The 71394-nt window shown below is 55.0% G+C and overlaps 1 pseudogene; it reads left to right on the forward strand.

Annotated features, from left to right (window-relative positions):
• Positions 1–19301: 19301 nt before the first annotated feature.
• Positions 19302–54878, forward strand: LOC128948111 (Fc receptor-like protein 3; annotated as a pseudogene).
• Positions 54879–71394: the final 16516 nt, after the last annotated feature.

Genomic DNA, 71394 nt, shown 5'->3' on the forward strand with positions numbered 1-71394 from the left:
CATCGATGTGGAACATTCGGGCACCTACCAGTGCATGGCCACCAACCAGCTGGGACAGGATGGGCACCGTGTGTTCCGGGCACCCAGCCCCGAGATGGTCCTGGAGGTGACACCGTGGGGACACAGGGCCACAGGTGGGGTCACATGGGGTCACCAGGGAGTGCAGGACATCTGGGGTGATGGGTGATCCTGATGTGTCCCTCTCTGTTTCTTGCAGTGGCCACAGGGGTCGGTGGGGCCCTTCTGTTCCTGCTCCTGCTCGTGGGTGTCATTGTGGCCTGCCACTGGTGGCACCGTAGGGGTGGGTGACAATGGGGGGATGATGGTCATGGAGAGAGGTGGGAAGGCCCCCAGAGGAGTCCCAGGGCATCACCCACAGCCCCTGACTTGGGAGGAGCTGAGCCCCCAGTAGCCATGGCTCAGAGCTGTTGGAGGGTCCTGCAGGGATGTTGGGGGTTCTATCAGGGGTCCCCCTCCCTGCTGGGCTCAGGGATCTGGGGGCTCAGGGTGTTGGTGCAAGTGGGGTGGGTCAGGGATACTGGGGGAGGCATCAGGGCTACTGGGAGGCCTGGGGAGAATTGTGTGTCTGGTGGTGGTTCAGCATTGCCAAGGGTGGATGGGAGCCCCTGGGTCTCCAAAGTCACCCCTCCAGTTTTCCTCTGCAGATGCCAGGAAGCACCAGGAAAGGTGAGTGCAGCCTCCAGCCATGATACACCTTTTACCCAAACTCCCAGCACCTCCCATCCCCTTCCACACACCTCCTTATTCCCACAGGGCCCCCACAGACCTCCTGGCAACCCCAGTGGAGAATCCTCATGCCGCGTAAATGGAGCTGCACAGGCAACCGTGGGAACCCAGAGACATCTATGAAAATCTGCACCAAAAGTTGTGATGCTTGGGAAGTGGGATGCGCTGGGTGACTCTGGGGGTGCTCCCTCCATGGCTCCTGTGGTTGCCCATCCTTCCAAGGGACGTGGTCATGGGTCAGGGGGAGGCTACACAGGGCATCCTGTGTTTCCCATTTCCTCTCCCAGTACCCCCAAAGGCTCCCCCATCCCTTTGCTCGTACCTGCAGGGGCTCCCCAGCCCCATCCAAGTGCCCAAGTACCCTCAGGGACTGCCCCATTCTCTCCCCACAGTGCTTGCAGTACACCCAGGGGTTCCCCATTCCCGCTCCCACTACCCCAGTCCCATCCCGCTGTAAAAGGGGGAGTCGGGAAGGATTCTTGCTGAAAGGCTTCTCAGATGAAAATGAAGCACAAACATGGCAATATTATATCTGAGAACTGTTTATTGATAAAGGAGGATAAGCGTTTGTACCAAAGGGGGATAGAAGGGAGTAGAAAGGGACAAGGATAGAGAGAGAAACAGAAGACAGGAACAGCGTTACCACAAGGAGCCCGGGAGCTCTGTGGGCATCAGCTGGGCAGATGGAGTGTGTGTGCTGCAAGCCAGGGCGAGCCCACATGGCTTTTGTGAGTGGCTGGGCGTGATTTCCAAGGAGGGCACCTGTGTGTCTCTGGCATGGGCGAGCGATGGCTGCAGGCTGGCTGCTGCGGGCTGGCTGCAGGCTGGTGCTGCGGCACTGGTGACTCTGGGCTGGCTGCCGTGGGCTGGGGCTGCGGTGGGCAGGTGCAGCAGGCTCGGTGCTGTGGGCAGCACAGGAAAAGAGGCAGAGGCGGCGGGTGGGTACAGGCAGCATCCGCTCCATCAGGGAAAGCAATGAAGGAACATCCAGGACGAGCAGGAATGAGCTGCCTCGGGGAAGCAGCGAAGCAGGGAAGAACAGATGCGGACAGGGAAGAAGGACCACCAGGAGGAAAAGGCAGTGGGGGGGGTGTCTGTGATATTTTTGCCGGACGACTGGGAGGAATGATGCATCTGACTCCATCTTATCAGAAGGCTAATTAAGTACTTTATGATACCATATTAGTCTATATTATATTCCATTACATCTAAACTGAATCTGCCAAGCACTCAACCGCACTCCGCTGCGCACAATCTCATGACTGTCAACCAACAGTCCCCCCACACACAGACCTGAATTCTATTGGTCAGTGAATCAAAACACTCACACCAGAATCCAATTAGCAATTCCCTTCAGGTAAACAATCTTCCACAATGCATTCCACGTGTGAACAACACAGGAGCAGAAAATGAGATGAGAATTGTTTGGATCATTCTTTGCTTCTCTCACTGCTTCTCTCAGGTTCAGAGAATGTGAATCCCACAGGGGAGGAGGGCCAAACTGACCCTCCGAGCGAGCCCCTGATCCCTGCAAGAAACCCAAAGCAAAACACTCCTGTTGTGTCACAGTTAACTGCTTTTATTTGCAAAGGCTCCTCCCACAGCCTGATATCCCGGGCGTTTTTTCATAGATACTTTGCCTCGGGCATCTGTCCCACTAACCAGTGGGGGTGACTCACAGCCCGATCACTGAAGCTTTCTCTGCCCTGATCGTCTGTTGTGTGAAGCCTTGCGAGGGACAGGGTTCCCAGCACATGTACAACCACAGAGTCATTATTCACCTCATGTGCAGCGTATGTTGAGACATAAATCAAAATCAGATTTGATCCTCTTAACCCCAGTGTGCTTAGTGGCTCTGCAGTCCCCATCCCAGTGCTCCCAATGAGGTGGCTTACGGGTGCCCATGCCAGTTCCAAGGGGGCACAGGACCTGGTTCCCAGCTCCTGGGACAAAAATGCAGCTCTTTGGTGAAACTGGCAGAAATGGTGTTTCTTTGTTCAGCTCTGACAAGGAAGCTGAACAAGGGGGGAACCTCCCTTGGAATGGAAAATACCAACCCCTTCTCTCTGAACTACTATAATTCTGAAATTACAGGGCTTTTAGGTAAAGATGTGGGAACAGGAATAACAGTTCTTTACTGGTATGTATTGTGAGAAAGAAGTTAATGGAAGTTGACTTTTACTGGATATTGTATGAATTGATATTACATTATGGATTATACTGTTGAATAAATATTGCAATGTTGTTCAGATAGTGAAAAGTATTGTGGAGTGGCTGATGTTGTTGTTGTGGCCATCCAAGGGTGGGGCCCAGCCATGGCCCAGCCCCACTGCACAGGGATGGCCATTGCCCAGCTCTGCTCTGGCCAGCCCCAGGTGGCAGCCAGCACCTGAGGGTCCCTCCTTGCCCCCTTGGCTTTGATTCTGGCAGCTTTAGAGCTGCAGCAGAGGTGAGAATTCTGTGGGAGAAAAAGGCCTGTCTGTGGTTTGCTCAGCTCTGTAAGAAGCACAAAACCCAAAAGGAGCCCAAGCAGTTGCTCTGTGAGGGCCTTTGATGGTTTTCAGAGCAGGGCTGGCTGGAAATCGCCCCCTCTAACGGCAGCTGTGTGAGAACCAGTCCAGAAATGCAGCAATTGATCATTTTGTCCCTTGCAGCAAGGGTCTGAGATAGCCCCAAAAGCCTTGCATATCCCGCAAGAATCTGCTCAACAACCTGACCAGTTCCCTCCTCCTTCCTGCTTCAAACATGAAGCCCTTTAGAATGGCCTGGGAAGAGTGTTTGGCTTTTGGCTGTGGTTGCCAGACAAGAGGGAAAAGTGTGGAAATATCAAGCTGTGGCTCTCCCCCAGAGCTGTGGTACAGCTGTGGGGAGTGATCCTGCGTGGATTCCAGGTGTCCCCAAAGCTGCTCCATCCTTGCCCTCCTCACCGTAGTGAAAGGCTGAGGGTTTGCAGGAATTGTGGTGTAAAGCCGCCAGAGGTGCTGCTGTGGACCCGAGATGAGCCTGAGATCAGGCGCTGCCTTCCTTCCATTCAGGATCATGGAGAGCGCTCGTGGTTGTTGGGTAGGGTGTGTGCCTGACCCCGGGACACGGCTACACTGCCAGTGGGCACTGCGATCCAACCTGCTGCGTTGGCGGCTTCTGCCCACTGCCCGTGGTGGTGCCGGGAGCGATTGGTGGCCGTGAGTTTGCAAAAGGAGCGATTTCCCCTCCTCCCTCCCGTCCGAAGCCGCCATGGCCCCTGAGAGGATGGAGCTGGAGCAGGGCGCCCCCTGCTGGGTGGGAGTGCTCCCTGCAGCGCCCCCTGCTGGGCGGGAGTGCTCACTACAGCGCCCCCTGCTGGCCGGGAGTGCTCCCTGCAGCGCACCCTGATGGCCGCGGTTATAACTGCCACAAAAACCAACAGCGCTGCGCGGGAGGTAAAGTTCTGGGTTTGTGTTGTTTGTTCTGTTCTGGTTTATAATTTTTCCAGGAAAGAGCTGTTATTCCTTTTCCTACACTTTGGCCTGAAAGCCAGATCATCTTTGAAATTAAAAAACGTTTTGGAGATGGGATTCTTTCAATTCCAGGAACTTTTCCCAGTTTCCTTTGCAGATATTTCTCATTTAAATGAGTTGCCAACTTCTGGGTTCCAGTGTGGATGGGACAGACACCCCAAGAGCAGATAGGATCAGAGAGCAGATAGGATCAGGGACAAAACTGCCTTTTAAGCCAGTTGTGTCACCAAGGGTCCTCTCCCTAGGTGGCACTTCTGGTCACCCAGCCACTCAGGAGCTGACTTTTTCAAAGTGTCACACTTTCCCCAGTGTGCCATGGCTGACAGATGATGGACAGACGGGGCCCTGTCTCACCAAAAGCAAGGTCTGACCCACGCCTGCCACACACAGCTGTTCCAAAATGTCTCCAGACTTCAAATTTTTCCTGTCTCTGACACCCCACCCTGTCCTATGGCCTGATTCTGACTGCCCTGGGAAAGGGGGAGGCTCAGGAACACCCTCAGTGACTTTGTGACATCCTGGTGTGGGGAAGATGGCAGAGGAGGGGTTTGGGACAGGGGACAAGAGAATCCAGAGCCTCCTGAAGGCCACTTTGGCCATCAGAGCAAGGGAGGTCCAGGGCTTTGCCAGATTCCTCTGGTGGAGGAAACGTGATGGCGGGGGGGGGAGTGTTCGGGGATTGTTCTTTGTTGGTGGCTTTCCCTGGAAATTATTCCTTGTGTGACAATTTGGACTCTAAACCTTGTTTCTGTTGCTGTTGGTTTTGTTCTCTCATTGCTGATTCAGGAAATTTTTCTTCTCTCAGACTTTTGGAATCTTTGTGCCTCCATGGGGAGCGGTAGAGAAAGGGGCAGCAGCCCGTGGTTTTTAGTGGCAACCCAGAACTGCAGAATCCCATTCCTAAAGCCCAATCAAGCTGAACAAACACCATCGCTGCCAGTTTAACCAAAAAGTTGCATTTTGGACTAAATAGGAAGGAAATGGGTCTTGTGTCCTCTGGCACAGGGAGGAGCCTGGCGAGCCATGGGTGTACTGGGAGCACTGGGAGGGGGAAAGCGCAGCACTGGGTGCCCTGTGCAGCCCTCCTGACTCATGGTCATCACCCCAAGCAGGATGGGCCACCACGGGAGCCATGGGATGGGGACTCCCAGTGTACCCCATTGTCACAGCAGGTCCCATAGATGTCACTGGTGTCCTGCAGTCACCCATGTGGTTCTGGCAGCTCTGCGTGGGTCACCTGGGGGTCGTTGTCGGGGATAATAAGAGACACCTGTCTTGGGGTGACACCCATGGCTGACATGTCCATGTCCCCACCCATCCCCCATACTGACCCCCTGCCCCCTCATGTCCAGCCCCTCCTCCACCTCCATGGGATAAGGGGGTTCTGGGGGGCCCTGTGGGGATAAGGTGGGTCTGAGGGGTGTCTGGGGAGGGGGTCAGGCAGAGTCATGGCTGGAACTCCCCACTCACGTGTACTGGGATTTCCTGAGAGCTGCAAGAAAAAGAGGATGGGGTGATCATGGGGTGTCCTGGGCCCCTACCCCACCTGGGACCTTTAAATGCCCACTGGAGCCCTGAGCCCCCACCAGACACTGATTTCTACCGGACTGCCAGGCCCCTGCACCCAAAACTACCTCTGAGGAGCCCCAGAACTCCTGAGGCACCCAGGTACTCCAAAGCCCCTCTCCAGGAACCCTGAACCACCTCAGGACCCTGATTCTTCACACAGCCCCTGAGCACCCCTCAAGCCTCAAGAAACCCCAAGAATTGGAATGCAGGGAAGACTCCAAACTGCTCGAGAATCCCTGAGGAGCTCTCAACATCCCTGCACAACTCTCCAATACCTCCCATAAAACCCACAGGAAATCCCAGTGTCAACCCAATATTCTTAAAGGCCCTTCCTGGAACAGCCCAGGACCCTCCAAAATGCCCCCAAACCTGTGAGCACCCCAAGCAAGGGTCACTGGGGGCTCAGCTTCCTCCAGCTCAGGGGCTTTGGGTGATGCTCCAACTGCACCCCCAGTGTGTGGATCTTCCTCCCAATTCCTGTAGGACCTCGTCCACCTTCATTGTCGCCCACCCTGGAGGTGCCACCAGTGACAGCCCCCGATGACAGCCAGGAGCAGGAGCAGGAACAGGAGGGTCCTGCCGACATTCACAGCCACTGCTGGGGACAGAGGGGACACATTGGGGTCATCCTGAACTACAGGGGCCCTGAACCCCCAGCAACCCTGTGTGACACCACCTGTGACCCAGGGTGAGCCAGGAGTTGCCTCCAGGACCTGCTCAGGACTGTATGCCCGGAACCCGCGGTGCCCGTCCTGTCCCAGCTGGTTGGTGGCCACGCACTGGTAGGTGCCCGAATGTCCCACTTTGATGTCCCTGAGCTCCAGGAGGGGACCCCGGGCCACCTCCTGCCTGTTCTACAGCCAGATGAAGGTGACAGGGGCTGAGTCCACCTGCACTGAGCAGCACAGGGTCACATTGTCACCTGTGAGCACCTGGTGTGCCAGGGGACCGGGAGTGATGGTGGCATTGGCCACGGGTACTGTGGGGACACAGACAGGGCTGGCACTGGGCAAGGTGGTATGGGCGTTCTGTGAGTGGGGTCACCCCCAGCCCGAGGGTCCCGCTCACCCAGGATTGTGACATTCAGGGGATCACTCCTGGCCGTGCTGTCCCCATTGCTGACCTGGCACAGGTACTGGCCGCTGACATTGTCCCCAATGTGGGGCAGCTCCAGGTGGGGGCCGGTGCCCAGCAGTGTCCCTGAGCCTTCCCGGTGCCTGGAGAAGGGCAGTGGACCTGTCCCCATGGTCACTGTGCAGCTCAGCACCAGTCTGTCCCCGAGTGCCACCTCTCCCCCAGGGGGCTGCACTGACAGGGACACCCCCGAGAGTGGGAACCCCTGTGGATGGACACAGAAGGGATTGGTGACCCACGAGGTTGGGGGACACAGGAGGGGAAAGAGGGGGATTGGAGGGGGGCGGAGAGGATTCCAGTGAGCAGAAGGGGACTCTGGAAGGCATGTTGGGACCTGGGGACAATGTCGAGCCCCCGTCAAAAGGGGGATGACCCAGGCAGGGATGGGGAACCAGACGAGAGGCTCAGGAGACTCATGGGGGTAAGCAAGAGGGACTTGAGAAATTTTGGGTGACCCAGAGAGGATTAAAGGGAGAGATGAAGGATTCAGACAGTGCTGGGGAAACCCTTGGAGGATGTTGGGCTTCCCTGTCCCCATTCTTGCACTCACTCTGCACTGTCACTGTCACCCTGTTTGACACACTCCACTGTGACAGCACCCAGCCCCTGCAGTGGTAGCGGCCACTGTGGTGCTGCTACAGGAGGGACAGGAACAGCTCGGTCCTATCATGGAGCCCCTCCAGTTTCTTCCCATCATGGTAGAAGGACACCATGGAGACCATGCTGTTCCCCCAGCCCCGGCAGCACAGTGTCACCGTGTCCCCCTCCAGCAGCGCCTGCGCAGGCATTTGCAGCACCAGCCAGTCTGGGGGACATGGGTGTCCTGTCACACCCGATGGCACTGGGACCCCCTGATTCGGTGACACCCAACACACCGTGGGTCCTCATTTCCTACATGATTTTCCCCACTCTGGGATGCTCTGGGATGTCCCCAGAGCAGGGGACAGGCTCTGGTCACACAGGAGGTGACCCATGGAGGGGAGCCTACCCATAGCCCTCGGGGTCCCTGGAGGTGCCAGCCTGGGGACACCTGATGCCCCCTCACCATCTAAGACTCTCACAGCAGGGCTATGCCCGGTGCCGGGACTGTCACACTTGTACGTGCCACTGTCAGTGACAGTGAGGTGGTCAGGTCCCTGTTGCACCCAGTGCCGTCTGTCCTTGTACCAGGTGGTTGCACTGGCGGTCCCCGAGCCCTGGCAGGTCAGTGTCACCGGGTCCCACGGCACCGCCAGCCTCCAGGGGGGCTCCACCAGGATCTGGGTGGTCTGGGCAGCTGTGGGTGACAGGGGACACCAGCCTGTCAGGGTCAGCGTGGGGCTGGGGACAGCAGGGTGGGGCCATGGCATCCCCCGAGGACTCACCAGTGAGGCTGAGGGTCTGGGCTGGAAGGGAGAAGGGACAGGGCTGGGTGGGGGTGGCACCACAGCAGCACGGGGGCATGGAGTGTGGGGCTGTTCCCAAAAGGTCTCAAGTGGGAGCACTTGTGTGGCACAGATGTCTCAAGGACAGGGTCACAGCAGCCAACCCTTGCTCAGGCATGGGGACCCTGGTCTGGCACAGGTGACCCCTGCCAGCCCCACAGCCACATCCCCATGGCCCTGTGCCCATGGTCCATTTCCGATGGCACCTGTCCCCATGGCCCATCAACATAGTGATTGTCCGCTTGTCCCTGTTCCTGCATTCCTCTGTTCCTTTCCCTGTCCCCACAGCTGCCCCAGCCCCAAGGTTCCTTCTGCCATATCCTTGTCCCCACATCTTCATCCCCCTGTCCCCTCAATCCTGTCTCCTGTTTCTGTCCCCAAAGCTACCCCACAACTCTGGTCACACTGGGCTCTATGCCCTGCTGGCTTTGGGGACCTCAGGGGACCCCACAGTCCCCCTGTGCTCCTCTCCCCTCCCCATCCCCAGGGTGTCAGACCCCTCCCCAGGGCACTCACCCCACAGGAGCAGCACCACCTTCCCGGCCATCCCGGTGTCCCCAGCCATGTGCACTGGCTGTCACTCACTGCCAGCGGTGGCTGTCCCCTGGGTGGTGGCTCTTTGGCCAAAGGGGAAGGAAGCGAGGTCAGGTCTCATCCTCATGCGGAGGTGGCACCTGGTGGGGGCCGAGTGGCCACAAGCTGGGCACAGGCTGGGGGCAGGGTGGGGACAGGTTGGGGACAAGGCTGGGTGGGACATGGTGGGACATGGTGGGACATGGGGTTCCCAGGAGTGAGGGGCTCAGAGGGGTTTGGGGATTTGGGGATGGGTGTCCAGGGCAATGGGGGGTCCCAGGGATGGGTTCCCTGGGAATGGGGAGCTGAGGAGGGGGATTCACTGGGAAGGGGGGTCCCCAGGGCTGAGGGGACTCAGGGTTGGGAGTACCAGAGGAATCTGGGCTCCAGGGATTTGGGGTCATGGGATGGGGATGCTGGGGGAATGGGGGTTCCCATGGGAATGGGGGTCCTGTGGGAAGGGAATTTTAGGGATGGAATGAGTTGGAGAGGATTCCTTGGGAATGCGGTGCTGGGCCATGGAGATCCTGGGGAATGTGAATACTGGGATATGGGTTCCAGAGAGGGGGAGACATAAGAAATGGGGTACCCATGATTTGATTTCCAGGGGAATGGAAGTGCCAGGGATGGGCAGTGGCTCGATGGGCCCATAGGTCCCAGTTCCTTCCCTGGTTGCCTCAGATTTTTGGGTGACCCAGGGCCCAGCACTGCCCACACAAGGTGCCAGCAGCCTGGGCATCACCCCAGACAGATTCCGAGGGGCTCTGGGTGTGTGGAGCTGCTGCAGAGGTGAGAATTCTGTGGAGCAAAAAGGCCTGCCCATGGTTTGCTCAGCCCTGCAAGAAGTACAGACTCCAAAGGGAGTCCAAGCAGTGGCTCTGCGAGGGCCTTTGATGCTTTTCAGAGCAGAGCTGGCTGGAAAATGCCCCCGCAGGGGCAGCTGAGAGGGAACCAGTCCAGAAATGCAGGAATTGTTCATTTGTTCCTCTTTGTAAGGGACAGAGAGAACCACAAAACTACTGCACAACCTACAACATACTGCTCAACAACGTGCCTGGGACCCTCCTTCTTGAACTCTCCTGCGTTGGCTATATGATGCTTCTATCCCCAATCATCTCATACTGTTTATATTGAATAATAAGTGTTGTACCTTTAAGAGTGTTCCAGAGAGTGTAGGGGGGAAAAGAAGAAGCGCGCAGTTTGTTTTCAGACACTGCACTCCTCCTCCACATTCCTGCTCCTGGACTGTGTTGTCTACGGATGGACAGACAGCAGGACAGAGTTCTTCCTTTGCTTTTTAGTTACTTCTAGCTAGCTGAGGCAGAGAAGTTCCCTGGACTGTTTTTTTTCTTTTTTCTTTGGACCTGTTGAAACTGCTCTGGACTGAACACCCAGGAGAGCACCGGCAGCTGCAGCTGTGGCCCACCGGGCCAGGCCTGGCCTGCGACAATTCCAGCACCAGAGGGACTGATCAGAGACTGAGTGAGCTGCAACCCGAGGACGGGGTTTTTCTCAGTTTGTCATCTCTTTTAGGATGGCACGGGGTCTCATTGTTTGATATTGTTTTAGTTTTATTGTTTGATAAACAGGTTTTTTCCCACCTTTCTCCAAGGAGGTATTTTTTTTGCCTCCTGGACCAGTTGGGGGGAGGGGCTGATTGGATCTGCTTTTCCCACCGGAGCTCCTTTGGGGGATTCTTCTCCAAATTTGCTGTAAACCTGGACAAATACATGAATGTATTTTGGATGGCTGGAAAGTCTCATTCTTGGCTCCTCCTCTAACAGACTGAGTGTAATTACTAATAAATTCCCAAAATGTACTACTGGAATTGGGATGCAGGGTAGGACGAAGAAACCATAAACCATATATATCGTAAACAGAGGCCAGTATCTTTGTAAACGCTTTATAAATCATTATCACCAAGGCCAGCACAACAGCTATTCCAATCCGTACCCCTCTATCCTAAAAATTACTTGTTAAGGACAATAATCCTAGTGAACAGAAAGGTATTGAAACCTCAAAAAGGTCTAGAGCCCAGAGCCACACGGAGGCTTTCATAACCAGAGACATCAGGGGTTCAAGAAGCATGGCTACTAACTGCTTTAACAACAACAAACGCACAGTTAATAGAGCTTTTTTCCACCTTTTCCAGCCCCATGTTGGGTGCCTATTCTTGTATTTGTCCAGGTTTACAGCAAATTTGGGGAAGAATCTCCCAAAGGAGCTCCGGTGGGAAAAGCAGATCCAATCAGCCCCTCCCGCGACTGGTACGGGAGGGAAAAAAAATACCTCCATGGAGAAAGGTGGGAAAAAACCTGTTTATTAAACAATAAAACTAAAACAATATCAAACAATGAGACCCCGTGCCATCCTAAAAGAGATGACAAACTGAGAAAAACCCCGTCCTCGGGTTGCAACTCACTCAGTCTCTGATAAGTCCCTCTGGTGCTGGAATTGTCACAGGCCAGGCCTGGCCGGTGGGCCACAGCTGCAGCTGCCGGTGCTCTCCTGGGTGTTCAGTCCAGAGCAGTTTCAACAGGTCCAAAGAAAAAAGAAAAAAAACAGTCCAGGGAACTTCTCTGCCTCAGCTAGCTAGAAGTAACTAAAAAGCAAAGGAAGAACTCTGTCCTGCTGTCTGTCCATCCGTAGACAACACAGTCCAGGAGCAGGAATGTGGAGGAGGAGTGCAGTGTCTGAAAACAAACTGCGCGCTTCTTCTCTTCCCCCCTACACTCTCTGGAACACTCTTAAAGGTACAACACTTATTATTCAATATAAACAGTATGAGACGATAGGGGATCGAAGCATGATATAGCCAACCCAGAACATGAACAAAACCTGCAGCCTTCTGGAACCTCATGGAAAGAATTTTTAAGTTCTGGATGTGTCCGCACGATGAAAGGGAAAAGTGTGGAAATACTGAGCAGTGGCTCTGCTCGCACCCATGGTGGGGCTGTGGGGAGTGACTCTGTGTGGATTCCAGGTGTCCCCAAAGGAGCTCCATCCCTGCCCTGCTCACGTGACTGAAAGGCTGGGGGTTTGCAGGAATTGTGGTGTAAAGCCAGCAGAGGTGCTGCTGTGGACCCGAGACCTGCCTGGGGTCAGGCGCTGCCTTCCTTCCTTTCGGATCATGGAGAGCAGTTACAGGTGTTGTGCAGGGCGTGTCCCTGGCCTCAGGACACTGCTACGGTGCCAGCGGGGGCAGGGATCCAACCTGCTGCCTTGGCGGCTTCTGCCCGCTGCCGGTGGTGGTGCCGGGACCGATTGGTGCCCATGAGTTTGCAAAAGGAGCGATTTCCCCTCCTCCCTCCCGTCCGAGGCCGCCATGGCCCCTGAGGGGATGGAGCTGGACCACGGCGCCCCCTGCTGGCCGGGAGTGCTCCCTGCAGCGCCCCCTGCTGGCCGCGGTTATATCTACCACAAAAATCAACAGTGCTGAGCGGGAGGGAAAGTTCTGGGTTTGTGTTGTTTGTTCTGTTCTGCTTTGTAAATTTCCCCGTGAAGAGCTGTTATTCCTTTTCCTACACTTTTGCCTGGTATCCCCATAATCTTTGAAATTAAAAAAGAGGTTTAGAGATGGGTCTTCTTATTCCAGGAAGTTTCCTACTTTCCTTGGCAGATATTTCTCATTTAAATGAGTTGCCAACTCCTTGGCTCCAGCGTGGATGGGACAGGCACCCCAAGAAGAGAAATGGTCAGGCACTTGCCCACCTCATGCTCTGCCTTTAAAGCCAGTTGGGCCAAAAAGGGCCCTCTTCCCAGGCGGCACTTCTCGTCACCCGGTCACTCAGCAGCTGGCTTTGGCAGAGCGTCACACTGTCCCCAGAGTGCCATGGATGACTGACTGATGGACAGACGGGGCCCTATCTCACCAAAAGCAAGGCCTGACCCATCCCTGCAACACAAAGTTTTTCGAAAATGCCTCCTGACATGAAACTTTTCCTGTCTCTGACACCCCACCCTGTGCCATGCCCTGATCCTGACTGTCTTGGAAAAGGGGGAGACTCTGGAACCCCCACAGGGACTTTGTGTCATCCTGGTGTGGGGAACACGGCAGAGGAGGGGCTTGGGACAGGGAAGAAGAAAATCTGGAGCCTCTTGAAGGCTGATTTGGCCATCAGAGCAATGCAGGTCCAGGACCCTCCTGGGTTCCTCTGGTGGAGGAAACGTGCTGGGGAAAATGTCTGGGATTTGTTCCTTATTGGTGGCTTTCCCTGGAAATTGTACTTTGTGTGACCATTTGGAGTCTGAACCTTGTTGCTGTTGCTGTTGGTTTTATTCGCTCTCATTGCTGTTTCAGGAAATTGTTCTTCTCTCAGCCCTTTGGGATCCTTGTGCCTCCACGAAGAGGGAGAGGGGCAGTTTTAGTGTCAGTACACACACGAGTGGGTGCCCATGGGTGGGGACCCCCAGTGCCCCCCAGTTCCCCCCAGTGTCACAGCACATTCCCGTAGATGTCACTGGGTTCCCGTGGTCACCCCTGGGGTCTCCGCAGCTCCGCGTAGATCACCTGGGGATCCTGGAGGCTGGTGGCACGGGGGGACGCTGCGAGAGACACAGGCTGTGGGATCTGGGTGGGGTGACACTTGTGGGTGACGTGTCCCTCTGCCTGTGTCCCCCCTGTACTCACCCCCTGCCCTCTTGGTGACCACAACGTGGGTGTACAGCACCTCCCCCTCCTCTGGGGGCCTGGGGGATCCAGGGGGCCCTGAGGGAATAAAGGGGATGTGGGGGAGGGAATGGGAGGTCTTGGGGGTTGGGGTAAAATGGGAGAGTGTGGTTGGAGCCCCCCACTCACCTTTCCTGGTTCTTCATGGCAGCTGCAGAGGAAAGAGGAAAGGGTGACTGCGGGGTCCCGGGGCCGTGACCCCTCTCAGGATTCCTGAACCCCCGCTGGACCCTCAATTTCCCTCAGGGCCCCCAAGCATCTCTGAAGCCCCCCAGAATTAATGAACATCCCCAGTGCCCTCGACCAACTCAGTCTCAAGAACCCGAAGCCCAGCAGGGACAGAGACCCCCAGATACCCCCAGGACTCCTGAAAGAACCCTCAACATTCCTGCAGGACCCTCCAGTGTCTCCCCAAACCCTTCAGGACCCCCAGACATGGTCACAATTCTGGGGCTGTGGGTGCTGCCCTATCGCTCCCCAACTCTGGGGGCCTCTACAGCTCCCTCGTAGCCCTGTCCCCACATTGCCACCCACCCACACTGTGCCACCAGCTACAGGTCACAATGACACACACAAGGAGGAGCAGGAAGAATACGGCCCCACCGACCCCTGTGGCCACTGCAAGAAACAGAGGGGAACACATTAGGGTCACCCATAACCCCAGGGGTCTTGCACTCCCTGGTGACCCTGTGTGACCCCTCCTGTGACCCAGGGTGAGCCAGGTGTCACCTCCAGGGCCAGCTCTGGGCTGAGTGCCCGGAACACGCGGTGCCCGTCCTGTCCCAGCTGGTTGGTGGCCACTCACTGGTAGGTGCCTGAATGTCCCACAGCAACAGTCCCTGAGCTCCAGGAGGGGACCCTGGGCCACCTCCTGCCCGTTGTGCAGCCAGATGAAGGTGACAGGGGCTGAGCCCACCTGCACCGAGCAGCGCAGGGTCACGTTCTCACCTGAACACACCTGGTGTGCCAGGGGACCGGGGGTGATGGCGGCATTGGACACGGGCACTGTGGGGACAGAGACAGGGCTGGCACCTGGCGAAGTGGGATGGGGGTGCCGTGAGTAGGGTCACCCCCAGCCCGAGGGTCCCACTCACCCAGGATGGTGACATTCAGGGGGTCACTCTCGTCCACTCTGTCCCCGTCACTGACCTGGCACCGGTACTGGCTACTGTCATTGTCCCCAACGTGTTGCAGCTCCAGGTGGGGGCTGGTGCCCAGCAGTGCCCCTGAGCCCTCCCGGTGCCAGGAGAAGGACAGGGGACCTGTCCCTATGGCCACCGCACAGCTCAGCACCAGGCTGTCCCTGAGTGCCACCTGTCCCCTGGGGGGCTGTGATGATAGGGACATGCTTGAGAGTGGGACCCCTGTGGATGGACCCAGAAGGGATTGGGGACCCAGGGAGGGTGGGAGACACGGGAGGGGAAAGAGGGGATTGGAAGGGCACAGACAGGATGCCAGGGAGCAGAAGGGGACCCTGGGAGGCAGGTTGGGACCTAGGGACATTGGTGAGACCCCATGGAAAGGTGCAGAGACCCAGGCAGGGATGGGGAACCACAAGAGAGACTGAGGAGTCTCCGGGAATGATTTGGGGTTTATAGATAGGCCGGAGGATGCATGGAAGGAAGGGAGAGCAGAGGGTGGAGCAGGGACCTTGGAAAGGGTGGGAAATCCAGGGAGGGATGGGGAGGACAAAGAGAGGGATGAGGGATCAGGAGGGGGAACTGGGCAGTCATGGGGGAAACCAACAGGGACTTGGGAAATTTTATATGACCCAGGGAGGAGAAAAGGGAGGGAGGAAGGATTCAGGCAGGGATAGGAAATCTTTGGAGGATGTCGGGCTTCCCTGTCCCCATAGTTGCACTCACTGTGTACTGTCATTGTCACCATCTTCGACTCCCTCCACTTTGACACCACTTTGCTCACCCAGCCCTCACAGTGGTAGTTGCCTCTGTGGTGCTGCTGCAGAGGGGACAGGGACAGCTCGGTGCCATCACGGAGCCCCTCCAGTTTCTTCCCCTCATGGTAAAATGACACCGAGGTGACCGTGTTGCTCTGCCAGCTTCGGCAGCGCAGTGTCACTGTGTCCCCCTCCAGCAGCATCTGTGCTGGCACCTGCAGCATCAGCCCGTCTAGGGGACAGAGGGTTCCTGTCATACCTGATGGCACTGAGATCCCCAATTGGGTGCACCAGGGGTCCCCAATTCCAAAAAAGGGTTCCCCCACAGTGGGATGTTCTGGGATGTCCCCACAGCACGGGACAGGGTCTCGTCACACAGCAGGTGACCCATGGAGGGGAACCCACCCAGAGCCATTGGGGTCCCTAGAGGTGCCAGCCTGGGGACACCTGAAGCCCCCTCACCATCTAAGGCTCTCACAGCAGGACTAAGCCCGGTGCCGGAACTGTCACAGGTGTAGGTGCCACTCTTGGTGACAGTGAGGCGGTCAGGTCCGTGCTGCCTCCAGCGCCATCCATCCTTGTACCAGGTGGTGGCACTGGCGGTCCCCGAGCCCTGGCAGGTCAGTGTCACCCGGTCCCACAGCACTGCTGGCCTCCAGAGGGGCTCCAGGAGAATCTGGGTGGTCTGGGCACCTGCAGGTGACAGGGGACACCAGCCTGCCAGGGCCAGCGTGGGGCTGGGGACAGCAGGGCGGGGCCATGGCATCCCCCGAGGACTCACCCGTGAGGCTGAGGGTCTGGGCTGGAAGGGAGAAGGGGCAGGGCTGGGTGGGTGTTGGCACTGCAGGGAAAACAGCACAGGGGCAAGGCGTGTGGAGGCTGTCCCCAAACAGTCCCTCTGGGGAAAGCAGTTCTTGTGGGAAAGTGTGGGTTGTCCCCAAAAGATTCAGAGTGGCAGGGGGACATGCCTGTGACGCAACCAGTCTGGGAATGCAGCAATTGATCATTTTGTGCCTTTGCCCAAGGGACTGAGAGAGTCCCATAACTACTGCAAAGACAACAACAATTGGGCTCCTTTTGGGTTTTTGTGCTGCTTTAAGGGCTGAGGAAACCACAGGCAGGGCCTTTTATCCCCACAGAATTCTCACCTCTGCAGCAGCTCTAAAGCTGCCAGAATCAAAGCCAAGGGGGCAGGGGGGACCCTCAGGTGCTGGCTGCCACCTGGGGCTGGCCAGAGCAGGGCTGGGCAATGGCCATCCCTGTGCAGTGGGGCTGGGCCATGGCTGGGCCCCATCCTTGCATTGACAGGGGTCCCCAGGATGTGCCACCCCTAGGACACGCACCCGGCCAGGAATGTGCAGGGGCAATTCTGGAGCTGCCACCCCTTGTGACAGGACCCCCCATGCCAGGATGTGTAACCCCCTGGGACAGGATCCCCCAAGGACAGGACCCTCCTGGATGTGCCCCCCAGGACAGAAACTCCCCCTTTTCCCATCTGACTCTTAGCACAAACGGCCTCTTCCTCCTTGTCCAGGAAAAAGAATGTGTTGAGAGGGCACAGCCCAATACCTCCATCCCCAAAATCTCCCCCTCCCTCCCTGAAGCCACTGCTCCACATTTTCCCCCTCCCCTGGGTGCCCCCAACCCCTTCCTTGCTCAGGTGCTCTCCGGGATTGCTGGGCCAGGAACCGGGGCTGAGGGGACATGGCACGAAATTGAAGAAAAAAAGGAAAAAAGAGAAATAGAGAGGAAAATCCAAAGGCAGGGGAGGGCGCAGAAGCTGAGCTATCCAAAACCCCCATGTGATGCCTGCCCAGGAAAGGAGTACCCCAGGAGGGGCAATGCTGGGCCCCTCGGTCACCCCAAAATCTGAGGGATTCAGGGAAGGAGCTGAGACACCTGTGCCCATTCAGAAACTGCTCATCCCTGGCAGCCCCCATTGTCCTGGATACCAACCATGGGTGCCCCATTCCTTAAGTCCCACCGTGCCAGGGACCCGCATCCCAGTACTGACATTCCCCAGGATCTCCATGGCCCAGCACCCCATTTCCAAGGAACCATCTCCACTTCATTCCATTCCCTGAAATCCTCTTTCCTCCAGGACCTTGATTCTCCCAGGACGCCCATTCCCATGGGACTCTCATTCCCCCAGCGTCCCCATCCCATGGCCCCAAATCCCTGGAGCCCACGCTCCCCTGGGACTCCCATCCCTGAGTCCCCCCAGCCCTGGGCACCCCCATCCCCAGTGATTCCCCCTCCTCAGGACCTCCATTCCCCAGGACACCCATCCCCACGTTCTCAAACCCACCAAGCCCCCCCCTCCTGGGAACCCATATCGCACCTTGTCTCACCCAGCCTTGTCCCCATCTAGTCCCCAGCTTGTGGCCACCCTGCCCCCACCAAGGGCCACCTACACATGGGGACGAGATGTGACCTCGCTTCCTTCCCCTTCATCCAAAGAGCCGCCAGCCAGGGGAGCGGTGGCCACAGCAGCGAGTGACAGCCAGTGCACATGGCTGGGGACACCGGGATGGCCGGGAAGGTGGCGCTGCTCCTGTGGACTGAGTGTGCTGGGCATGGGCCTGACATCCTGGGGATGGGGAGGGGAGGGGGCACAGGGGGGCTGTGGGGTCTCCTGACTTCCCCAATGCTAGCAGAGCACAGAGCCCAGTGTGACCAGAGTTGTGGGGTGGCTGTGGGGACAGGAACACAGAACAGGAACAAAGAACTCAGATGTGGGGACAGGGGGATGGAATGTGGGGACAAGGATGTGGCAGAAGGAACCTTGGAGCTTGAGCAGCTTTGGGGACAGGGACACAAAGATGTAGGGACAGGGACAACAGGACCGGTACCATGTGCTTGGGCCATGAGTCCAGGTGCCATTGGAATGCAACGATGGGCACAGTGCCAAGGGGATGTGGGCATGCGGCTGGCAAGGGTAACCTGTGCCAGCATGGGGCCCCAAGCATGAGCATGGCGTGACTGCTGTGTCCCTGTCCTTGAGACATCTGTGCCACACCAGTGCCCCCACACAGACTGTTTGGCAACAGCCCCTAAACCCCATGCCCCTGTGCCTCTGTCCCTGCAGTGCCACCCCCACCCAGCCCTGTCCCTTCTCCCTTCCAGCCCAGACCCTCGGCCTTGCTGGTGAGTCCTCGTGGGATGCCATGGCCCCACCCTGCTGTCCCCAGCCCCATACCGGCCCTGGCAGGCTGGTGTCCCCTGTCACCCACAGGTGCCCAGACCACCCAGCTCCTGGTGGAGCCCCCTGGATGCCAGCGGTGCTGTGGGACCGGGTGACACTGACCTGCCAGGGCTCAGGGACCATTGGTGCCACCATCTGGTACAAGGATGGGCAGCGGTTGGGGCAGGAAAGGCGCGATCACTTCACTGTCACTGAGATTGGCACCTACACATGTGAAAGACCCGGCACTGGGCTCAGTTCTCCCATGAGAGTCTCAGACGGTGAGGAGGGTTTGGGTGTCCCCAAGCTTGGCACCCACGGGGTGTCTGAGGGCTCTGAGTGGTCTCTGTTCCATGGGTCACCTGCTGTGCGACCAGAGCCCATCCCCTGCTCTTGGGACATCTCAGAGCATCCCAGTGTAGAGGGACCCCCATGTTGGAACTGGGGACCCCTGGTGCTCTGGGTGTGACATAATGGGGGGGTCGTGGTGCCATTGGGTGTGACAGGACCCCTCTGTCCCCCAGACCCGCTGGTGCTGCAGGTGCCGGCGTGGGCACTGCTGGAGGGGGACACACTGACACTGCGCTGCCGGGACTCGTGGAACAACATGGTCACCTCGGTGTCCTTCTACCACAAAGGGAAGAAACTGAGGGGACTCCGTGATAGTATAAAGCTGTCCCTGTCCCCCCTGCAGCTGAGTCAAAGTGGTAAGTACTGCTGCAAGTGCTGGGTGAGATCCTGGGGACAACAGGAGTCACCGCAGGTGACAGTGACAGTGCAAGGTGAGCATCCCAGTGTGGGGAACCTGTGTTGGAATTGGGGACCCCTTGTACGCTGGATGTGACCCAATGGGGGGATCCCCATGCAAACGGGACCTGTTGTGACAGGACCCCCCTGTCCCGCAGCCCGGTTAGAGTTGCGGGTGTCAGCACGGGAGCTGCTGGAGGGAGACACGGTGACACTGCGCTGCCAGCGCTGGCGGGACAACCCCATCACCAAGGTGCGATTCTTCCATGGAGACAAGGAGGTGGAGGGGTCCCGTAGTGGGACCGAGCTGTTGTTGTCCCCTCTGCAGCTGCACCACAGTGGAAACTACAGCTGCAGGGGCTTGGTGGATTCCGAAATGTAATCGTGGGCACAGTCAGCAGCCATGACAGTGACAGTGCACGGTGAGAACCCCCATGGCTGGAACTTCAATATCCTGACGCCCCCAGAGACACTTCCCAGCACACTCAGACTCACAGTCCTCACCTCCCCTCTCCTTCCCAGAGCTCTTCTCGGTGCCTGTGCTGGAGGGTCCCCTTGAGCCCATTGCGGGGTCCCCTCTGCCTCTCAGCTGCTGCAGCACCCCCAGCCCCCTGCGGCCCCAAGCCCCCCTCCTGCACGTGTTCTACCAAGATGGGCAGGTGGTGGGGGGCCCTCAGGGGTCCCCACAGCTGCTGGTGCCCACCGTGGGGGCCTCCCACTCAGGGAATTACTGCTGCCAGGTGCACTCCAAGGGGGGGGGCTGTGCGAAAGAGCAGCGCCTGGATCCACATCAAGGTGCGCAGTGAGTGTGGGGATGGGCACAGGGAGCCCCCAGAGACGCCCCGGGTGCCCTGGTTGGGGACCTCCAGGTCTCCCTGACACCTTTCTTGGGTCCCCCCACCTCTCTCCTGTGTCCTTCACCCCTCCCTGATGTGACCCCATCCCCAACATCCCCCATCCCCTTGTCCCTATCCCCCCATACCAGGTGCCAGCCCCTCCCTGTGGCCTCAGCCCTGTCTTTGTCCCTGCAGTGCCTGTGGCCAATGCCACCATCACCCCCAGTCACCTGTCACACCAGATACATGCAGGTGACAACATGACCCTGCGCTGCTTGGTGCAGGTGGGCTCAGCCCCTGTCACCTTCACCTGGCTGCACAATGGGCAAGAGGTGGCCCAGGGTCCCCTCCTGGAGCTCAGGGACATAGATGTGGGACATGTGGGCACCTACCAGTGCGTGGCCACCAACCAGCTGGGACAGGACAGGCACCGCGTGTTCCAGGCCTTCAGCCCTGAGCTGGCACTGGACGTGACACCTGGCTCACCCTGGGTCACAGGTGGGTTCACATGGGGTCACCAGGGAGTGCAGGACCCCTGGGGTGATGGGTGATCCTGATGTGTCCCTCTCTGTTTCTTGCAGTGGCCGCAGGGGTCGGTGGGGCCCTTTTGTTCCTGCTCCTGCTCATGGGTGTCATTGTGGCCTGGCACTTGAGGCACCGTGTGGGTGGGTGACAATGGGGGGACAGGGGTTATGGAGAGGGGTGTCAAGGGCCCCAGAGAAGAGGGGCCATAGGGCAGCACCCACAGCCCTTGACTTGGGAGGGGCTGAGTCCTCAGTGGCCATGGCTCAGAACTGTTGGAGGGTCCTGCAGGGATGTTGGGGGTTCTATCAGGGGTCCCCCTCCCTGCCAGGCTCGGGGTTCTGGGGGCTCAGGGTGTTGGTGCAAGTGGAGTGGTTCCGGGATACTGGGGGGGCATCAGGGATACTGGAGGGCCAGGGGAGAATTGTGTGTCTGGTGGTGGTTCAGCATTGCCAAGGGTGGATGGGAGCCCCTGGGACTCCAAAGTCACCCCTCCAGTTTTCCTCTGCAGATGCCAGGAAGCACCAGGAAAGGTGAGTGCAGCCTCCAGCCATGATACACCTTTTACCCAAATCCCCAGCACCTCCCATCCCCTTCCACACACCTCCTTATTCCCACAGGGCCCCCACAGACCCCCTGGAACCCCCAGTGGAGGATCCTCAGACGACGTACATGGAGCTGCGAAGGCAATGGTGGGAACCCAGTGACATCTATGACAATCTACACCAAGAGTTGTGATGCTCTGGGAAGTGGGAGCACTGGGTGACACTGGGGGTGCTCCCTCCATGGCTCCTGTGGTTGCCCATCCTTCCAAGGGAGGTGGTCATGGGTCAGTGGGAGGCTACATAGGGCACCCTGAGCTCCCCATTTCCTCTCGCAGTATCCCCAAGGGCTCCCCCATCCCTTTTCTGGTTCCTGCGGGGGCTCCCCAGCCCCATCCAAGTGCCCAAGTACCCTCAGGGACTGCCCCATTCTCTCCCCACAGTGCTTGCAGTACACCCAGGGGTTCCCCATTCCCGCTCCCACTACCCCAGTCCCATCCCGCTGTAAAAGGGGGAGTCGGGGAGGATTCTTGCTGAAAGGTTTCTAAGGTGAAAATGAAGCACAATGATGGCAATATTATATCAGAGAACTGTTTATTGATAAAGGAGGGTAAGTGTTCTTACTGAATGTGGAGAGCAGGGAGTAGAAAGGGACAAGGATAGAGAGAGAAACAGAAGACAGGGACAGCGCTACTGCAAGAAGCCCAGGCGCTCTGTGGGCATCAGCTGGGCAGATGGAGTGTGTGTGCTGCAAGCCAGGGTGAGCCCACATGGCTTTTGTGAGTGGCTGGGTGTGATTTCCAAGGAGGGCACCTGCGTGTCTCTGGCATGGGCGAGCGATGGCTGCAGGCTGGCTGCTGCGGGCTGGCTGCGGGCTGGTGCTGCAGCACTGGTGACTCTGGGCTGGCTGCCGCGGGCTGGGGCTGCGGTGGGCAGGTGCAGCAGGCTCGGTGCTGTGGGCAGCATGGGAAACGCGGCAGAGGTGGAGGGGGGATGCCGGCAGCATCTGCTCCATCGGGGAGGCAATGAAGGAATATCCAGGACGAGTAGGAATGAGCTGCCTCATGGAAGCAGCGAAGCAGGGAAGAACGGGTGCGGACAGGGAAGAAGGACCACCAGGAGGAAAAGGCAATGGGGGTAGTATCGGTGATATTTTTGCCCAATGTCTGGGAGGAATGATGCATCTGACTTCATCTTTTCAGAAGGCTAATTAAGTACTTTATGATACTGTATTATTCTATATTATATTACATTACATCTAAACTGAATCTGCCAAGCACTCAACTGCATCCACTGCACACAATCTCATGACTGTCAGCTGACAGTCCCCACACACACACACACCTGGATTCAACTGGTCAGTGAATCAAAACACTCACACCAGAATCCAATTAGCAATTCCCTTCAGGTAAACAATCTTCCACAATGCATTCCACGTGTGAACAACACAGGAGCAGAAAATGAGATGAGAATTGTTTGGATCATTCTTTGCTTCTCTCACTGCTTCTCTCAGGTTCAGAGAATGTGAATCCCACAGGGGAGGAGGGCCAAACTGACCCTCCGAGCGAGCCCCTGATCCCTACAAGAAACCCAAAGCAAAACACTCCTGTTGTGTCACAGTTAGCTGCTTTTATTTGCAAAGACTCCTCCCACAGCCTGATTTCCGGGGCATTTTTCATAGATATTTTTCCTCGGGCATCTGTCCCACCAGCCAGTGGGGGTCACTCATAGCCCGATCACTGAAGCTTTCTCTCCCCTGATCGTCTGTTGTGTGAAGCCTCGCCAGGGACAGGGTTCCCAGCACATGTACAACCACAGAGTCATTATTCACCTCATGTGTAGCGTATGTTGAGACATAAATCAAAATCAGATTTGATCCTCTTAACCCCAGTGTGCTTAGTGGCTCTGCAGTCCCCATCCCAGTGCTCCCAATGAGGTGGCTTACGGGTGCCCATGCCAGTTCCAAGGGGGCACAGGACCTGGTTCCCAGCTCCTGGGACAAAAATGCAGCTCTTTGGTGAAACTGGCAGAAATGGTGTTTCTTTGTTCAGCTCTGACAAGGAAGCTGAACAAGGGGGGAACCTCCCTTGGAATGGAAAATACCACCCCCTTCTCTCTGAACTATTATAATTTTGAAATTACAGGGCTTTTAGGTAAAGATGTGGGAACAGGAATAACAGTTCTTTACTGGTATGTATTGTGAGAAACAAGTTAATGGAAGTTGACTTTTACTGGATATTATATGAATTGATATTACATTATTGGTTATACTGTTGATTAAATATTGCAACGTTGTTCAGATAGTGAAAAGTATTGTGGAGTGGCTTGTTGGAGAGTTTTTCAAGAATGGCTTGAAGAAAAAGGCCATGAGGCATACAATTGAGAGAAAAGTAGAAGAGAAAAGTAAAGCAGTTTCTTACAGTTCTCAGCCTTCTGATTTGTATAAACAATTAGACTCTCTTTATAAACAATAAAGTTCTCAGGCTGTCTTCCCATAACAAGAAGAACACCGTCTCTGGGAAAAGCTGGCACACTGAGAACTGATGAAGAAGTTTTGGGAACACTGATTCTGTTTTTAATAAACAATTGTAGGTATTCTAAAACAAGAGGAGTGGTTAGAAATTTCTCTGTTAGCCTATCATGACATTGGATTACAGAATATGCATGAAGTTCGTTAGTACTGTTATTTAAGGTGATTGATTGATCAATAAAGTTGGAGTTCGATGCATTAAAGGATGGTCGTCTCCCCTTCATCTCCAACAGTGGCTGATGTTGTTGTGGTGGCCATCCAAGGGTAGGGCGTAGCCATGGCCCAGCCCCACTGCACAGGGATGGCCATTGCCCAGCCCTGCTCTGGCCAGCCCCAGGTGGCAGCCAGCACCTGAGGGTCCCTCCTTGCCTTCTTGGCTTTGATTCTGGCAGCTTTAGAGCTGCTGCAGAGGTGAGAATTCTGTGGGGAAAAAGGCCTGTCTGTGGTTTGCTCAGCTCTGCAAGAAGCACAAAACCCAAAAGGAACCCAAGCAGTTGCTCTGTGAGGGCCTTTGATGGTTTTCAGAGCAGGGCTGGCTGGAAATCGCCCCCTCTAAGGGCAGCTGAAAGAGAACCTGTCTGGAAATGCAGCAATTGATCATTTTGTCCCTTGCAGCAAGGGTCTGAGATAGCCCCAAAAACCTTGCATACCCCGCAAGAATCTGCTCAACAACCTGACCAGTTCCCTCCTCCTTCCTGCTTCAAACATGAAGCCCTTTAGAATGGCCTGGGAAGAGTGTTTGGCTTTTGGCTGTGGTTGCCAGACAAGAGGGAAAAGTGTGGAAATATCAAGCTGTGGCTCTGGCTGCAGCTGTGGTGGGGCTGTGGGGAGTGATCCTGCGTGGATTCCAGGTGTCCCCAAAGCTGCTCCATCCTTGCCCTCCTCACCGTAGTGAAAGGCTGAGGGTTTGCAGGAATTGTGGTGTAAAGCCACCAGACGTGCTGCTGTGGACCTGAGATGAGCCTGAGATCAGGCGCTGCCTTCCTTCCATTCAGGATCATGGAGAGCGCTCGTGGTTGTTGGGTAGGGTGTGTGCCTGACCCCAGGACACTGCTGCACTGCCAGTGGGCACTGTGATCCAACCTGTTGCCTTGGCGGCTTCTGCCCGCTGCCGGTGGTGGTGCCGGGAGCGATTGGTGGCCGTGAGTTTGCAAAAGGAGCGATTTCCCCTCCTCCCTCCCGTCCGAAGCCGCCATGGCCCCTGAGGGGATGGAGCTGGACCGGGGCACCCCCTGCTGGGCGGGAGTTCTGCCTGCAGCGCCCCCTGCTGGCCGGGAGTGCTCCCTGCAGCGCACCCTGATGGCCGCGGTTATAACTGCCACAAAAACCAACAGCGCTGCGCGGGAGGTAAAGTTCTGGGTTTGTGTTGTTTGTTCTGTTCTGGTTTATAATTTTTCCAGGAAAGAGCTGTTATTCCTTTTCCTACACTTTGGCCTGAAAGCCAGATCATCTTTGAAATTAAAAAACGTTTTGGAGATGGGATTCTTTCAATTCCAGGAACTTTTCCCAGTTTCCTTTGCAGATATTTCTCATTTAAATGAGTTGCCAACTTCTGGGTTCCAGTGTGGATGGGACAGACACCCCAAGAGCAGATAGGATCAGAGAGCAGATAGGATCAGGGACAAAACTGCCTTTTAAGCCAGTTGTGTCACCAAGGGTCCTCTCCCTAGGTGGCACTTCTGGTCACCCAGCCACTCAGGAGCTGACTTTTTCAAAGTGTCACACTTTCCCCAGTGTGCCATGGCTGACAGATGATGGACAGACGGGGCCCTGTCTCACCAAAAGCAAGGTCTGACCCACGCCTGCCACACACAGCTGTTCCAAAATGTCTCCAGACTTCAAATTTTTCCTGTCTCTGACACCCCACCCTGTCCTATGGCCTGATTCTGACTGCCCTGGGAAAGGGGGAGGCTCAGGAACACCCTCAGTGACTTTGTGACATCCTGGTGTGGGGAAGATGGCAGAGGAGGGGTTTGGGACAGGGGACAAGAGAATCCAGAGCCTCCTGAAGGCCACTTTGGCCATCAGAGCAAGGGAGGTCCAGGGCTTTGCCAGATTCCTCTGGTGGAGGAAACGTGATGGCGGGGGGGGGAGTGTTCGGGGATTGTTCTTTGTTGGTGGCTTTCCCTGGAAATTATTCCTTGTGTGACAATTTGGACTCTAAACCTTGTTTCTGTTGCTGTTGGTTTTGTTCTCTCATTGCTGATTCAGGAAATTTTTCTTCTCTCAGACTTTTGGAATCTTTGTGCCTCCATGGGGAGCGGTAGAGAAAGGGGCAGCAGCCCGTGGTTTTTAGTGGCAACCCAGAACTGCAGAATCCCATTCCTAAAGCCCAATCAAGCTGAACAAACACCATCGCTGCCAGTTTAACCAAAAAGTTGCATTTTGGACTAAATAGGAAGGAAATGGGTCCAGTGTCCTCTGGCACAGGGAGGAGCCTGGCGAGCCATGGGTGTACTGGGAGCACTGGGAGGGGGAAAGCGCAGCACTGGGTGCCCTGTGCAACCCTCCTGACTCATGGTCATCACCCCAAGCAGGATGGGCCACCACGGGAGCCATGGGACGGGGACTCCCAGTGTACCCCATTGTCACAGCAGGTCCCATAGATGTCACTGGTGTCCTGCAGTCACCCATGTGGTTCTGGCAGCTCTGCGTGGGTCACCTGGGGGTCGTTGTCGGGGACAGTAAGAGACACCTGGCTTGGGGTGACACCCATGGGTGACATGTCCATGTCCCCACCCATCCCCCATACTCACCCCCTGCCCCCTCATGTCCAGCCCCTCCCCCTCCTCCAGGGGATAAGGGGGTTCTGGGGGGCCCTGTGGGGATAAGGTGGGTCTGAGGGGTGTCTGGGGAGGGGGTCAGGCAGAGTCATGGCTGGACTCCCCACTCACGTGTACTGGGATTTCCTGAGAGCTGCAAGAAAAAGAGGATGGGGTGATCATGGGGTGTCCTGGGCCCCAACCCCACCTGGGACCTTTAAATGCCCACTGGAGCCCTGAGCCCCCACCAGACACTGATTTCTACTGGACTCCCAGGCCCCTGCACCCCAAAGCACCCCTGAGGAGCCCCAGAACACCTGAGGCACCCAGGTACTCCAACCCCCTCCCCAGGAACCCTGACCCCCTGAGCACCCCTCAAGCCTCAAGGAACCCCAAGAATGGAATGCAGGGAACCCTCGAAAGTGCTCCAGGATCCCTGAAGAGCTCTCAACATCCCTGCACAACTCTCCAATACCTCCCAAAAAGCCCCCAGGAGATCCCAGTGACACCCCAATATTCCTCAAGGCCCTTCCTGGCACAGCCCAGGACCCTCCAAAATGCCCCCAAACCTGCGAGCACCCCAAGCAAAGGTCACTGGGGGCTCAGCTTCCTCCAGCTCAGGGGCTTTGGGTGATGCCCCAACAGGGCCCCCAGTGTGTGGGGCTTTCCACGTCCACCTCCTATGTCACCCACCCTGGTGGTGCCACCAGTGACAGCCCCCGATGACAGCCAGGAGCAGGAGTAGGAACAGGAGGGTCCTGCCAACATTCACAGCCACTGCTGCAGACAGAGGGGACACATTGGGGTCACCCTGAACTGCAGGGGTCCTGAACACCCTGGTGACCCCCTGTGACCCCACCTGTGACCCAGGGTGAGCCAGGTGTCACCTCCAGGGCCAGCTCAGGGCTGAGTGCCCAGAACACGTGGTACCCATCCTGGTTGGTGGCCACGCACTGGTAGGTGCCCAAATGTCCCACATCGATGTCCCTGAGCTCCAGGAGGGGACCCTGGGCCACCTCCTGCCCATTGTGCAGCCAGGTGAAGGTGACAGGGGCTGAGCCCACCTGCACCGAGCAGCGCAGGATCACGCAGCTGGTGTGACAGGGGACCGGGAGTGATGGTGGCATTGGCTACGGGCACTGTGGGGACAGAGATGGTGCTGGCAACTGGTGAGATGGTAGGGGGGTGCCGTGGGTGGAGTCACCCCCAACCCGAGGGTCCTGCTCACCCAGAAAAGTGACATTCAGGGAGTCACTCTCGGCCACGCTGTTCCCGTCGCTGACCTGGCACCGGTACTGGCTGCTGTCATTGTCCCCAACGTGTTGCAGCTCCAGGCGGGGGCTGGTTCCCAGCAGTGCCCCTGAGCCCTCCCCGTGCCAGGAGAAGGACAAGGGATCTGTCCCTATGGCCACCACACAGCTCAGCAGCAGGCTGTCCCCGAGTGCCACCTGTCCCCCAGGGGGCTCACCAACAGGGACACCCCTGAGGGCGGGACCCCTGCGAGAGAGTGGGACAGCAGGGGACAGTGAGGGACCCGGGGGGGTGTCAAGGAGGGGCAGGGGAATTCCAGTGAGGGAGAGAGGGTGCAGAGATTGGGGCGGGGGGGGCTTAGAAAGGAACCCCGAGAGATGATAAGGGGGTCAGGGAGGGAACACCTGGAGAGGCAGGTGGGCAACACCAGGAAGGGTACGGGGACCCTGGGAGGGGTGTGTGAGACTTGGGCAATGTGCAGAGACCTCAGAGAGGGGTGGAGGGACCCAGGGATGGGGAGGGGACCCAACGAAGGATGGAGGGAAACACGAGCCAGGAATGGGGGGACCTTAGGAGCAACCCAGGGCAGCTATGGCAGGACACAGAAAATGCACCAGGGAACGTTGAGGGTACCCATGTACGGGGCTGGGGGTCCTGGGGAGAGCCCCGAGAAAGGATGGTGGGGGCAGGGGGGGATCTGGTAAAGGTTGAGTGCCCCAGAGCAGGCGTCAGGGAGGTCTGGGGGGTTCCAGGCAGTGTGGGGGACCTGAGCCATCTGTGAGGGCTCCCTGTGCCCTTCCCCGCACTCACTGCACACCGTGACGAGGAGCCGGTTGCTGCTCTTCTGCACAGATCCCCCCTGGGAGTGCACCTTACAGCCATAATTCCCCGAGTGGAAGACCCTCACAGCGGGCAGCAGCAGCTGTGGGGACCCCTGCGGGCCCCCCACCACCTGCCCGTCCTGGTAGAACACGTGCAGGAGGGGGGCTCAGGGCCGCAGGGTGTTGAGGGTTCTCAGGCAGCTGAGATTCAGGGGGGACCCCTCAGTGAGCTTGTGGGGACCCTTCAGTACTGGCACCGAGAAGAGCTCTGGGAAGGAGAGGAGAGGTGAGGACTGTGAGTCTGAGTGCACTGGGAAGTGGCTTTGGGGTTGTCAAGATATTGGAGTTCCAGCCGTGTGGGTGCTCACCATGCACTGTCACTGTCACTGGTGCTGACCATGACTGCCAGGACCCCACCAAGCCCTCACATCTGTAGCGGCTGCTGTGGTGCAGCTGCAGAGGTGAAAGGGACAGCTTGGTCCCCCTGAGGGACCCCCTGATTTCCTTCTCCTCTGGGTAAAATCGCACCTTGGTGAGATGGTTGTCCTGCCGGCACCGGCAGCGCAGTGTCAAGGTGTCCCCCTCCAGCAGTTCCTGCGCTGGCACCTGCAGCACCAGTGGGTCTGTGGGACAGGAAGGTCACATCTCACTGATGAGACTGTTCTGAGGTGGGTGCCCATAGCACTGGGGACATGTGGGTGCTCTGGGGTGCACTGGGATGTCCCTGTATGCAGGGCACTGGCTCATGTCACACGAGGGGTGTGAGGCCACCTATGGAGTGGAGCCCACCCTTACCACTCTGGGGCCCCCATGATTATTAAAGGTCTCCCCTCACCATCTAAGACTGTCAAGGGGGGGCTGCGCCCTGTGCCAGGTCTGTCACATGTGTAGGTGCCACTCTCAGTGACACTGAGGCAGTTGTGTCGTCCTGCCACCAACGCTGCCTGTCCTTGTACCAGGTGGTGGCACCGGCAGTCCCTGAGCCCTGGCAGGTCAGTGTCACCCGGTCCCACAGCACCGCCGGCCTCCAGGAGGGCTCCACAAGGATCTGGGTGGTCTGGGCACCTGTGGGTGACAGGGGACACCAGCCTGCCAGGGCCAGTGTGGGGCTGGGGACAGTGGGGTGGGGACATGGCATCCCCTGAGGACTCACCAGTGAGGCCGAGGGTCTGGGCTGGAAGGGAGAAGGGGCAGGGCTGGGTGGGGGTGTCACCATGGGGACAGAGGCACATGGGGTACAGGGTGTGGTGGCCGTCCCCGGACTGTCCCCGTGGGGACAGATGCTCTTGTGGGAAAGTGTGTGGGTGGTCCCCAAAAGATTTGGAGAGGCAGGGGGACATGTCTGTGTCACAGCCACCCGTGCACCACATCCATGTGGCACAGACACCTTGGGAACAGGGACCCTGAGGCCACCCTGGGCTGAGGCAGAACATGGGGACACTGTGGACACCGTGGGCATGAAGACACCAAGGACACAGCCCATGCTGGCCCAGGTCACCCCGACCAGCTCATGATCCCATCCCCATGATCCCATCCCCATAGCCACATCCTCACCGTTCTTGTCCCCTTCTGTCCCTGCATCCCAGTTCCCTTGTCCCTATCCCCGTAGCTGCCTGAGCCCAAAGGTGCCAGTCCCCACATTCCTGTTCCCCCATCCCCATCCCCAAATTCCTGCCCCTTCTTCCTGTCCCCAAAGCCACCCTACATCCCCAGTCACACCAAGGTCCACTGTGGGTAACATGGAGTGGCTCTTCTGGCATTGGGGACCTCAGGGGACCCCACAGTCCCCCTGTGCCCCCTTCCCTCCCCATCCCTGGGGTATCATGCCTGTGCCTGGGGCTCTTACCCCACAGGAGCAGCGCCACCTTCCTGACCATCCCGGTGTCCCCAGACATGTGCACTGGCTGTCACTTGCTGCTGTGGCAACCGCTCCCCTGGCTGGTGGCTCTTCGGATGAAGGGGAAGGAAGCGAGGTCATGTCTCGACCTCATGCGTAGGTGGCCCTTAGTGGGGGCAGGGTGTTGACAGGCTGGGGACATGGGTGGGTGGGACAAAATGGGTCATGGGGTTCCCAGAAGTTGGGAATTCGGTGGTTTTGGGGAGGCAGGAATGGGGTCACTGGTAAATAGGGTTGTGAGGAGGGGGAATATCTGGAAATGGGAGTGCCATTGGAATGAGCGTCTCCATACCTGGGGAGACTCAGGGATGGGAGTCCCAGGGGAATGTGGGCTCCAAGGATTTGAGTTCATGGGATCGGAGAATGGTGGGTCCTAGGAAGATTTCGGGGGATGGAATGAACAGGAAGGGGTTCCTTGGGAATGGGGTGCTGGGCCATGGAGATCCTAGGGAATGTCATTGTTGGGATGGGGGCTGCAGAGAGAGTGGGACATAAGGAATGGAGGTCCCATGTTTCTGTTCCCGGGGAAATGGGGGTGCCAGGGATGGGCAGCAGTTGGGTGAGCCCATGGGTTGCAGCTCCTTCCCTGGATGCTTCAGATTTTGGGGTGACCCAGAGCCAGCACCACCCCCACATGGTGCCGGTGTCCAGGGTGTCACCCCAGACAGATTCTGAGCTGCTCTGGGTCTGTGTCCCCCAGCCTCCAGTGATTTTTCCCTCTCTTTATTCCATTTCCATCATTTTGCCCCTCAATTTCACAACCTCCCAGTTCGTGCCTTGATGGTCCTTGGGGGCACCTGGAGCAGGGAACAGGCTCTGGGAAGCCCAGGGTGGGGGAAGCAGGGGTGAGGGGTCTGCAGGGAGGGCTGGGGAGGCTGTGGGGGATGGGGGAGTCCAGCTTTTACCCCCCAACTCTTTCACTTTCTGTCTCCCGCAGAAGAAGGAAAAGGCCCTTTGACACCTTTCTCACGTGGGGGGGAAGGGTTCTGTCCTTAGGGGGCACATCCAGGGGGCTCCTACCCAGGGGGGTTCCTGTCCCGGGGAGACACATGCTGGGGAAGAGGGTCCTGTCCTGGAGCTTGGCAGCTTTGGAGGGGTCCAGACTTCTCCATTCTTGCTCGTCCCCTGCTGGATCTGAGCCAGCAAGAGCAGCTGGGGAATGGAGCCCCAGGCAGGAAGGAGGTCCCAAACTCCTGCTCCTTGAAGCCAGTGGCCATCCAATGGTGGGCCCAGCCATGGCCCAGCCCCACTGCACAGGGATGGCCATTGCCCAGCTCTGCTCTAGCCAGCCCCAGGTGGCAACCAGGACCTGAGGGTCCCCATTGTCCCTTTGGTTTTGATTCGGGCAGCTTTAGAGCTGCAGCAGAGATGAGAATTCTGCGAGGGCGGAAAAGGCCTGTCTGTGGTTTGCTCAGCTCTGCAAGAAGCACAAAACCCAAAGAGAGGTCAAGCAGTGGCTCTGCAAGGGCCTTTGGTGGTTTTCAGAGCAGGGCTGGCTGGAAACACCCCTGGCAGGGGCAGCTGTGTGGGAACCAGCCTGGAAATGCAGCAATTTATCATTTGTTGCTGTCGGTAAGGGAGTGAGAGAACCTCAAAGTTACTGCAAATCGCTCAACAATGTGCTAACAACCTTCCTGGGAACCTCCTTCTTGAACAAAATCTGCAGTCTTGAGGAACCTCATGTAAAGAATGCTTGGATTCCTGTTGCAGTGTGTCTTAAGCTACCGGGTTCCTTCCCCAGGTGTGCCTATACCTCTGTCCCTTCCCCCTTTCCCCCATGCTGAGTGAGTCCTGTCAATCAGGCTTAACATTCCAGCAAGGCGTCGTGTGGTTGGTCAAGTTCAAAAGATGCCCCTATGCCCAGGGGTCATTGGCCTGTCTAGGTGTCATCCCCCCCTGAGACCCTGCCCCTCTTACCTGGTTGGGTGGCTCACCTGTCCCCTCCCCTCCCCCTGCTCCGGGAGCTTAAAAAGGTAATCAGGCCATGCAGCTAGGGTTCTGTTGGAGCAGTTGCCTACACTGAGACCTCTGTAACCATGGAATAAAGCTCTGGATTAAACTCTCTAGCAGAATCCTCTCCTTTTCTCTTCACCATCGCCTGAAGCTCTCCTGAGGTAAACGGAGTTCCTAACAAGCCTGGACTTGTTCAGTGCCCAGCTGCAACCACCAGCGAGCCAATGTATCTCTGGGGTGACACACCACAGTTGCTGCCTTTGGCCCAGCAGTGAGGGTCAGACTGGCCCAGGCACAATATAACTGGTAATATTGGGATTCATATTCCAATAGATTCCGACTTTGTCCACAAAAATAGACAGAAAAGTGTGGAAGTATCGGTCAGTGGCCCTACCCGTGGCAGTGCTGGGGCTGTGGGGAGTGACCCTGTGTGGATTCCAGGTGTCCCCAAAGCTGCTCCATCCTTGCCCTCCTCACCTGAGTGAAAGGCTGAGGGTTTGCAGGAATTGTTGTGTAAAGCCACCAGAAGTGCTGCTGTGGACCTGAGAACTGCCTGGGGTCAGGCGCTGCCTTCCTTCCATTCGGGATTATGGAGAGCAGTCACGGGTGTTGTGCAGGGCATGTGCCTGGTCCCGGGACACTGCCACACTGCCAGTGGGCACTGGGATCCAACCTGCTGCCTTGGCGGCTTCTGCCCGCTGCCGGTGGCGGTGCCGGGAGCGATTGGTGGCCGTGAGTTTGCAAAAGGAGCGATTTCCCCTCCTGCCTCCCGTCCAAGGCCGCCATGGCCCCTGAGGGGATGGAGCTGGACCGGGGCGCCCCCTGCTGGCCGGGAATGCTCCCTGCAGCGCCCCCTGCTGGCCAGGAGTGCTCCCTGCCCCCCCCCCCCTGCTGGCCGAGGTTATAACTGCCCCAAAAACCAACAGCGCTGAGTGGGAGGGAAAGTTCTGGGTTTGTGTTGTTTGTTCTGCTTTAAAAATTTCCCACTACAGAGCTGTTATTCCTTTTCCTACACTTTTGCCTGGTATTCCCATAATCTTTGAAATTAGAAAAAGAGTTTTAGAGATGGGTCTTCTTATTCCAGGAAGGTTTCTACTTTCCTTGGCAGATATTTCTCATATAAATGAGGTGCCAACTCCTGGGTTCCAGCGTGGATGGGGCAGACACCCTAAAAGGAGAGACGGTCAGGGACTTGGCCACCTCTTGCTCTGCCTTTTAAGCCAGTTGGGACACCAAGGGCTCTCTCCCCAGGTGGCACTTCTGGTCACCTGGTCACTCAGGAGCTGGCTTTGGCAGAGCGTCACACTGTCCCCAGTGTGCCACAGCTGACAGACTGATGGACAAATGGAGCCCTGTCTCACCAAAAGCAAGGCCTGACCCATCCCTACCACACATAGGTGTTCGAAAATGCCTCCAGACATGAAGCTTTTCCTGTCTCTGACACCCCACCCTGTGCCATGGCCTGATCCTAGGTGTCCTGGAAAAGGGGGAGGGTCTGGAACCCCCACAGGGACTTTGTGTCATCCTGATGTGGGGAACATGGAAGAGGACACGTTTGGGACAGGGGAGAAGAAAATCTGGAGCCTCTTGAAGCCCGATTTGGCCATCATAGCAAGGAAGGTCCAGAGCCATTCCAGGTTCATCTGGTGGAGGAAACGTGCTGGGGGAAATGTCTGGGATTTGTTCCTTATTGCTGGCTTTCCCTGGAAATCGTTCCTTGTGTGACCATTTGGAGTCTGAGCCTTGTTGTTGTTGCTGTTGGTTTTATTTTCTCTGGTTGCTGTTTCAGGAAATTGTACTTCTCTCAGCCCTTTGGGATCTTTGTGCCGCCACGCGGAAGGAGAGGTGTAGTTTTTAGTGGCAGCACACACACGAGTGGGTGCCCATGGGTGGGGACCCCCAGTGCCCCCCAGTTCCCCCCAGTGTCACAGCACATTCCTGTAGATGTTACCGGGTTCCTGCGGTCACCCCTGGGGTCTCCGCAGCTCTGCGTAGGTCGCCTGGGGATCCTGGAGGCTGGTGGCACGGGGGGACGCTGCGAGAGACACGGGCTGTGGGATCTGGGTGGGGTGACACTGGTGGGTGACGTGTCCCTCTGCGTGTCTCCCCCGTGTACTCACCCCCTGCCCTCTTGGTGACCACGACGTGGGTGTACAGCACCTCCCCCTCCTCTGGGGGGATCTGGGGATCCGGGGAGGCCCTGAGAGAATAAAGGGGATGTGGGGGAGGGGAGGGAAGGTCTTGGGGGTCGGGGTAAAATGAGACAGTGTGGTTGGAGCCCCCCACTCACCTTTCCTGGTTCTTCCTGGCAGCTGCAGAGGAAAGAGGGGCGGGGTGACTGTGAGGTTCCAGAGCCCTGACCCCTCTCAGGATTCCTGAACTCCCACGGGACCCTCAATTCCCCTCAGGAATTCCCCAAGCATCCCTGAAGCCCTCCAGAATTCATGAACATCCCCAGTGCCCTCAACCAACTCAGCCTCAAGAACCCAAAGCCTGGCAGAGACAGAGACCCCCAGATACGCCTGGGGCTCCTGAAAGATCTCCCAACATCTCTGCAGGACCCTCCAGTGTCTTCCCAAACCCTTCAGGACCCCCAGACATGGTCACAATTCTGGGGCTGTGGGTGCTGCCCTATCGCTCCCCAACTCTGGGGGCCTCTACAGCTCCCTGGGACCCCCGTCCCCCCATTGTCACCAACCCACAAGGTGGCACTGGTGCCAGGTCACAATGACACCCACAAGCCGGAGCAGGATGAAAAGGACCCCACCAACCCCTGTGGCCATTGCAAGAAACAGAGGGGGACACACCAGGATCACCCATTAGCCCAGGAGACTGGCACTCCCTGGTGACCCCACCTGTGTCACCCCACCTGTGACCCAGGGTGAGCCAGGTGTCACCTCCAGGGCCAGCTCTGGGCTCAGTGCCCGGAACATGCGGTGCCCGTTCTGTCCCAGCTGGTTGGTGGCCACGCACTGGTAGGTGCCTGAGTGTCCCACATCAATGTCCCTGAGCTCCAGGAGGGGACCCCGGGCCACCTCCTGCCCATTGTGCAGCCAGGTGAAGGTGACAGGGGCTGAGCCCACCTGCACTGAGCAGCGCAGGGTCACGTTGTCCTCTGCACGCACCTGGTGTGCCAGGGGACCGGGAGTGATGGTAGCATTGGCTACAGGCACTGTGGGGACAGAGATGGTGCTGGCACCTGGTGAGATGGTAGGGGGGTGCCATGGGTGGAGTCACCCCCAACCCGAGGGTCCTGCTCACCCAGAACGGTGACATTCAGGGAGTCACTCTCGGCCATGCTGTTCCTGTCGCTGACCTGGCACTGGTACTGGCCGCTGTCATTGTCCCCAACGTGTTGCAGCTCCAGGCAGGGGCCGGTGGCCAGAAGTGCACCCAAGCTCTCCCGATGCCAGGAGAAGGACAGGAGGCCTGTCCTCATGGCCACCTCTCAGGTCAGCAGCAGGCTGTCCCCGAGTGCCACCTGTCCCCTGGGTGGCTGCACCTACAGGGACACCCCTGAGAGTGGGACCCCTGTGGATGGACACAGAAGGGATTGGGGACCCAGGGAGGGTGGGAGACACGGGAGGGAAAGGAAGGGATTGGAGGGAAGCAGAGAGGATCCCAGTGAGCAGAAGGGGACCCTGGGAGGCATGTTGGGACCTAGGGACAATGGTAAGACCCCATGGAAAGGTGCAGAGACCCAGGCAGGGATGGGGAACCACAAGAGAGACTGAGGAGACTCAGGGAATGATTTGGGGTTTATAGATAGGCCGGAGGACCCATGGAAGGAAGGGAGAGCCGAGGGTGAAGCAGAGACCTTGGAAAGGGTGGGGAATCCAGGGAGGAATGGGAAGGACAAAGAGAGGGATGAGGGATCAGGAGGGGGAACTGGGCAGTCATGGGGGAAACCAGGAGGGACTTGGGAAATTTTATATGACCCAGGGAGGAGAAAAGGGAGGGATGAAGGATTCAGGCAGTGATAGGAAATCTTTGGAGGATGTTGGGCTTCCCTGTCCCCATCGTTGCACTCACTGTGTACTGTCACTCTAACCCTCTTCGACACCCTCCACTTTGACACCCCTTTGCTCACCCAGCCCTAACAGTGGTAGTTGCCTCTGTGGTGCAGCTGCAGAGGGGACAGGGACAGCTCGGTGCCATCACGGAGCCCCTCCAGTTTCTTCCCCTCATGGTAAAATGACACCGAGGTGACCGTATTTTTTCGCAAGCTCCATCAGCGCAGTGTCACCGTGTCCCCCTCCAGCAGCATCTGTGCTGGCACCTGCAGCATCAGCCCGTCTAGGGGACAGAGGGTTCCTGTCATACCTGATGGCACTGAGATCCCCAATTGGGTGCACCAGGGGTCCCCAATTCCAACAAAGGGTTCCCCCACAGTGGGATGTTCTGGGATGTCCCCAGAGCAGGGGACAGGCTCTGGCCACACAGGAGGTGACCCATGGAGCGGAGCCCACTCAGAGCCCTTGGGGTCCCTGCAGGTGCCAGCCTGGGGACACCTGAAGCCCCCTCACCATCTAAGGCTCTCACAGCAGGGCGACGCCCAGTGCCAGGTCTGTCACAGGTGTAGGTGCCACTCTTTGTGACAGTGAAGCGGTCAGGTCCCTGCTGCCTCAGCGCCATCCATCCTTATACCAGGTGGTGGCACTGGCGGTCTCTGAGCCCTGGCAGGTCAGTGTCACCCGGTCCCACTGCACCGCCGGCCTCCAGGAGGGCTCCACCAGGATCTGGGTGGTCTGGGCACCTGCAGGTGACAGGGGACACCAGCCTGCCAGGGCCAGTGTGGGGCTGGGTACAGTGAGGTGGGAACATGGCATCCCCTGAGGACTCACCAGCAAGGCCGAGGGTCTGGGTTGGAAGGGAGAAGGGGCAGGGCTCAGTGGGGGTGGAACTGCAGGGAAAACAGCACTGGGGCAAGGCGTGTGGGGGCTGTCCACAAACTGTCCCCGTGGGGACAGCAGTTCTTGTGGGAAAGTGTGTCTGGGTGGTCCCCAAAAGATTTGGAGAGGCAGGGGGACATGTCTGTGTCACAGCCACCCGTGCACCACATCCATGTGGCACAGACACCTTGGGAATAGGGACCCTGAGGCCACCCTGGGCTGAGGCAGAACATGGGGACACTGTGGACACCGTGGGCATGAGGACACCACGGACACAGCCCATGCTGGCACAGACCAACCCCACCAGCTCACGATCCCATCCCCATGATCCCATCCTCATGACCACATCCTCAGCATTCTTGTCCCCTTCTGTCCCTGCATCCCAGTTCCCTTGTCCCTATGCTCAGAGCTCCCTGAGCCCAAAGGTGTAAGTCTCCACATTCCTGTCCCCACATCCCCATCCCCAAATTCCTACCCCCTCTTCCTGTCCCCAAAGCCACCCTACATTCCCAGTCACACCAATGTCCACTGTGGGTAACATGGAGTGGCTCTTCTGGCATTGGGGACCTCAGGGGACCCCACAGTCCCCCTGTGCCCCCTCCCCTCCCCATCCCCAGGGTGTCAGGCCCGTGCCCGGGGCACTCACCCCACAGGAGCAGCGCCACCTTCCCGGCAATCCCGGTGTCCCCAGCCATGTGCACTGACTGTCACTCACTGCTACTCCCCTGGCTGGCGGCTCTTTGGATGAAGGGGAAGGAAGCAAGGTCATGTCCGTCCCCATGTGTAGGTAGCTCTTGGTGGGGGCAAGGTGGCCACAAGCTGGGCACAGGCTGGGGACATGATGGGGATGGTGTTGCCAGGAGTAGGGGGTTCAGGGGATTTGGGGAACCAAGGATGGGTGTCCAGCAGAATGGGGGTCCAGGGGAACTGTGGGAACATGGTCCCCAAGGATTTGGGGTCTTGGAATGTGGGTCCCAAGGTTGGGGGTGCAGGGGGAAAAAGGGGACCCTTGGGAACAGGGGTTCTGAGGGAAGAAGTAGCCCATCGGATGGGATGAAGGCAATGGTGGTGGCAGGCAATGGCAGTCCTGGGATGGGGGTCTCTGCAGAGGAGAGAGCAAGGCAATGGGGGTCCCATGGTTGGGTTCCCATGGGAATGGGGGTGCCAGGGTTGGGCAGTTGCTACGTGGCCACAGGGGTCACAGCTCCTTTCCAGGGTGCCTCAGATTTTGGGGTGACTCAGAGCCCAGCAAAGCGCTATCCCTGAAGCACTCCAGGGCTGTCCTGGGAGACTCTGTGTCCCTGCCCCACACACCTCCAGGTCAGGTCCCCCCATTTCCTGGCTCAGCAATGCCAGGCAACACTTGAAGACCAGTTGGTTCAGACCAAAGCCATAGAATAAAACCAAAAATCTTTCCCACACCATTATTTTCCCAATATGTAAAAACTCAGTGAAAATACAACTGTCAAGGTATAAATGCTCTGCTTTATAGAATCCATTGCTTTCCCAATAAGTCACTCACAAAATACCGCAAACAAATCACAATGAAATGAGAGTTTTCAGTTCTCTTTAGGAGCCCATTGGTACATACCACAGCAGCGTTTGCTTGGGGATAACCGAGAGTGGGGAATCTCCCTGAGTGTCCAACAGCTCCATGGGATTGTTCCCTGCCTGCTGGGTAGCAACCGAGCCCTGAAGGAAGCCTTTTCTTTGGCCATCTTTAGGAACTCTCCCCATTTTGCTCATTCCCACCCTGAAACTTGATTGATTTCCCTTGTAGGAAGGGGAGAAGCTCTGTCCATCCCTGGGACAGTGCACAGGAATCTGGGGAAATGCCCCTGTGTGCCTCAAGGTCCAAATGATCAATTGCTGCATTTCTGGACTGGTTCCCTCGCAGGTGCCCCTGCAGGGGTTTTTCCAGGCAGCCCTGCTCTGAAAACCATCAAAGGCCCTCACATAGCCACTGCTTGGGCTCTCTTTGGGATTTTTTGCTTCTTGCAGGGCTGAGCAAACCACAGCTCAGCTCATCCTGTGGGGGGGCCTTTTTCCACCCACAGAATTCTCACCTCTGCAGCAGCTCTAAAGCTGCCAGAATCAAAGCCAAGGGGGCAGGGGGGATCCTCAGGTGCTGGCTACCCCCTGGGGCTGGCCAGAGCAGGGCTGGGCAATGGCCATCTCTGTGCAGTGGGGCTGGGCCATGGCTGGGCCCCACTCTTGCATTGGCAGGGGTCCCCAGGATGTGCCACCCCTGGGACAGGCACCCGGCCAGGAATGTGCAGGGACATTTCTGGAACTGCCACCCCTTGGGACAGGACCCCCCATGCCAGGATGTGTCACCCTCTGGCACAGGATCCCCCAGCTGAACTCCAGAGGAGAGACCTTAGAGGACAGAAGCCCCCTGTATGTGCCCCCCTAGAAACAGAGAATGCCTCCTTTTCCCATCTAATTCTCAGCACAAATGGCCTCTTCCCTCTCCTCCAGGACCATGAAAGTGAAAGTGTTGAGCGGGCACAGCCCAGCACCTCCATCCCCCAAAGCCTCCTCACCCTTCCCTGCACCCCCTGCTCCCCATTTCCCCCCTCTCCTGGGTCCCCCAACCCGTTCCCTGCTCAGGTGCACCCCAGGATTTCTGAGCCAGGAACCGGGGGTGAGGGGATATGGCAAAAAGTAAGAAGTATAAGGACGAAAGAGAAATAAAGAGAGGAAAAAGTCAGGGGCAGGCGAGGACACAGAGGCCGAACTACCCAGGACCCCCATACCATGCCTGGCCAGGAAATGAACACCCCAGGGGTGATTATGCGGGGCCTCGCATCACCCCAAAATCTGAGGCACCCAGGGAAGGAGCTGTGACCCCCATGTTCCCCCCCAACCCTGGCACCCCCATTCCTCTGGGACCCCAACCTTGGAACCCAATTTCCTTCTGCCACCCCTTCCCTGAGACCCCCATCCCTGGACTGCAATTCCCCAGGATCTCCAACCCCAAGGAACAGCATCCCAGTAATTTCAGACCGTGGGACACCTCTGCCCTTGGGGACCTTGATTCCCCCAGGACCACCATTCTCACAGGGTCCCCCTTTCCCCTGGCACCCCCATTTCATGATCACAAATCCCTGGAGGCCACATTGTTCTGGCACCCTCATCCCCAAGTCAGAGTCTACCCAACCCTTGGGACACCCATTTACCTGGGACTCCATCCCTGGGCACCCCATTCTCCTGGACACTCATCCCTGGCTCCCTACACAGCCTTAGACTCCAAATTGTGGCAACATCATGTCCCCACCATGTCCCCAGACTATGCAGCCTTGTCTCCAGCCTGTCCCCATCCTGTCCCCACCCTGCCCCCACCAAGGGCCACCTACACGTGGGGACAGACGTGACCTCGCTTCCTTCCCCTTCATCTGAAGAGCCGCCAGCCAGGGGAGCAGCGGCCACAGCAGCGAGTGACAGCCAGTGCACATGGCTGGGGACACCGGGATGGCCGGGAAGGTGGCACTGCTTCTGTGGGGTGAGTGCCCTGGGCACGGGCCTGACACCCTGGGGATGGGCCCTGGTGAGGCAGAGACTGGTGGGAAGGGGGCACAGGGGGGCTTTAAGGTCCCCTGAGGTCCCCAATGGCAGCAGAGGCAGAGCAGGGCATGGAGCTCAGTGTGAGCAGAGATTTAGGGTGGCTTTAGGGACAGAAATAGGGCAACTGAGATGTGGAGACAGGAGGAGGGGGATAGAGATTTGGGGACAAGTATGTGGCAGAAGGAGCCTTGGAGTTTGTGGACTGTGGGGATAGGGACAGGGTAACAGGGATACTGGGACATGGAATGGGGCCACATAACATGCAAATGTCACCTGGCCATGGGGAAAGGTGCCATTGAAATGGGATCATGGGCATATGGCCATGGGACTTGGCTGTGGGGACAGGTGCTGTAGGGCTGGTGGAGGTGGGCAGTGCAAACATAGGGTGTCCACAGTGTCCCCATGACCCTCACCCAGCCCTGTCCCTTCTCCCTTCCAGTCCAGATCCTCAGACTCGCTGGTGAGTCCTTGGGGGATGCCAGGTCCCCACCCCACTGTCCGCAACCCTGCAATGGCCCTGGCAGGCTGGTGTCCCCTGTCACTCGCAGGTGCCCAGACCACCCAGCTCCTGGTGGAGCCCCCCTGGAGGCTGGCGGTGCTGTGGGACCGGGTGACACTGACCTGCCAGGGCTTGGGGTCAGCTGGTGACACCACCTGGTACAAGGATGGGCAGTGCTGGGGGCAGGAGGGAGGCGACCATTTCACTGTCACTGAGAGAGGCAACTACATGTGTGAGAGACCTGGAAGTGGGTGCAGCCTGCCCGTGAACATCTCAGACAGTGAGGGTGGTTTGTGTCCCCGGCTTGGCACCCACGGGAACCCCAAGGATGCTGGATGAGCTCTATTCCATGGGTCACCCTCTGGTGTGACCAGAGACTGTCCCCTATACAGGGGGACATCCCAGAGCATCCCACTATGGGGGGACCCTCGTGTTGAAATTGGGGAAACCTGGTGTGCTGGCTTTGACCCAATATGGGGGTCCTGATGATATCAGGACCCTCCAGACCCCTGTGATGTGATGGCACCCCTCTGCCCCCCAGAGCAGGTGGTGCTGCAGGTGCTGGCGTGGGCACTGCTGGAGGGGGAAACGCTGACACTGCATTGCCGGCACAGGCAGGAAAAGTCGGCCACTCCAGTGTTCTTCTACCGCGAGGGGACCGAACTGAGAGGGCTCCACAATGGGACCGAGCTGTCCCTCTCCCCTCTGCAGCGGAACCACAGTGGCCGCTACCACTGCAAGGCCTGGGTAAACAACGGGGTATCATGGGGATGGGAGAAGTCAGTGCCGGTGACAGTGACAGTGCATGGTGAGCACCTCACAGCCGCCACCCCGACAGCCCCATAGCGCCTCACCAGGGATTCGGGGTCATTGTTTCCAAAGCCACCCATTTCCTGCTCTGAGCTTGTCCAGGGACCAGTGCTGGAGGGTCCCCCCGAGCCCACCCAAGGGTCCCCCCTCACTCTCAGCTGCCTCAGCACCCCCAGCCCCCTGCGGCCCCAAGACCCCTCCTGCACATGTTCTACTGGGATGAGCAGGTGGTGGGGGGCCCGCAGGGGTCCCCTCAGCTGCTGGTTCCCGCCGTGGTGGTCTCCCACTTGGGGAATTACAGCTGCCAGGTGCGCTCCCAGAGGGGTGCCATGCGGAAAAGCAGTGCCCAGCTCCGGGTCATGGGGCGCAGTGAGTGCGGGGATGGGCACGGGGAGCCCTCACAGCCTCCTCTAGTCTCCTTTCCTGGGCATCTCCATGTCCCTCGGACACCATGCTTGTGTCCTCCGCCTCTGCCCTGTGTCCCCTCACCCCTCTGTGGTGTGACCCCATCCACAACATCCCCCATCACACCCACCCCCCTTGTCCCTACCCACCCACACCGGCTGCCAGCCCCTCCCTGTGCTCTCAGCCCAGACTCTGTCCCCACAGTGCCTGTGGCCAATACCACCACCACCCTTGGCACCCTATCACACCAGGTGTGTGCAGGTGACCCCATGACCCTGCGCTGCTTGGTGCAGGTAGGCTCAGCCCCTGTAACCTTCACTTGGCTGCACAATGGGCAGGAGGTGACCCAGGGTCCCCTCCTGGAGCTCAGGGCAGTCGATGTGGGACATTCGGGCACCTACCAGTGCATAGCCCCCAACGAGCTGGGACAGGACGGACACCATGTGTTCCGGGCACATAGCCCAGAGTTGACCCTGTTGGTGACACCGTGGGGACACAGGGACAAAGGTAAGGTCACACAGGGTTATTCGGGGTCGAAGGACCCTTGAGGTTCTGGGTGACCCTGATGTGTCCCCCTCGGTTTCTTGCAGTGGCCGCAGGTGTCGGTTGGGCCCTTTTCTTCCTGCTCCTGCTCGTGGGTGTCATTGTGGCCTGGCATCCGGTGGCACCGTGTGGGTGGGTGACAATGGGGGGACAGGGGGTCCTAGGGAGCTGTAGAGGGCCCCAGAGTGTGGGCATGATAGGGCAGCACCCATTGCCCCAGAACTGTCACCTTGCCCTGGGGTCCTGTAGGGTTTGGGGAGGTGCTGGAGGGTCGTGCAAGGATGTTGGGGATTCTTTCAGGGGCTCTGGCAGTGTTTGGAGCATGTCTGTCCCCTCTGGACTTTGAATTCTTGAGGCTGAGTTGGCCCAGGGCACTGGGGAGGCTCATGAACTGGGGGGCTTGAGAGATGCTTGGGGGTTGTAAGAGGATTTGAAGGTCCTGTGGGGGTTCAGGAATCCTGAGAGGGGTAGGGCCCTGGGACACCACAGTCACCCTTACCCTCTTTCCTTTGCAGCTGCCAGGAAGAAGCAGAAAAGGTGAGTGGGTTCTTCAACCATGAGTCCCCTTTTTCCAGCATGTCACAAGTCTCCATCGCCTCCCACATATTGTATTTTTCCCCACAGCCCCCCCCCACTCCGATCCCCTGGCCCTCCCAGAGGAGGGAGAGGTTGTGTACACCCATGTTGTGAGCACCAAACATGTGCAGCGCGAGTACTGTGGATTGGGGAGACAGTCACAATGGTGTCACCCCTTCTCCTTTGATGCCTCCAACCGTTCTCTCCTGCAGGGCCCTCAGGCATCACCGACCACCAGTAACCCTGGGTGGCCCATGTGGAGCTGCGGGGATCGCAAGGGCGACCAAGAAATCCCAGTGACATCAATGAGGTTGTGCTGTGACACTGGGGGCAACTGGGGTGCACTGGGTGTCCCCACCCATGGGCACCCACTCGTGTGTGTGCTGCCACTAAAAACTGCCCCTCCCTGTGGAGGCACAAAGATCCCAAAGGGCTGAGAGAAGAACAATTTCCTGAAACAGCAAAGAGAGAGAATAAAACCAAAAGCTACAGCAACAATGTTCAGATTCCAAATTTTCACAAGAAGATCAATTTCCTGGGGAAGTCCCCAAAAGGAACAAACCCTGGAAACTCTCCCCTGCACAATTCCTCCACCAGAGGAACCTGCAACTTGCAACTTCCTTGCTCTGATGGCCAAAGCGGCCTTCAGGAGGCTCTGGATTCTCTTGTGCCTTGTCCCAAACTCCTCCTCTGCCCTGTTGCACCCACGAGGATGTCACAAAGTCCCTGTGGGGGTTCCAGAGCCTCCCCCTTCTTCAGAGCAGGTCAGGATCCAGCCATGACACAGGGTGGGATGTCAGAGACAAGAAAAGTTTGATGTCTGGAGACATTGTGGAACACCTGTGTGTGGCAGGGGTGGGTCAGACTTTGCTTTTGGTGAGATAGGGCCCCGTCTGTCCATCAGTCTGTCAGCCATGGCACACTAGGGACAGTGTGAGGCTCTGCCAAAGCCAGCCCCTGAGTGGCTGGGTGACGAGAAGTGCCACCTGGAGAGAGGGCCCTTGGTAGCCAAACTGGCTTACAATGCAGAGCATGAGGTTGCAAAATCCCAGACCCTGTCTTTCTTGGGATGTCTGTCTTATCCCCAGAGTTGGCAGATCATTTAAATGAGAAATGTCTGCCAAGGAAAGTGGGAACTGTCCTGGAATGAAAAGAAGACCCATGCTAAAACTTTTATTGATTTCAAAAATGATGGGGCTTCCAGGCCAAAGTGTAGAAAAAGGAATAACAGCTCTTTACTAGGAAATTTATAAACCAGAACAGAACAAACAACACAAAACCAGAACTTTCCCTCCCGCTCAGCGCTGTTGGTTTTTGTGGCAGTTATAACTGCGGCCAGCAAGGGGCGCTGCAAGGAGCACTCCCGGCCAGCAGGGGGCGCTGCAGAGAGCACTCCCGCCCAGCAGGGGGTGCCCCGGTCCAGCTCCATCTCCTCAGGGGCCATGGCGGCCTTGGACGGGAGGCAGGAGGGGAAATTGCTCCTTTTGCAAACTCCTGGGCACCAATCGCTCCCGGCACCACCACCGGCAGTGGGCAGAAGCCGCCAAGGCAGCAGGTTGGATCCCAGTGCCCACTGGCAGCGTAGCAGTATCCCGGGGCAGGCATACACCCTGCACAACACCCACAACCACTCTTCATGATCCCGAATGGAAGGAGGGCAGCACCTGACCCCAGGCAGGTCTCGGGTCCACAGCAGCACCTCTGGTGGCTTTACACCACAATTCCTGCAAACCCTCAGCCTTTTACTGAGGTGAGGAGGGCAGGGATGGAGCAGCTTTGGGGACACCTGGAATCCACACAGGGTCACTCCCCACAGCCCCACCATGGCTGTGGGTGAGCCCCTGTTCAATATTTCCACACTGTTCCCTCATGTCTAGCAGCCATGGTCAGAACCCAAAAGTTCTTCTCAGGCTGTTACAAAGGGCTGCAGGTTTGAGACAGGAAGGATGATAGACCTGATCAGGTTTTTCAACAGATTGTTGTTGTCTTTGAAGGGTATTTGGGGCTCTCTCAGAACCTTGGGCAAAGGGAGAAAATGATAAATTGCTGCATTTCTGGACTGGTTCTCCCGCAGCTGCCCCTGCGGGGGTTTTTCCAGCCAGGCCTGCTCTGAAAACCATCAGAGGCCCTCGTGGAACCGCTGCGTGGGCTCCCTTTGCGTTTTGTGTTTCTTGCAGGGTTGAGCAAACCACAGACAGGCCTTTTCCCCCCACTGAATTCTCACCTCTGCAGCAGCTCCACAGATTCAGAGCCCCTTGGAATCTGTCTGGGGTGACGCCCTGACTGCCGGCACCTTGTGGAGGCTGTGCTGGGCCACGAGTCTCCCAAAAATCTGAGGCACCCAGGGAAGGACCCTGAGACCCATGGGTCCACCCAGCCACAGCCCATCCCTGGGACTTCCATTCCCTTGGAAATCAAATCAAGGGTGTCCCATTCCTATATGTTCCGCATTGCATGGGACCTCTATCCCAATATTTACATTCCGCAGGATCTCCATGGCCCTCTGTCCCATTCCAAAAGAACCCTCTCCTATTCATTTCATCCCCTGAAATCCTGCTTTCCCCAGGACCTTGATTCTCCAAGGACCCCAGTTCCTATGGGACCCCACATTCCCCCAGCATCCCAATTGCATGACCCCAAATCCCTGGAGCCCACATTCCCCTGGGACTCCCATCTCTGAGTCCTCCCATCCCTGGGGACCCCCATTCCCATGGCACCCCCTGTCGCTGGTGATTCCCCCTCTTCAGGATCCCCATTCCCAGGGCCCCCATCCCTGGGACCCCCCATTCCCCTGGACACCCAGCTCTGGCTCCCAAAACTCTCTGAGCCCCCCACTCCTGAGAACCCCATGTCCTACTGTGTCACACCCAGCCTTGTCCCCATCCTGTCCCCACCCTGCCCACAGCCTGGGCCCAGCTTGTGGCCACCCTGCCCCCACCAGGTGCCACCTACGCATGAGGGTGAGATCTGACCTCGCTTCCTTCCCCTTTGGCCAAATAGCCACCAGCCAGGCGACAGCCACCCCTGGCAACGGTGACAGCCAGTGCACATGGCTGGGAACACTGGGATGGCCGGGAAGGTGGCGCTGGTCCTGTGAGGTGAGTGCCCCATACATGGACCTGACACCCTGGGGATGGGGAGGGGACGGGGCACAGGGGGGCTGTGGGGTCCCCTGAGGTCCCTAATGCCCCCAGAGCCAGTCCATGTTACCCACAGCAGACCTTGATGGGACTCTGACTGATGTAGGATTTTGGGAATGGGGATGTGGGAGACAGGAATGTGGGGACTGGCACCTTTGGGCTCAGGTAGCTCTGGGCAGAGAGACAAGGAAACTGGGATGCAGGGACAGAAGGAGACAAGAACAGTGAAATTGTGGCCATGGGATGTGATCATGGTGATGGGATCATGAGCTGGTGGGGGTGACCTGGGCCAGCATGGGCTGTGTCTGTGGTCTCCTTATTCCCAGGGTGTCCACAGTGCCCCCATGTTCTGCCTCAGCCAAGGGTGGCCTCGGTATCCCTGTTCCCAAGGTGTCTGTGCCACATGGACGCGGTGCATGGGTGGCTGTGACACAGACATGTCTCCCTGCTTCAACAAGTAACTTTTGGGGACCACCATCACACGCTTTCCCAGTGGGAGCTGCTGTCCCCATGGGGATAGTTTGGGGAAGCCTTCATGCCCTGTGGCCCAGGTGGCTCTGTCCCCACAGTTCCACCCCCACTGAGCCCTGTCCCTTCTCCCTTCCAGCCCAGGCCCTTGGCTAGCTGGTGAGTTCTCAAGGGATGCCATGGCCCCACCTCGCTCTCCCCAGCCCCACGCTGGCCCTGTCAGGCTGGTGTCCCCTGTCACCTGCAGGTGCCCAGACCACCCAGTTCCTTGTGGAGCCCCCCTGGAGGCCGGCGGTGCTGTGGGACTGGGTGACACTGACCTGCCAGGGCTCAGGGACAGCTGGTGACACTACCTTGTACAAGGACAAGCAACACCTATAGCAGGAGGAACCCGACCACTTCACTGTCAACATGGAAGGCACCCACATGTGTGACAGACCTGGCACTCGGTGCAGCCCCCCCATGAAGTCTCAGACAGTGAGGGGTTTGAGGTGTCCCCAACCTGGCACTCACGGGGACCCCAAGGGCTCTGGGTGGTCTCTGCTCCATAGGTAATCTCCTGTGTGACCAAAGCCCGTCCCCTGCTCTGTGGACATCCCAGAGCATCCCAGTGTGGAGAACCCCATGTTGGAATTGGGTACCTGATGAAGTGAAGGGAGACGACCCATCGTCTGATCAGCATCGAACTCCGATTTATTGATCCACCAGGTGCATTTTATAACAGTGTTAATTAAGCTCATACATTTGCAAAACCTGAGCTCATCATAGGTTACAGATTAAACATTAATCCCTCCTTTTGTTTTCAATACCTGTGGCTTGTTATTGAAACCAAGATTTGTGTTCTCACCCTGATATGAATGGTTCTCAAGGCCTCCATGTTTGTCACTTTTGTTTTCCGTAACAGCCAAGGACAGAATGTTTACCTGTTATGAAAAAACAGCCTGAGAACTCTGCTGTTTATAGAAATGTGCCTGAGAAACAGGCTTGAGACTTAGCTGCTTACAGCTGCCTTTTACTTTTCCATCAGCTGTATATTTTCATGGCCTTTTTTCCTTCAAGCCATGTCTGAGCAAAATTGTCCAACAAATTCCCGCTTTTTTCTTTTTTGCTCAAGGTGGTTAGTATGCCAGGTTTCTCTATCATTCTACTGACCATATTTTGAATACAACCAAAAATAAAAAGCAAAATAAGCAAAAGCATTCAAAAGCACACTTAGTATCTCTATAAGGTTCCCCAGCCACGGTCCGAGCAATGGCTTTTACCCCTAAGGGTAAAAACCACCCCCAACTGAGCCATAATGTCCTGCCTTATCAGGCATTGCAGGGTAGGTGGTAATTGGACTAAGAAAAGAAGGCTGTTAGCTGTTTTCATTCATGCGAACCCGGAGAGGAGGCAAACAGCTAGGGCTAATAATGCTGGAATCCACCCCAGTGTCCAACAAGCTTGAGAATGATCATTTCTGCCCTTGAAATTCCACGTCCACCCTTTTCTTGGGTTTCTCAGAAAAGTTCAAAGTCAGTAAGGTAAGTCCTCCGGCGGATTCAAAACCATTTTCCCCCTCTCTTGTCCTTTTACAGTCTGTAATCCCTTAGTCATTTGGCTCAAATGGCACCTAATAGATAATTTAACTTAAACTACTTAGCAACAAATAAAACTTACTATAGAAATAAAATATAGCATTTACTATAACTTACTTACAGGCCTGATTCTAAAATACTAAGCTAAAACAACTTTCTTCACGTGTTTGCTGCAGCATTTATACAAAAAAGCACATTCATAACATCTTACTTACACAATCACACCAACACATTTCCAACATCCCTAAATTTTTCAAAATACAATTTTGGAGTCTGATGTTCTACCGACTGAGTTATCTAGGCTTCCGATGCTTAAAGTCCATGTTAATACAGGTGATTTTGACAGCATAACGAATGCTAAGCCAAATCGGCTGAAATTTGACTCCCACATTCAATACGCTGATTTCTGTTTCACAGTCTCTGCCAGGGAGAACAAAAGGTCCTTTTAACTTAGGTGAGAAACGTCTTGATAGCAATGGTCCTTGGTGTCATTTGTTTATTATCACTGGTTTCTTAATTGCAGTAGGGATCCCTTCTTTTGTTGACAAGAGTCACATTTATTACTGCTGTTAGGTCTAAAACTGAAGCTTTCTTGCCGGCTGCGGGGCGGAGAGAGAAATCCTGGCACTGGAAAAGCGCTCCGGTCCCCCGCTGCTTGTGTTGGAGCGGGCGAACCCCCCCGCCCTGGGTGCAGCGTGCGCTCTGTCCGTGCTGCAGCTGTGGCGGCGCGGGTCACTCCCCCCACGGTGGCTCCGCTCCCCCTATGGCAGCTCTCTGTGGTGTCGGGTTGGAGACAGAAGAGGGTGCTGATGCTTCAGCAACGACTTGAGCCAGTGCGTGGTCCCTGCAGTTCACGCTTCCCGGTCTCTGCTTGCAGGCACTCGTATCGTAGGTGTCCGAGCGGCATTTTTGGCCCCAATTAGCTGTCGGAGGCAGTGCTGCTGACGTTTGAAGAGGTGCAAGAGCAGCTAACACCTGACTTTGAGAGGATTTCACCTGTTCTTGTAGGTCTAGCCCTACTTGTTTGATTGCATCTACTACAAAGGCTTCTGCTCCTGTTGGCACCAATGCCATCCTTTCTAATGCCTCCTTCTATAGTCCAATTGGCACCCAGAGTATTAATCACTCTCCTAGTAGTAGAATTACAATTTTGGAGAGCACACTCCTTGAGTAATGCCTCCCTAAGATATTCTGGCACCCCAGCTCTTTCAGTTGCGGCAGCAGCCTTATCAATAAATGACCCAAATGACTCTTCTGCCCCTTGCTTAATTCCCATATACATGGGTACCCCTCCTGGTTCTTTTACCCTCTCTATAGTGAGTCTAACTAATCTCATAGCCTCCCGGCACTTCTTCTGGCCCAATAGAGCTTGTGCCTCAGTACGAAGAAAAGGTCCCAGGCCCATAAGTTCATTAATAGTGATGCCATGGAGAGGGTCACCCGGCTGCCTCTGAACTGCCACACATTCGTTAACAAGCACTTGCCAATGAGCATTAAATAACAGCTGCTGATGTTGAGTAAAAATCAATTTAGCTAATCCACGACAATCATTAACGAGAAGGAGGCTAGTGTCAAAAATATAATCTAACATTTGTTTGACTGGCTCACTTTTAACTCCAAACTGACTGACAGTAGATCGTAGTTGAGACAACCATTTCCAATCAATAGCGGTAATAGTCACCTGCATGCCACCCCCATCCTGAGGACTGAAGACAACCGGGCAAGCCAGTTCAGTAGCAACGCTTACAATCTCCTGATCTCCCTTTTCCATTTCATCTCTTGCCAAGGCAGCCCACGCCTCCCGTCGCTCCCTCGCAATAGCCGCCACTAGGTTGTTTTCCGCCCCAGGGATTGGCTGATTGCTTTTCGGGAGCTGACCGGGCGGTCTCGGCCATGGATGCTGTTGTTCAGAGGATACGGGAGCCTCAGAAGTGGTCTGTGGAGCCTGGCTTGCCGAAGACAGTGGCGAAGCAGGTAATAAAGCGCTCTGTGTAGCCTGGCTTGCCAAAGGCGGCAGTGAAGCAGGTAATGAAACCGTCCTCATTGCGGGGGCAGATGGAATTCCCCTCTCCTGATCGTATTCCCTATATTGATCATAATCTTTATTACAGTCATGAGCGGCGGTAGCCTGCTGAGCAGCCTTTTTTTCAGCCTGCAACTGCAGCAATTCATTGTGAACGACCCGCCATAATTTACCTAACTTCTTGGCAGTTTTATCACCATCTAAAGTAGCCTACCATATTATATCACAGAATTTACGCCACTCTGTTAACTCGTGAACCGTATGGGGGTTAAGGAAAACTCCTCTATCATAACCATAAGATAAAAGTCCTGGTAAATCCCTCTGCAAATCTAGTCCTTTAACCTGCCTTTTCTGCAAAAAAGCAATAAATACATTATATGCTGCTTGCCTCTCCATACCTAAATCGAAAGCGCTTTTGCAGCTCCTCGAGGTCGTGGCAGCACATCTCGGCCAGGCTCGCCTTTACGATCACCTAGAGCACGGCGCGTCTTGGCTTCTTTTCTATCTGCTTTTTTTTCTTTGCGCTTTTGCTGTCCCAGCTGCTACGGAACCCGACCCGTTTCTTCACTCCCCGTGGTGCGTCGCAGTATGAGGTCGGGGTCACCATTTGATGCAGTGAAGGGAGATGACACATCATCTGATCAGCATCGAACTCCGATTTATTGATCCACCAGGCACATTTTATAACAGTGTTAATTAAGCTCATACATTTGCAAAACCTGAGCTCATCATAGGTTACAGATTAAACATTAATCCCTCCTTTTGTTTTCAATACCTGTGGCTTGTTATTGAAACCAAGATTTGTGTTCTCACCCTGATATGAATGGTTCTCAAGGCCTCCATGTTTGTCACTTTTGCTTTCTGTAACAGCCAAGGACAGAATGTTTACCTGTTATGAAAAAACAGCCTGAGAACTCTGCTGCTTATAGAAATGTGCCTAAGAAACAGGCTTGAGACTTAGCTGCTTACAGCTGCCTTTTACTTTCCCATCAGTTGTATATTTTCATGGCCTTTTTTCCTTCAAGCCATGTCTGAGCAAAATTCTCCAACAGGTACCCCTGGTGCCCTGGGTGTGACCCAATGGGGGGACCCTTATGAAAACGGGACCCCTGGTGTGTTGAGACCCCTGTGTCTCGCAGCCCGGTTGGTGCTGCAGGTGTTGGCACGGGCACTGCTGCAGGGAGACACGGTTACACTGCGCTGCTGGCATTGGCGGGACATGCCACTCACAGAGGTGCGATTCTACCATGGGGGCAAGGAGGTGGGGAGGTCCTGCTATGGGGCCAAGCTCTGCCTGTTGATTCTACAGCTGCACCACAGTGGCCACTACACCTGCAGGGGCTGGGTGGACACCGAAATGTCAATGTGGGCACAGTCGGTGCCAGTGACAGTGACAGTGCATGGTGAGCACCCCCACGGCTGCAACTCCAATATCTTGACACTCCCAAAGTCACTTCCCAGCAGACTCCGAATCACAGTCCTCACCTCCCCTCTCCTTCCCAGAGCTCTTCTTGGTGCCGGTGCTGGAGGGTCCCCCTGAACCCACCCAAGGGTCCCCCCTGACTCTCAGCTGCCTCAGCACAACCAGCCCCCTGCGGCCCTGAGACCCCCTCCTGCACGTGTTCTACCAGTACGGGCAGGTGGAGGGGGGCCGGCAGGGGTCCCCGCAGCTGCTGGTGCCCGTTGTGGGGGTCTCCCACCCGGGTAATTACAGCTGCCAGATGCACTCGAAGGGTGGGGCCGTGCGGAAGAGCAGCGCCCGTCTCCGTATCACGGTGTGCAGTGAGTGTGGGGATGGGCATGGGGAGCCCTCACAGCCTCCTTGGGCCCCCAGCACTGCATGGGGACTCCCAGCGCTCCCTGACACCTGCCCTGTGGCCCTAACCTTTCCCAGATCTGTCCCTGCCCCCCCATCCTTTCTTGGGTCTTTCCCCTGATCCCCCAGCCCTACATGGGTACCCCCATCCTTCCCTGACACTTTTTCCATGTCCTGCCCTCCCTCCCCCAGGTCCCTCCCCAGGTGCCCCATTCCTTGCCCATGTCTTCCTATCCCTCACCGGGTCCCTTCAGTCCTTCTTGCTGCCCCCCACCCCTCTCTGAGGTCCCCGCACGTTCCCCAGGTCCCTCCATCCTCTCCCTGTTTCCCCATACCCTCCCTGGTGTTGCCCCACTCCCTCTTCAGGTGTCTGCCCTCCTGAATGCCCCATTCCCCTGTTTCCAAGCCTCCCCATCTGTGTGCCCCCTCTCCCACATTGGGGTCCTGCTGCCCCTCCCTGACTGCCCCGGGTCCCTCACTGTCTTCTGCTGTCCCCCCGTCCCACAGGGGTCCCGCCCTCGGGGGTGTTCCTGTCAGCACAGCCCCCCAGGATGAGAGGTGGCACTTGGGGACAGCCTGGTGCTGGGCTGCACGGTGGGGACAGGTCCCCTGTCCTCCTCCTGGCACCGGGAGGGCTCAGCGGCACTGCTGGGCACTGGCCTCCGCCTGGAGCTGCGCCACATTGGGGAAAATGACAGCGGCCAGTACTGGTGCCGGGTTAGTGACGGGGACAGCGTGGCCGAGAGTGACCCCCTGAATGTCACCATCCTGTGTGAGCAGGACCCTCGGGCTGGGGGTGACCCTACGCACAGCACCCCCCTCCGACCTCGCCCACTGCCAGCCTTGTCTGCGACCCCACAGGTGCCCGTGGCCAATGCCACCATCACCCTCAGTCCCCTGTCACACCAGGCGCATGCAGGTGACAACATGACCCTGCACTGCTCGGTGCAGGTGGGCTCAGCCCCTGTCACCTTTACCTGGCTGCACAACGGGCAGGAGGTGGCCTGGGGTCCCCTCCTGGAGCTCAGGGACATTGATATGGAACATTTGGGCACCTACCAGTGTGTGGCCACCAACCAGCTGGGACAGGACAGGCACCGCGTGTTCTGGGCACTGAGCCCAGAGCTGGCCCTGGAGGTGACACGTGGGTCATCCTGTGTCACAGGTGGAGTCACACAGGGTCACCGGGGTGTTACTGACCCCCATGGTTCAGGGTCACCTCAGTGTGTCCCAGTCTATTCCCAGCAGTGGCTGTGAATGTCAGCAGGACCCTCCTGTTCCTGCTCCTGCTCCTGGCTGTCATCGGGGGCTGTCACTGATGGCACCGCAAGGTTGGTGGAAATAAGGGGGATGGGGGGTCCTGGAGTGAGGGGGAGACCCCAGAGTGGAGTCAGAGTTCGGCACCACCCAGGGCCCCTGAGCTGAGGGAAACTGAGCCTGCAGTCACCTCGGCTGGAGGTCTTGGGCATGTGGGGGAAATTTGGAGGGTGTTGGTTGTGCTCCAGGGTCATGGCTGGGTGGGCTTTGAGGAACATTGGGTTGGCACTGGGAGCTCCTGGAGAGTTTGGGGAGCTCCTGGAGGGCTGTGCAGGGATGTTGGAGGACCTTTTTGGGTCCTGGGGGAGTTTGGAGATGCCCCTCCCTGCCAGGCTTGGGGTTCCAGGGACAGAGAGGGTTTGGGGCACCAGGGGATTAGGGTCCTGCGGTGGTGCATAATTTCTGGGGTCCTCAGGGGTGTTTAGAGTGTCCAGGAAGAATCAGGGGTTCATTGGGAATTGGGGTTGAAATGGGGAATTGGGGTCCCGTGGGTGATTGGAGCTGCTGAGATCCCAGGAAGGTTCAGGGGTCCCAGTGTCCCCTTGGTCACCCCCTCCCCTTTTCCTTGTTGCCACCAGGAAGCTCCAGGACAGGTGAGTGGGGGGCTCAGGCTGGGACTCCCCTTTTCCCCACAGGACCCCCCAGGAGGAGGGGGCTGTGCTCAATAACCACATCGTGGGCACCGAGTGAGCAAGGTCTGAGTATGGGGGGGCAGGGACACATTTGTTTTGTGGAGAAAAGAAAAAGTACTCCACAACTTTTTGAAAGTGTTAAAGCTGGTATGTTTCTTACAGCGCTGGATGCATGCAGAGATTGCTCTCCTCAAAAAAGGCATGTGGACCTCTGAGAACTTCAGGTCTCTTTTTATCTCCCTCTCAAATACATATGCATACAGTTTCACAATATGGTTTATGGGTTTCGTGTGACATTTGGCACTAGTTCCTTTTTATCTGAAAGAATTCCGAGGTCAGGCTGACTTGCCCTTACAGCAGTCCCTGTCTCTCTCTGTCATCTTCTGTCTCCCCCGCTTTATCTCTGTCCTTCGCTGAAATAACTTCACTGAGCTTAGGCCTTGCTGTCTGGCTAAATAACTATGGTTTCTAAATGCAGACTTTACTCAAAAATGTACATTTCACCTAAATAAAATGAATTTCTATCTTGGAAAATTTTCATTTTGCCTCATTCTCCCCTTGCCTAAAAGGGGGAAGTAAATTCTTTTACTTTGTACAAATTCTTATTTGTACAAAGTAAAAGAACAACAAGTGTACTTTAGTGCTTTACCATGTATGTTTCATAATGGATAATCTTAAACCTATGCTAACTAATATTAACAAAACTACAGTAGGATGACACAACTTATTAAAGATTCTATTTGCAGTTGGCGACTACTTAAAGACCACATCTCACCAGTGATGATCTGCATTTTGTTTTACTCTGCAGAATTCTAGCTATTTCTTTTTGTATCACATTGAACAGTTCTCTCTGCTTCTTTGAGTTTTTCTTTAGGATCTTTAGTAGGTCTTGGTGCTTAATTAATTGTTTTACTAATCTAAGATCCATTCTAATAGTGTTGGAAAAGAAATGAAATTTAGCAAAATGTGTAATTATAGTTTAGTTATGAGTTGTGTGTGAATTGGTTTGTTAAAAGCAGTTTGTAGCTGTTGATAGTGTGTGTGTTGGGCTTGTGTGTAACCTAGCAGGTAGTCTTAGGAATTTAATAAATATTTAAACTAGTGCAGGAAAGTAAGAATGCTAACCTGTCTGGAGGCAGCATACAATGCTCTTAGAATAAGATAAGCAGAAGATTTATGATCTTGCTTGTGAACTAAGGAATGTATCACAAGGGGACTGTGACTAGGCAAGGGGAACTGTTTCTTGGAGACCTTGTTATGAATTGCATGTATAAAAAGGGAAGCACTCATATGTGAAATTGGGGGCTCGGACTTGGGATGTTAGTCCGCCGGCACCCCCAGGCCCTTAATAAAGCACCCACAAAACTTATCCGAGTTTTGTGTCATTTATCAATCGGGAAACAATAGGAGTAGGTGATAGTCGGTGATTCATTGTGTAATTGCTTTCAATCAGCTGGTGGGATGTCACTCGGTCTAAGTACGAAAAACTACACTTGATAATCTTAACAAATTACAAATACAGAAATTAGAATGATTTCTACTAGACAAAATAACATCATTGCTATCAATTTTTACAGCAGCACAAGCAGTTCTCAGGCACACATACTCTTTTCTAGCATATACGAGCACAGTTTTTGGTCAGTGACTGGATGAACTTCGAAGTGACAAATACTCTATTCACTGTCTAAACACATATCTTGGGCATTAATAGTATTGCTTTCATAAATGAATCTCATCTGTTCTCTAGTAATGCAGGATTCTAAGTTTACTGTCTGCACTTTTCATTCACCTTTTGTGCCCCACACTCTATGTTCTGAAGGGTAGAGTATTGTTTTTTCATGATTTAATCTTAGTGCAATGATGGGATGGATAACATAAACAGTGGCATTACATACAGTAAGCACAAAGGCAGTGGCCACATGAGAAGCAGGATCATAGGTGAAATTCACCATAGTCCACCACGATTGAAACTTCCTTTCAAAATCAATTGCATTATCTCAAACAATTTTCTAAATTTCAGCAGGAAAATGACTTTCACCCCTTTCCCGTATGATCAGAGCTGCTGTTGTTTGCATCTATAACTGTGCTTGTATACAACTGAAAGCTAAAGACACATTATCCTGAACTTTACTAAGTGCTTTTGCTATTAACTTGTGGTCTTGGTCCCTGGCTTTTTTGTACTTTCTTACTTTGGCAGTACTTTTGAAATCTGCCACTGGCTAGTTCTTAATGCCAATAGAGATGACTGTAAAGGCTGCTTCAATTTTGTTAGGCTACCTGCTGCAGTGGTCAGTTTATTCATCAGTATTTTTGAATCAATTCCATTTAAAACTCTTAATCTTGTCCTTAATATCTCAGTTAGATCTTTTCTTATTCTGCTCTGGAGATACAGTTTTCTTTGTAACTTCGTTGTCTAGCCTTCAAAGGATGTTTTTAGGAAGGAGGAGCAGGCTGGTTGGATTTTTGAGATGTTAATTTGCATTAGCAACTCAACACTTTTGAGAGACCATTCTGGATTGAATAATAGTTGTTGTTCTCTTACATTCTTTACTACGTAGGGGCCTATTTCATACACTTTAAGTTCAAATTTGGGTAGAGTCTGAACTATTTGAGTCCTAGTATGGGTTGTATAAGGCCCTGCTGTTGTTAAAAGTGCAGTGTCTACTTTGAATTTAAATGAAAGTCTGATAGCAACTCGAGCTCAAAGGCAGGTCACTTCTACAGGCTGTATTAAGGTGAAATTACACCAACAATCTGATTGACTTAGGCTATCACAAACTTCCTGGTGTTCATATACACCAGGAGAGGTTGAGTCACTAATTGCATCTGGTCTCTCATAAGCCATCTTATTGATGACCTGGCACCTTACTTTGATTTCTTCTCCTCTGATTCTTTGAAGTGCCCACAGTTCTCATTCCTGCCATTCTTGCTTCTCATATACCCGATTCCCATGGATTACTACAGTAGATACGTTTAAATCTTTTATCTCAGGAAGTTCTCTCATGGATCCAGTATACTGATTAAAAGCCTGGGACCAAGGCCATTCAGCATTGCTTTGGATAGAGTTACTCTCTAGTTCTGAAACTTCAGTTATAATTACATACAAAACAATTCTGTAAACTAAAGTATGAACTACCCCCGACTGCAATATACTAATTTTGCCCGAGTAAGTTTTAGTCTCAGTTCATTGTCTTCTGGTGTCACTGGTGTCACTCTCCAAGGGACTTTAGGGCTTTCTTCACTTGAGAGTGATGGATCTAGGCATTCTGCTCTTTGATTTTGATTGCAGTGAAGGTGGTGAGAAGTACTTGCAGCGGTCTCTCCCACTGTGGTTCCAAAGTCTTCTCTGTAAGAGACTTAACACATACATCATCCCCAGGCTAACTCCTTGCTCCGAGTTCCAGCCACATGTTTCTCAAATTCTCTGAGTTATTTGCTTAAAGCCACCATGTAGGTGGCCAGTGTTATCACCCTAATGTGGGTGGACCTTCCTTTTGTATTCCATATGGTCTTCTATAAGGCATTTCAAAAGGATTCAGCATTCTTTTAGCTCAAGGTTTAGTTCAAATTCGCAATAGTGCCAGTGGAAGAGCTTGGGGCTAGGGTAGATGAACTTCTTGCCCCAGTCTTACAATCTGCTGCTTAATCAAATGATTCATTTTCTCTACCTGGCTATTTGATTGGGGCGGTATGGAGTGTGAAGTTCCTAATCTATGCCCAGGTGGCTACTAATCTGTTGCGCTGCTTTGGAAATGAAATATGATTCTCCATCTGAGGATGTTGTGGCTGGAACTCTGAACCGTGGTATTATTTCTTGTAACAATACTCTGGGCCCCTCTTGAGCTTTGACAGTTCTGGTGGGGAATGTTTCTGGCCATCTTGAAAATGTATCTATCAATACTAGTAAATAATGATACCCCCCTTTCCTTGGGAGTTCTGAAAAGTTAATTTGCCACTGCTGTACAGGCTTGTGGCCTCTCTCAGTCTGACTGAATTTTGGCCTGGGGTATTTTTGGGGTTTGTCTGGAGGCAAGGATCACATTGTCGGCTTACCTGAGTGATAGTGGCATATAAATTCCTGACAACAATAAATTCTTTCAATCAGATGTATGTTCTAGAAAGCCTGTGGAAATTACTACTTCAAAGTCAACACTTCATTTCAATGCACTCTGTATCACTGGCAGCCTTGGTCATTTTGGGAAAGGAGCCACACTCTATAAAAGGCTTTTAAGTAGTTAGGCCCTGGTGTGTTTTCTGGTGCCCTTCTTTCACTAGTAACCACAAAAATGGGAAGGGATTACTAGCTCTCTTTCAATGGTAGCCCACCCCTTGCAGTTGTACGTCTCATTTGATTAGTATTATTGTATTATGGCTTACCTTCGAGGAAAATCTGTACCTCACCCTTTGCTGCCTTCTTTGCCTCTCCATCCGCCAGCTCATTTCTTTCCTCCAATTTAAAGCTCACTCTCTGGTGTGCCTTAATATGCTTTTTCAGGTAGCTGAACTGCTTCCAGCAGCTGCATTGTCTCTTCTTCCCTTGTGAGGTTAGCAGACCCCTTTCCTTCCAGATGGCTCCACGTGCGTGCAAGACTCTGAATGTCTTTCGCTGTTTCTAAGGCATGGGTCAATGCATTTATCTCAGCCTTCTGTGCAGAGGTACCTGTTGGTAAGGGTCCAGACTCTATTACCTCTCTGCAGGTAGTCACTGTGTACTTTGCATGTTGCTTTCCACTGGCAATATAGCTGCTCCCGTCAGTGAACCAGGTCTCGGCATCGTCTAAAGGAGTGTCCTTTAAGTCTGTGTGGCTGGAGAAGGTAGCTTCAATGGTTTCTAGGCAATCATGGTGTACTGCTTTTCTTTGATTCCACTGAGAAAAGAAGGTGGGTTGACAATATTAGTCACCACTATCTCTACATCATCTTGCTCTACCATGATGGCCTAGTATTTCAGAAACCTCTGTGGTGAAAGCCAGTGGCCACCCTTTACTTCCAGTACTGCGGACACTGTGTGGGACACTAGCAACAGTCATTTTTGTCCTAGGGTAGACTTGGGTGCCTCTTGAATATTCAGCACAACTGCTGCTACACCTCTGGGGCAACCTGGCCATCCTTTGGCGGATGCATCTAGTTGCTTAGAGAAGTAAGCAACTGCCCTTCGGTATGGACCCAAGTGCTGTACCAGTATTCCCAGGGCAATTCCTTGCATGGAAAAATAGAAAGAATGGTTTACTTACATCTGGAAGTCTCAAAGCTGGAGCTGACATGAGGGCACTCTTTAGCTGGTGAAAGGCCTGTGTGGCTCCTTTTGTCCACTGGAGATCTCTGTTTCCATTGGCAATAAGAGCATAGAGGGGTCTGACGAGCAGTCCATAATTATAAACCCATAGTTGGCACTACTCTGCCATGCCTAAGAAGGTTCGGAGTTCCTTCGTTGTCTGGGGTTTCGGGGTTTGGCATATGGCTTCCCTGCCTTAAAGTCTGCTGCTCAGCACTCACTTCTTACCCCAGGTAGATTACCTTCTTAGATTACCTTCTGTTTCACTACCTGTGCCTTTTTCTTTGAGACTCTATCCTTGGAGTCCTAGGAAATTCAAAAGGCTTACCGTCCAGGCTTCTCTCGCTTCCCTCATCCGAGTGGCTACTGAAAGATCATCCATGTACTGCAACAGCCTCCTTTCCTCTTGTGGAGCTTCCCAGGACTCTGGGTCTTTGCAAGCTGTTCTCCAATTGGAGTGGGGAACTTTGAAGCCTTCAGGCTCATGGACTATGTGAGCTGTGTTTGAATGGAAAAATTTTATGGCTGGCTTGGTGGATAAGGAGGCAAAAGAAGGCATCTCTTAGGCCTAAAACAGTGAACCAGGTTAGCTCAGGTGTTAAACAAGTTAGTAAAGTATCTGGATTTGCTACCACAGGGTATAAATTCTGTGTTTTCTTATTGACAGCCGTCAATCCAGTACTATCAATTATTGGGCTGATTCCTTCCCTATCTTCCTTTTGAGGGTACTACTCAATTCTCACTGGTTGAGTTCTTTCCTTAAGCTTGATTACCATGGGGGGGCATTTTTCACTCTCCCTGGTACAGCAGAGGCCTATACCCTCGAAAACACTTATTTACTTATTCTAATATCTCTTTACTAATGTCTTTCCTTATTTCAGTGTCTGTTAATTTTAAGCCTAACATATTTATATCATTTGCCTCCAGAGTAACCTTTCTCATTTGAGAATGTTTAGTCAATTGAGCGAATTGTACAAAAGTTTTTAAGTACACTGTAGCAGATAGGGAGAGGTGCTCGGAAAATCTCGCGATGTCATGGAAAGCAGTAGAATTCCTCTCCCCCTAACTTCTAGTGATAAGAGATCACCCAAGAATGTAATCCCCCCTAATATTAGTAACTTTTTACTCCTTACTAAACAATTACAGTAAGGTAAGACCCCCTGATGTAGAGAAAAAACTTGTAGAATATAAAACCCGACGAGACGGGACAATAAAGGTCTTGAACTGTCCACCTTACTGGTGCTTGCGTGTGTTCTTGGCCCGACTGACCCTGGAGAGTTTGGGTCGCCGTGCCGTTTCCTCAGAACCAGGTCGCCTTGCCTTGCATCAGAAGGCAACAAGTGGTGCCGACACCCGGGATCGAACCAGTGCCCGGGGAACGGGGATCGCCTGGACAGAGGACGGCGGCTGCACAGCTGGCCTTGTGCAGCCGAGGGGACGCCCTAGAATCATGGAAGCGATCGCAAAGGTAGTAAGTGAAATGCATGCACAATGGGGAATCGATTGTAAGCTCAAAGATATGACTCTCGCATTGCCAAGATTGATTAATCTGGGGGCTATAGAGAGCCCCGTGGATATTTTACACCCGGAGGTGTGGGATAATTTCACGAAAACCCTGGCCGAGGATACCATGTGTTCAGGCTCGGGGAAAGCCCTAAAATCGTGGGGCAGAGTCATCCGGGCTCTGCAAAAAGCTCGACAAGAGCAAGAAACCTGGAAAGCTGCCAGAAGTTGTTTAATAGCCACTCCGCAGCTAGGAGTGGGGGCAGCGACACAGACCACCCCAGAAAGCGATCAGATTGCAGACGGGATGTGCGGGGGCTAGAAGCGTCCCACCTCCCCTCGAGCCTGAGCCCAAAACCCCCGGGAGACCCCCCAACCCCCGCAGAGCCCACCAGACCCCAGCCCCCCCTCGGAGCCTCTCGACAAAACCGCGACCCCTCTACCCGCCCCCCCCCTCGCCAATCGCCGAACCGACGCAGGAGGCAGAGCAACAGGCGCGGTATTTTTGGGGGGGGCTGGTGGAGGAGGCGCGGGAAGCGGCGGGACGGTCAGAAACCGCCGGGATCGGTACAATCTCTCCGCCACCAAATGGGCTCGAAGATGGCGGCCGGCCGCGTGGTCAGGGCGGAAGAGAAGAGGGGGCAAAGGGCGGAAATGGAGCCAGCCCACTTAACGTCGCATGCGCGGGAGAGCGGGGAGGGGGTGCGGTCCCCGCGGTGAGGGGTGAGACCACTCAGAGCGCTCTATTCAAATTAAGCCCGTATAAGGCAAGGACCTCCTCCAGCAGGAGGCGGGGAGACCCCAGGGGGAGGGAACGGTCCACCCCCCGCAGGAGGGGGCAGGGTCGGATCTCAAGAAAAAGGCAGAGCAGCCCGGAAATGCTCGGCCATTCGACTTCCGACTCCGACTCAGACTCGAGCCGGGACGAGTCTGAGAGGGAGTTGGGGAGCTCCGGTTCGGATACTAGCCTTAACAGAGGGAGAGCAGCAGCATATAAGATCTCTAGTCGCAGTGCTCCCGCATGGGTGAAGGGGTCATCAGAGAAAGACCGAACCCTACTTACAGACTGGCGAAAAATAAAGATAGCCTGCGCCGAATACACCCCTTCAGCCAAGCTAGTGTTTCCTGTCCGTGTGGGGGGGGCAGGCGAAAACCAAAGAAGGACCTATTCTCCACTGAATCTAAAAGAGGTACAGACAATTATTAAAGCGATTGCAGACAAGGGAATTAATTCCGCCATGGTTACCACACTCATTGACGGCGTTTTTGGGGGGGATGACATGCTTCCCTTTGACATCAAACAGACGTGTAGGATGATTTTCAATGGCGCGGGGATGATTTTTTTTAAACAAGAGTGGGAGGATCAATGCGCAAAGGAGCTAGCCCAGATAACGGGGCCTGACCATCCACTACACGACTCCAGTATACAGAGATTGATGGGTAGAGACCCTACTATGATCACCCCCCAGGCCCAGGCTAAGGGATTAAGGCCCCATGAAGTTATGACAACCACTCGTGCTGCCCGGGAAGCCATCCGTGCTACTGCCAAAGTAGTAGCCAAACCCTCACAGTGGTCTACCAGAAGACAGAGTGAAAGTGAGAGCTTCACTCAGTTTGTGGACAGGCTTCAGGCAGCGTTAGATTCCTCCTCATTGCCCCCAAAGGCTAAGGGTCCCATGCTGGCAGACTGCCTACGCCAGCAATGCAACTCAGCCACCAAGGACATTTTAAGATCACTGCCACCTGGGGCCAACATAGCAGACATGATCAGACACGTTGCAAAGGAGGAACACCTTGCTCCCATCCAAGCAGCAGTCCACACTGCAATAACCAGTGTGATGGCATGCCTCAAGTGTGTCCAGGCAGGCCACGTGGCAGTAAACTGCCCTCAGCCAAGGCGTCGATCAGCAGCTGCTCCACAACGCCAGGGAGAACTTAGGGGACCATGCTGGGCATGTGGGAAAAAGGGGCATTTAGCTAAGGAATGCAGATCCAGGCTTCAGGGAAACGGCAGAGGGAGGGGGTGGCCGGGCCGTGTTCAGCCCCCTCCTGCCTGGAATGTGCAGCGGCCCAGCTACAGCAACCCCCAGTGGGGCAGGGGACCCTTGTACCCCATGCCCCCACAGGAAGCAGTCAATTTTATATCCCCACCTACAACGCAATGCCAGAACTGCACAACACCACCAGTGATGCTTTCACACCCCCCACTGCCACAAGCCGCGCCGGTGACACAGGACCAGCAGGGGACGCATCAGCGCGGGATCCCTGGGTGGCCCTGGCCATGAGAATAGGGAAGGAGCCCCTGATGGTGTGGGGGACATGCCACCTTTACGGCAGTCAAGATCCCCACGTCATAGGGTTTCAGTTCTGGGCGGACACGGGATCAGACTGCACAATTATTCCCCAAGCGTATTGGCCCGGGCATTGGCAATTCAAAGAAGTCCCTCCAGTGAATGGAGTGGGAGGGCAGTCCCGGGCATGGAAAAGCACCCAGCTGGTGGCTTTAACACTTCACACAAAAGAGGGACCAGAACAGACAGTAGCAATCTACCCCTACATTTTGCAAAATTCTCCACCCCTGTTGGGAAGGGATGTTCTTTCCTTGCTAGGATTTCGGATCACAAATTTATCCTGAGGGCCACTGCCGTGCACCCTCTGCTGCCAATCAAATTGACTTGGAAATCATCAGACCCTGTATGGGTTGAGCAGTGGCCCCTGACAGAGCCTTGAATGGCAGCCTTGCTGGAACTGGTCGACCGCGAACTGCAAAAGGGTCACAGAGAACCCTCCGTCAGCCTGTGGAACACCCCTGTATTCGTGATCCCCAAAAGGTCTGGAGAAGGCTATTGCCTCATCCACGACCTGAGAGAAGTGAACAAGACGATCCGACCCATGGGTCCAGTCCAGACACTGCTCCCCGCGAACTCAGCCATCCCCGAAGGGCAGCCATGCGCAGTGCTGGACATCAAGGACTGTTTCTTTTCGATACCCCTGCACCCTGAGGACAGAGAACGGTTTGCCTTTTCCGTGGCGTTTCGAAACGGCGAGCGGCCCAACCTCTGCTTCCAATGGAGGGTACTTCCACAAGGTCTTGTTGACAGCCCCGTCATATGCCAAATCACCGTGGACAAAGCACTGATGCCGGTCCGACACTCCTATCCCGATGCAACTATCATCCAATACATGGACGACATCTTAGTCGCTGCACCATCGGCAAGCCAAGTAGATCACCTGGTGTCCACAATCACAGAAACCCTTCAGGCCAACGGCTTCGAGATCGCGAGCGCAAAGGTCAAGAGAGGACCCTGCGTGACCTTCCTGGGAGTAGGGATCACAAGCTCCTACGTCACACCCCCCAAGGCGAAGGTCAGTCGAGACATCGAAACACTCCACGATGTGCAACGCCTGGTGGGATCACTGCAGTGGCTTCGCAACATCGTCTTAGTTCCCCCCGAGGTCATGGACCCTCTGTATGACCTCCTGAAAGGAAAGAACCCCTGGGATCCCAAGAAGCTGACACCGCAGGCAATGAGCTCCCTCGACTTCATCGAAAGCCAGATGGCTACTGGCACACTTGCCAGGTGGAACCCAGCCATGCCCCTGGACCTATACGTCCACTTTACACTGAAGGGGGGAGTGGGAGCACTGGCCCAAGGACCTTCTGAAAAGGCCCGACCCATTCAATGGGTGGTGCTCGGAAGACCTGCCCATGTGTTTTCCCCGGGAATCGAATGCATTGCTAACCTCATCATGAAGGGCAGGAAACTCGCTTTGAGACACCTGGGAACAGAGCCAACAAGCATCCACCTCCCTTTCCGCAAGCAACCAACCTTGGAGTCAGCCACAATATTGGAGTACCTAGCCCTTGCTCTCACCGGCTTTGGAGGAGAAATCTCCTACTCCTCCAAGCCACCCTGGACTCAGCTGCTGACCGTAGTTGACATGGACATGCCGCCAAAGGTCATGGGTCGACTGCAGCCAGGACCAACGGTCTTCACAGACGCTTCCTCCACGACCTCAACCGCAGCAGCAGTGTGGCAGACAGGAGAGCAATGGCATTGCGTCAAAGCGTGTGACCCCACACTGTCAGTGCAACAACTGGAGGCAGCAGCAGTCGTCTTGGCGTGCGGACTCTTCCAAGAAGAACACCTCAACATAGTAACGGACTCTATATTCGTGGCAAGGCTTTGCCTAGCCATGGCAGGACCAGGAGTGTCGACATCAGCAGCAGCCCTAACGCTAGAAGAAGCACTCTCCTCGCGACAGGGCACCGTGTCAGTCATCCACATCAACAGCCACGACCCAGTCAAAGGTTACTTCCAGATCGGCAACGACAAAGCAGATGCCGCAGCGAAAGGCATCTGGACGTTGCAGGAAGCTCGTCAACTGCATGAGTCGCTCCACATAGGAGCCAAAGCACTGGCGAAGAGATGCGGAATCTCGACAGCGGACGCAAAACATGTGGTAGCCACCTGCCCTCATTGCCAGAAGTCACCCCTGTGGACCTACGGGGTCAACCCGAGAGGTCTCAAGCCCTCAGAAATCTGGAAGTCGGACTTCACTTGGTGCGAACTGCTGAAGCCTCGAGCATGGCTTGCAGTGACAGTAGACACTTATAGCGGAACGATCATAGCCACACAGCACGCCAAAACAAACTCCAAGGCCACAATTCAGCACTGGCTGACAGCCATGGCCTGGCTTGGTATCCCTAAACAGATCAAAACCGACAACGGTTCCAGTTTCATTTCTAAACCAGTACAAGAGTTCGCTTCGAAATGGAGCATCACATTAGTGCGAGGTATCCCGTATAACAGTACCGGGCAGGCCATAGTCGAGAGAGCAAATCAGACCCTGAAAACCAAGATAGAAGTGTTGGTGAAAGCAGAGGGCTTTGCCAATGCCATTCCCCCAGGAGACCAGGCATGTATACTGGCAACCGCTCTGCTGGCATTGAACCAATTCCCTAGGGGAGATGAAACTAACAGTCCCGTTCAAAAACATTGGGTCACTCGAATGCTGGAGGAGGGCCCACAGGTTGTAATCAGAAATGAGCTAGGCGAATGGGAACTGGGCTGGAGGTTGATGCTCACAGGGCGAGGGTACGCAGCTGTCAAAAAGGACGGCAAAACCAGGTGGTGTCCACTTAAGTCAATTAAGCCGGACCTCCATAGCGAGCAGAATGAGACTGATGAGAGTTGCGAGTTTCTGTTTACAGGACATGCTCGTGGGACGTCCTCGTGATGCATACATCCCCATTCCAGAGGTAAGCGACGGACCACCAAGCCGTCAGGCAGCGCTCGAGAGACCCGCACGGGTGAGACCCAAGCATCAACGGTGTTTCTGTGTGATTTTGCTGTTGGGGCTTGTTGCCAGAGGGCAAGCCAGCCCAGATCACTACCCCCATCGGCCATTCAGGTGGGTCATGCAACACCTTAGTAGTGACAAGGTGCTCAGAGAAATCATCACACCGAACACTCCATCCTTCGTGCTCTGCATCACCGACCTGTTTCCAGGATGACCAAAGGTAGGCCCCCATTCCCCACACGCCACACACATGTACCTATCCTACTGGTGCCCAGCTTCAAACCCTGGGAAAAGCTACTGCAATCACCCAGGGTGGGGACACTGTGGGCACTGGGGCTGCAAAACCGTTGTCACAGATGCCAGACCGTCGGGGCCTGGGTGGGATCCACAAGAGCCCGACAAATTCTGACAGTTCACCTGGGCACCCACCAGTTGCAAAACACCCATCTTCATACCTGGAAACTTCCATCGATATCGCCATAAAATCCCCAAATTTCAGAAATGCACAGACTACATCATGACAGTTTTGCAGCCACATCACCCTAGTTGGGCAACAGGCAGAACGTGGACAGTAGTCCTTCAAGGGTCAAAAGAAAAGGCGAACGTGCGAATTATTAGGCTCCAACCGTCGGCGCCCCGAGCGATCGGACCCAACAAAGTGATTAAAAGCATGCCGAAAGGGAAAAACGTGACCCACCCCAAAGCCTCGCCCACAAGGGTCGCTGATATCCCGAACGGCCTTGTAGAAGCCTTTCTACGGCCAGGTAGACCGTTTAGCCGAGTCAGATTTAGACCCAATCCTTCGTATGCTAGAAGCTACCTTCCTATTCCTGAACGATACTAACCCTAACCTAACTGAATCCTGCTGGCTTTGTTACAATGTCGAACCTCCCTTTTACGAAGGAGTCGCTTTAAACACTCTGTTCAGTTACTCCACAGCAGATGCACCCAACCAATGTAGATGGGACACCCCCCGCAAAGGAATCACCCTGAGTCAAGTCACAGGCCAGGGCAGATGCTTTGGCAATGCAACCCTAGCTAGGCGGAAAGGCAACGTCTGCACCGAAGTTGTCAAACCCGACGGGAAAAACAATAAGTGGGTAGTCCCATCCGCATCTGGGATGTGGGTTTGCCAGCAATCAGGAGTGAGTCCCTGTGTCCTCCTTGCCAAATTCGATGACTCCAACGACTTTTGTGTCCAAGTTCTGATTGTTCCTAGGGTCCTGTACCACGCAGATGAAGAAGTGTACCACCTTTTTGAGGAACCCAGCCGGCTTCACAAAAGAGAAATAGCAACAGGTATAACTATCGCAATGCTGCTCAGCCTAGGAGCAGCCGGAACGGCCACAGGAGTCTCAGCCCTGGCGACCCAACACCAAGGACTGTCACAGCTGCAGGCAACAATCGACGAGGATCTGCAGAGGATCGAGAAATCCATCTCCTTTCTAGAGAAGTCAGTCTCCTCACTCTCAGAAGTGGTCTTGCAGAACAGGCGAGGTCTAGACCTCCTGTTCATGCAGCAAGGAGGCCTGTGTGCCGCCTTGAAGGAGGAGTGCTGCTCCTACGCAGACCACATGGGAGTCGTGAGAGACTCCATGGCGGAACTCCGAAACAGACTGGCTCAGAGGCAAAAAGACAGGGAAGACCAACAGGGTTGGTTCGAGTCCTGGTTCAATCGATCACCATGGCTAACCACTCTGATTTCTACCCTAATAGGTCCATTGGCATTGTTGCTTCTAGCAGTCACCTTCGGACCATGCCTACTGAACAAGCTAGTCTCATTCATTCAGACGCGCCAGGAACGGGCCAACATCCTGTTCATAGGCCGGCAACAACTCCTGTGAATTCGACCAGGGAACACTGCCAGTCACAAGATTTTCTACCCGAGTTTACCAAACCTCTTTCTTTGTCAACAACCTCATACCTCATCTCAGTACCTATGTATATGACTACCTCGTTCATTTGTGAAAAAGGGGGGGGAGATGTAGTAGATAGGGAGAGGCGCTCGGAAAATCTCGCGATGTCATGGAAAGCAGTAGAATTCCTCTCCCCCTAACTTCTAGTGATAAGAGATCACCCAAGAATGTAGTCCCCCCTAATATTAGTAACCTTTTACTCCTTTCTAAACAATTACAGTAAGGTAAGACCCCCTGACGTAGAGAAAAAACTTGCAGAGTATAAAACCCGATGAGACGGGACAATAAAGGTCTTGAACCGTCAACCATACTGGTGCTTGCGTGTGTTCTTGGCCCGACTGACCCTGGAGAGTTTGGGTCGCCGTGCCGTTTCCTCAGAATCAGGTCGCCTCGCCTTGCATCAGAAGGCAACAGTACACATAGTACGCATGTTACTTTAAAGGTTTGCAAAAGTATGCCTTCTCAGACTGGCCAGTTGTTCAGTTGTTCCTCACACTACAACATAAACATTTTCCGCAGGTACTAAAGCTTTATTTAAAACTGAATATATGGCCCTTGTGTCGACTAAAATTCTACCCTTCTGGGGAAGTCATCTTTATCCTTCCTCCCTTACCTTAGGAGGAGCCTTTAACAAATTATATGTACTCATTTTGTGCACTATAATCACTTTGCATTTCAGCATGATAATCTTTGCTTGACTTCATACGTTGCCATCCTATGCTGCATGCTGAACAACACGTTTGATTTGCTTTCTCTTTGCCTTGTTTTCCTTTTCAAGGGCCAAGACCAGAGGGTGGTCTGATCTCACAGTCTCTTTGCCATTCTGGGTGGTTTCTTAAAACAAAAACACATATCAGCATACAAAAACCCCATCCCATTTACCTTCCTATTTTAAAACAGTACTAACTGCAGTGAAGTATTATAAATCTTTTTATTTTCTGAGCTGCTCCTACTGGCAGCCTTGTCCCAGTAAGCCCCTCCAAAAAGGGGCTAATTTAGGAACCTCTTTGTTCTGGTCAGTTCTCATTATCTCTTTCTCCTTGCCCTATCTCACTTCCACCCAAACCTCTTTTTACAGACCTTCCCAGTAGTTTCTCAGTCTTCCTCCTACACACACACAGCTCCAGGTGGCAGGTATCAGATGTGATTTCTCACACAAGAGCCTTAAGATCTTAGGTTCTGAATCAGCTTGACCAGAAACCTTTAATTTACACTCGGGGCATGTGCCCTGACGCTTTTTAGAACAGCAATACCAGCGTTTCTCACAAACTCTGCACTGCAATAATACTTAACGCAGCGTGCCAGCCTCTTGATGCACCAAAGGCTCTGAGGAATTGCCGGCAAAGGCAGGCTATTCCGTTTATTACAGAGAACTCTAAATCCCTACAGCAGGCTGTTCTCAGTCCAGACCTACTGTAGTACCAGCTGAAGTCTCATAAACTCATACATCTCTTCTATCTAAACTCTGTTTTACAAAATATCAGCCTTTTCTAGTTCTCTTCTTGCACAATCTAATTAAGCACTGTGTCTACTTACACTTGTTTTACTGCCTTGCAAAAAGGCTGTGCTTGTCCCAGCCAAAACTCTGCCCACAGACACAGGCACACGCACCGCCCACCCCCTCCCCGCCCCTTATCTCAAATTCACTAGAGCCAAGGCTTGAATTGCTGTTGGGGGGAGAATTCTTGGAATTCCTTTAATTCGCTTTATTGTAGTTAAGCATAAATCACCATACCATAGTTCTTCTGTGTAAAATGCTACTCTTGTTGCAAACAAAATCTTAAAATCTCCACAATCACTACTATACAATCTGAGAATCAAATTACCACAATGCAGTGGAAGAAAATCACCACACAAAATCACTGGGAAAGGGCATATCTCTCAAAGTGCCCACTTTTCTCAACACAACACAGCATACCATAATTCAGCATTTACTCACATCAGTTCTTACTGGACACAATCAAAATAACAGCACACAGTCTAGAGATCAAGTCTAAACATCCAGGGCAAAGGAACTCTCTGAGCTCGTACTCACGATTAAAATGTACCAAATCTACAAAAATCACTACATTTAAACACAATAAATACTGTCACTGATGTTCTTGCACTCGCTTCTCCGCAGGGCACTTCTCTCCCTGTCCCCACAGCCTATTGCAGCCGGTGCCTCAGGCCTCGCTTGGCTGCTTCAAACACGGGTAGTTCTCACCCCCCTCCGCACTGTAGAGCACTGTAGATCTACTTTCTTTTATACACCATACACTTAAACACTTGCACGATTAGAAACATAGTGCACTGACCACACAATGCATTAACCATACAGCGACACAGTGTTTGACACACACACGCATATAGAGATTCATTCGACCCACCCCCTAGGGTCGCTAGCGGTCTGCCTTATCAGAACAATGAAGCCCCATCTCTACTCCAGCTGCTCCATCAGCTGGACCCAGATGTCTCTGAGTGATTTACTCCCTACCTCTCTTTTCCCCCGGGGACCCCTCAGTACATACCATATCTTCCTCCACAGCCAGCAGGTCCTGGTCTGTTTTCGCAGGAGGCAAGTCGAGAGAAGCGGA

This window comes from Melozone crissalis, unplaced genomic scaffold (genome assembly GCF_028551555.1).
Source record: "Melozone crissalis strain CALT ecotype California unplaced genomic scaffold, PUWL_Pcris_2 ptg000114l_1, whole genome shotgun sequence".
Taxonomy (NCBI): domain Eukaryota; kingdom Metazoa; phylum Chordata; class Aves; order Passeriformes; family Passerellidae; genus Melozone; species Melozone crissalis.